This window comes from Glycine soja, chromosome 18, assembly GCF_004193775.1.
Source record: "Glycine soja cultivar W05 chromosome 18, ASM419377v2, whole genome shotgun sequence".
Lineage (NCBI taxonomy): Eukaryota > Viridiplantae > Streptophyta > Magnoliopsida > Fabales > Fabaceae > Glycine > Glycine soja.
In genome coordinates this window covers 40,467,119-40,539,207 of record NC_041019.1, presented here as the reverse complement: position 1 = coordinate 40,539,207, position 72,089 = coordinate 40,467,119, and the positions used below count along the sequence as shown (strand labels likewise).

General features: G+C 34.9%; 2 protein-coding genes and 1 non-coding gene across 3 annotated transcripts; all 3 read right to left on the bottom strand.

Annotated features, from left to right (window-relative positions):
* Positions 1 to 15,414: 15,414 nt before the first annotated feature.
* Positions 15,415 to 16,149, bottom strand: LOC114397242. The gene has a single exon (XM_028359333.1). It carries the CDS (start codon positions 16,147 to 16,149, stop codon positions 15,415 to 15,417), a length of 735 nt encoding a protein of 244 aa, XP_028215134.1.
* A 16,376-nt stretch (positions 16,150 to 32,525) lies between these two features.
* Positions 32,526 to 37,824, bottom strand: LOC114395310 (vesicle-associated membrane protein 722-like). Its single transcript, XM_028357051.1, has 5 exons — positions 37,362 to 37,824; positions 34,568 to 34,709; positions 34,350 to 34,470; positions 34,174 to 34,236; positions 32,526 to 32,777 (listed from the first exon to the last, which is right to left on the bottom strand). Exons 1-5 carry the CDS (start codon positions 37,549 to 37,551, stop codon positions 32,649 to 32,651), a joined length of 645 nt encoding a protein of 214 aa, XP_028212852.1. The 5' UTR covers positions 37,552 to 37,824; the 3' UTR covers positions 32,526 to 32,648.
* A 6,321-nt stretch (positions 37,825 to 44,145) lies between these two features.
* LOC114397777 lies at positions 44,146 to 44,252 on the bottom strand. Its single transcript, XR_003663402.1, has one exon. It is a non-coding gene; the product is annotated as a small nucleolar RNA R71 (small nucleolar RNA).
* Between the last annotated feature and the right edge of the window lie 27,837 nt (positions 44,253 to 72,089).

Below are 72,089 nucleotides of genomic sequence, written 5' to 3'. Positions count from 1 at the left end.
GCACAACTTCAGCCCATTGTTGGTCCGCGAGGTGCCCAGGTTCCTAGCCACATTCTATTCGCGGATGATGTGATGCTTATTTTTCGAGATTAAGTCTGCAACGAACTTCTGTTATGAAAAAGTATTTTGGATTTTGCCATGGGCAGTCTCCCATTTGTATCTGGGAGTTCCTCTCTTTCCGGGGCGTCCATGGCAACAACCTATAACTAACCGGATTAAAGCTAAGCTTTCAAAATGGAAGGGATCCTTGCTCTCTATCATGGGAAGGGTACAATTAGTTAAATTTGTAATTCATTGCATTCTTCTCTATTCATTTGATGTCTATTCTTGGTCTGTGTCATTGTTGAAGCAATTTGATTTATGGATAAAAACTTTATTTAGGCTGGGGACATTCATCAAAGAAAATTAGCCATGGTGGCCAGGCAGAGAAGTATGTTCACGTGTCATAGCCTGGGGATTGGGCATTAGTTCTCTTCAAAGTATTAATAATGCAGCTACGTTGAAGCTAAGTTGAAATTTTTTTATTCTCTAAGGATCAATTGTTAGAAATTAGGAGAAGATAAACTGGTGGATTATGATAAACATCAAACATGAACTTTTAGGTTAAATTGTCAAGAATATAAAAAAGTATGACTGTAGCAAAATCATATCGGTATCCATGGATGACTACAAGAGGAAGAAATAATTGGGCTCAATGATCTTCCAAGTCTTTATGTACAATCCCTCTTCATCTTCTCTAGAGATAGGTGATAAATGTCAAATTTCCTGGATTTTTATATGTATTTTGTGACATTTATTTGACATAATCAAATTAATTTTAAATTCAATTTTTACTTTGTCTTAGGTAGAATTTTATGTTTTAATTATTTTTAATGAATTTTTAATAGTTTTTTTTAGTAATCTCCCACTTAAGTGCGAGAAATTGAAGATAAAATCTAAAAAAATCAAGAATAAGATATTTTTAAGGATAAATCAGTTGAAGAAGAAGATAATTACTTGAATTAATTAGAGATATTATTTATTTGTAATTTCTTGTGATTATCTCCTTAATTAAACTTAACTACAATTTCTATAAATAGGAAGTTAGACATTTATTGTAACGTGTAGAAGTCCAGAACAATTATTAGAATTATATTTTAGACTTCCACCTACTATATGTCTTCATTGTTCCATTAGACACTCTTGGTTTATTGTATTATTTTTATGAGTGCAATTCCTTCCTCCTAGGAAAGGAAAGGATGAACCTTGTTTCGCTTTAATTTTGTCAATTCAATACTTCATTTGGACTTTTTTTTACTTGTTTCTGTACTTTATGGTTTTAGAGATATGATTCAATTTGGTTATGAGTTCAATGCACTTATAAAAAAACATGGGAAATTTCAACGAACAATTTGTAGGCAATGGAAAAAAAATGCAAAAACACAAAAGCAGAAGTGCAGAATCTAGAATGGAACAAAGTTTTGTAAACAGAATATGAAACATATTTAATAACATCAATCCAATTCACCATACGAAGTAATTCAAATTATCACAATTGCTACAAATGATGTTTAGATTGTGAAAAATTCAGTCAATGCCATTAGAGATAGTTCAATTGAATTAATCCATAAATTCATTGAGATTGCACAATAGATTGGAATATCATCCAAACAATCTGTAGAAAATGAATCCATAACCTAATTCATTTTCACTCCTAAGCACATTCATAATCATGAAAATTGAAAATAGGATTGAAGAAGAAGAAGATGAACATTCACACAAAATTGAAATACTAAACCAGAACTCAAATTCAGCCTTGCTTGGATTGGACCCTTGGATTGATTGTTTGTTTAGCCTTCCATGATCATCACCAGTGGAAGAGCAACAAAATTTATTCAAGAAAAAGGAAGAATAGAGTTGAAGAGAGGAAGAAGAATGAAGAATAGTTGAGAGAAAAAGAGAGAAAAAAGTTTGATCCTAAATCTTGCACCACTAGTTTCTAAATCTATGTACAAAATGAAGTAACTATCTAACTAACTCTACTAACATATACAATGACTAATAAGAAGGACAGGATAGGCCTTGATTAGGTCCATCCAATGTATCTATTTAAACTAATTACACAAAGCAAAGACCAAATTCGCAACCCAATTATTCAAGTGAAGAGGTTTTGACTTCGAGGCCTAAAATGACACTCAAAATGACAGAATTGGCCCTAGCTTTTTTCCTTAGCTTTCTAGGGACTACTTACATGATCCATTTGGAGTTTTGTAGTGTCCTCTAGGCTTACATAAGGCAAATAGGTCAAGTAAGCACACAAATTTGAAAATAAGCAACAATTATCAACTAAGCCCAATTATTTGCTTAAGACCAAAACTAAGTTAAGGTGAAAAAATAAGAGTCGAAGAGAGGTCAAATAAGCTAAGAATAATAGAAAGATACTAAAATAAAAATGGTCTATCAAATTCCCCCACACTTTACCTTTTGCACTCCTAGGAAAAACTAAAAGAAAGACTAAGAAAAATCAAACTAAAGTAAAACCGCAAACTAAAAGAAAGGTATGAACAAGACACACATATTTTCAATGGATTCTAACAGTCACAAAATGCAAAGTGGAAAAGTAGTCAAGTCAAAATTAAGAATGTACATAGAAATCTCTCAAAGAACAACACTCAACCTCACCAAATGTATATGGGTTTGTGTTTACACTCAAGCACTATGTGAAACTAGCACATTAAAATTTTGACAAGACTCTAATCCATTCAACTTGAACTACACATGCATCAAAAGATCAAATGGGCTTTTATTGGTTTGTAATGTATGGCTTAGGTAAGAGTGAATATGAGAATGACATTTAGGCTAAAACTAAGGAAAAAGAGAGGCAATGAGGAGAAAGCCAACAAGTAAAAAAAGGGGTAGGAACAAACTGGAGAACAACAAAATAAAAATAAAAAGAACTTACAAGAATGAAAATGAATCACACTTTTTGCATTTTTTTCTTCTTTTCTTTGTTTGCAAATTTATTTTCTTTTTAAACTTTTGCTTTTTATACTCCCATTTTTCTCTTTTCTTTTATTATTATTATTTTTTTTTGTTTTTTTTTTCCTTTTCAACAAGTCACAAGAAAATGAAATGACGAAAATGAAAAAGATGATGAAACTCAACAAACCAAGAGGGGGAGGGGGGTGAATTGGTTTTCAAAACAAAACAAAATTTTTAAAACTAGAGTTACAAAAAACTTCTTTTGTATGGATCGTATCATAGAGCTTTTCATAAATTGAACTCAATCAATACTTAATCAATCCACCCTTTTCACAAAATCCTTTATTAGAGTTCTTTCTTTCACTAAGATATACCTTGAACCTTTTTGAAAATTGATTAATACTTGAATGAGAGATAATCCAGTTATCTAATCGAAAATCAGAATTAGATTTTCACTATGCATAAATAATCCTTAGAAGCAATCACAACCAATCTACAGTTCCCATCCTGGAAAAAGAGACTTAGGCACCCAACACTAGGGTCCTTTGTTAATAAGAGCCTAAGAGAGCCTACTCTTAGCCCAAACTAGAAACACCCATTCTAGCATGCCCTAAGCGATTCATGCATAAACAAAAAAATGTGTAACACCATACATGAAAACCATGAGTAAAGATAGTCACAACCTGATCAATCCTTTCCGCAAAACCTTGCTTGATTGAAGAGATGTTCTTCTTGAACTCAAGAAAGTGACACAACTCACTTATCACAAAAGATCTTCACAATCAAAAGATTTAGAGGTGTGAGTTACTTCTTCTAAAAAAATTTCTTCTCTTTTTTCTTTAACTAATAATAGTACATGATCTTAGCTTATTCTGAGGCTTATTGTGTTATTTTTGAGATTTTGAGATTGTTTTGAAGAGAACACAAGCTGGTTATTTATAGAGAAAATAATTATATCCTCCTGTAATCAATTAAATCTACAAAATAATCGATTAATTCAATGAAGTAATTGATTAGATTATCTTTTTAATCGATTAATGTGTTCTTCCCAAAACCTAGAAACAACTCAAGAACAATGTACACATTAGATACTCAAAGTAATCGATTAAAGTGTTCTTGTTCACTTCTGAACTACTTATAGAAAGAGAAGTAATCGATTATATCACATGGTAATCGATTAAAGCAGAGACTCTTAAACAAATCAGTCATTGTCTCAAAAACAGTCGTGTAATTGATTACGAGAAAGTTGTAATCGATTACGATAAGGTTGTAATTGATTAAAATAGAGAGTCTTACCTTATGAAGAAAATTTTCTAACTTAGAAATTTTTCTTCTCACTTACTCATGATGATGCATGATGCACAAAAGATATGATATGGACCCAGATACAACATCCAATATAACAACCAATACAAATGCCACTCAAGAGAGTTAGGCATGTAAAAGAGAAAACATCTTCAAGCTTTTCTCCAAGCTTCAAGCTTTAGCCTTCATGTTTTTCATGTTGCTCCCCCTATCTATAACAAAAAATAAAGGAACTTTCATAAAAACGAAGTACAAATCCCCCACACTTATTTGAAACTCATTCCCAAAACAATTCCGTGGCCCTTTTCTCCCTAAAGTTTAGGACAATATGGTTTTCCAATTTTTTGGCTTGTAATGAGCTACAAAATGAAAGAATGGGTTAAAGGCTCAAAGAGGGTGACATTGGATATCAATGCAAGGTAGGTTTATTTGGCTAGTGGTTAAAAGAAAGAAGGCCTAAATCATCGCAATCAATGCATGTGCAACAAGGAATGACAAGAGAAGCAAGGCAAAACCTAGAGTAATCTAGCACAAGGGTGAAATCACACATAAAAGAGCATGAATGGAATAGTTTAATCCATCCACAAAAGCACAAAAACTCACAAGGCATAATTTTATCACACATGATCCACCTTAAATTTTATTTTCCAAGCCTACTTATCACTTCAACAATTGCAACAATGGTTCATATCAAGCATGAAAACTCTCAACTAAAAATAGTACATCTCTTATAATTTATACAAGTTAGAAATCCTATGAAAAACATGAAAAGTGCATTAATTCAACAAAAACATTAGAAAACAGTAATTGCAAAATCTTTATTTTTTTATTTTATGTATGTAAAAATAGTAAAAAAGTAAAACAACAAAACAGAAAACAAAAAATAGCAACAAAATAGAAACAACAAACAATACAGAAAACTGACAAAACAACATATAACTAAACATAAATAGAAAACAAATACAAACACATAAATTAAAACAAAATACAGAAACAAAAAACAAACAAACACAAAAAACAGAAAACAAAGGAAAAAACAAACATAATTTTTTCTAAACCACCCCCCCACACTTGAAGTGCACATTGTCCTCAATGTGAGCATGCAATGAAATGCAAACAAAGAGACAACAATTAAAGAAGGGAGAAGGAAACTCCTCAAGTGCCATTCAAGGCACATAATCACATAAACTTTACAAGACCAATGAGAGGTCTTCCACACACTCCTCTTTCACTTGAGGGCTCTCATGAAAAAGCTTGAGTTGGTGACCGTTCACTTTGAAGACTTCGCTGGTAACTTCATTTTTAATCTCAATTGCACAATGGGGAAAAACATTAGTTATAACAAAAGGTCCATCCCATTTAGATTGAAGTTTATCAGAAACAAACTTGAGGCGAGAGTTAAATAAGAGCACTTTTGGCCAATATGGAGCTCCTTCCTGAGAATCCTAGAGTCATGAAACCTCTTCACTTTCTCCTTGTAAATCTTGGAGTTCTCATAGGCTTCTAAGTGAATCTCCTCAAGTTCTTGGAATTGAAGTTTCTTTTCCGTACATGCTTCATCAAATGCCATGTTACAACTCTTCACGGCCCAATAAGCACAGTGCTCAATCTCCATGCCTTACCAAAAACCACTCTATAAGGAGACATCCCCAAAGGTGTTTGGTAAGCAGTCCTATGAGCCCATAGAGCATCTTCAACTAGCTTGCTCCAATCCTTCTTGTTGGGCTGCACTACCTTTTGCAACACTTGCTTGATCTCTATTAAAGACCTCCACCTGCCCTTTAGTTTGGGGATGATAAACTGTAACAACTCTATGCATAATCACATACTTCTGGAGCAAGGATGCAAAAGACATGTTACAGAAGTGTCTTCCAAGATTATTTTGATGATGCCAAAGAATCAAGAGTCAAACAAGTTTCAAGAATCAAGATCAAGATTCAAGAATAATCAAGATCAAGATTCAAGGTTCAAGATTCAAGTAAAGAAATAAGACTCAAGATTCAAGAATCAAGAGAAGACTCAATCAAGATAAGTATTAAAAGATTTTTTTTTCAAAACATTAAATAGCACAAGAATTTTTCAAAAAGAAAAATCTTTTACCAAAGAGTTTTACTCTCTGGTAATTGATTACCAGAAGGCAGTAATCGATTACCATAATCATGTAATCGATTACCAATGTTTTAAAATGTTAGATTTCAAATTTCAAGAGTCACAACTTGTGATAAAAAAATTTCAAATCATTTCAAACTTGTGTAATCGATTACACAATACTTGTAATCGATTACCAGGTTTCTAAACATTTTGATTTTCAAATTTAAGCATGAAGAGTCAAATTTGTTGATGTGTAATCGATTACACTATGATGGTAATCGATTATGAGTGACTGATTTCAAAAAATAATTTACCAAAAGTCACAATTCTTAAAGTGACTTGTTTCTGAAGACTTTTTCAAAAGTCACAACCTTTAAGTGACTAGTTTTCAAAAAAGTCACAACTTTTAAAGTGACTAGTTTTCAAAAGAGTCACAACTTTTAAAAAGTGACTAGTTTTAAAGAAATTGCCAAGAGTCACAAACTTTAACTTGAGTCATCAAATGATTATAAATATGTGACCATGGCACGAATTTAAGACGACTGATTCCTTTCATGCATAACATGATTTCTTTCATTCATTTCTCTTCATCTTTCAAAAAGTTTTTGTTTAATACTTTTTCTTTCAAGAAAAGTTCATTGACCAAAAACTTGTGCTATTCTTTTTCTTCATTCCTTCTCTATTGTCAAAAGATTCAAAGGACTAACCGCTTGAGAATTCTTTTGTTTCTTCCTTTCTCCCTCTTGACAAAAGATTTCAAAGGACTAACCGCCTGAGATATCTTTTTCCCTTTCCCTTTAAACAAAAGATGTCAAAAGACTAATCGCCTGAGATATCTTTTGTTTCCCCTTACAAAGATTCAAGGGACTAACCGCCTAAGAATTCTTTGTCTTAACACATTGGAGCGTACATCCTTTGTGGTACAAGTAAAGCATATATCTACTTGGATTGTGATACTGAGAATAAGAGAGTGTACATCTCTTGTGGATCAGTTCAAGTGGAGTATACATCCACTTGGTTGTTCAAAGAGAACAAGGGAGGGTACATCCCTTATGGATCTTTGATGGTAAAGGATTTTACAAGGCTATTAGAAATCTCAAGAATTGGTGGTTGCTTGGGGACTGGATGTAGGCACGGGTTGTGGCCGAACCAGTATAAATCTTGTGTTTGTCTTCTTCTTCCCTACACTCTTTAATTTTTGATGTGTACTTTTAATTACCGCTTTACTTTTGGTTAAGTTATTGTTCTTTACTTTCTTAACTTAGTAGTAAAAGCCTAATTGAATCTAGTAACATTAAGAAGGATAAATTTTAATTAGTCAAGGTACATTAATAATTAATTCAACCCCCCCTTCTTAATTATTCCGAGGCCACTTAATCCAACTCTAGTCACTAATAATGGCTCTAGGCAAACCAAACCTTCAAAAAAATGTTAATCTCACAAAATCCACAACAACTTTAGAATCATTAGTTCTGGTGGCCTTAGCTTCAACCCATCTATAAACATAATCAACAACAAGCAAGATATATGAAAAACCATGAGAAATAGGTAATGGAGCCACAAAATCAATATCCCAAACATAAAAAATCTCACAGAAAATAATGGGTTGGTGAGGCATCTTATGCCTATATGTAATGGTCCCTCCCACTCTCTGACACTGCTCATAAGTGGTGGAAAAATGATGACCATCTCTGAAAATGGTGGGCCAATAAAACCCACAATCTAACACCCTGCTAGCAATCTGCTAAGGACCCAAATGACTACCGGTAAGTGTGCCATGACAAAATTAAAGAATAGACTGAATATCATGATCTGGCCCACACTTGTAAATCACTTGGTCACTACCAAACCTCCACAAGTAAGGATCATCCCACACATAATATTTAGCACCACTCTTAAGTTTATTTATTTGAGACTTAGATGCATCAGGTGGAACAACAGATGCAACAATGAAATTCACAATCTTAGCAAACCAAGGTGTAACATGTGATGAATACAAATGCATTAAATGCTCATAAGGGAAACTATTCCTAATAGGAAAGGAATCAATAAGTTCCTCAATCTAGCTCAAATGATCAACAACCAAGTTTTCTGCACCACTCCTGTCTTTAATCTTAATATCAAACTCCTGAAGAAGAAGCATCCACCTTATCAATCTAGGTTTAGCATAAGGCTTCTTCAATAAGTACCTCAAAGCTGCATGGTCTGTAAAGACAATAATACGAGAGCAAAGAAAATAAGATCTGGATTTCTCTAAAGCAAAAACAATAGCTAAAAGCTCCTTCTTAGTGTTGGTGTAGTTAACTTGGGTTGCATCTAAAGTGCGTGAAGCATAGGCAATGACATGGGATAGTTTATTAACTCTCTGTGACAAAACAACCCCAAGTGCATAGTTAGAGGCATCACACATGAGTTTAAAGGGAAGTTCCCAATCTGGTGGCTGCATCATGGGAAAGGTGGTAAGCTTCTTCCTCAACTCCTTAAATGCCTCTTTGCAAGGCTGGTCAAGCACAAAGTCTACGTTCTTTTGAAGAATCTTGGACAATGGTAGGGCAATCTTGCTGAAATCCTAGATGAATCTCCTATAGAAACCTACATGTTCAACAAAAGAATGCACTTCCCACACAGAAGTGGGGGTAGAGAAGTAATAACATCAATCTTGGCCTTATCAACCTTAATACCTCTACTAGAGACCAAATGCCCTAAGACTATACCTTCATGTACCATAAAATGACATTTTTCAAAGTTAAGAACAGGTTAGTCTCAATGCGTCAGTCAAGAACTCTAGAAAGGCTATCCACACAAGCATCAAAAGAGAAACCATAAATAGTGAAATCATTCATAAACACCTCCATGCAACTCTCTAATAAATTAGAAAATATACTCACCATGCACCTCCAGTGTAATATGAATCTTAGTGTAACCCGACAAACCATCAAGAAAGTAATGATGTGATTTACCTGCCAACCTCTCCAGAACTCGGTCAATGAATGGGATAGCGAAATGGTCCTTGCGAGTTGCCAAGTTCAATCTCCTATAGTCAATGCAAATTGGGATAAACTCATTATCCTAGTTCCTCACAATAGTGATGCATGTTCAACCAGAATACTTGTTTACTCCCTCTTCCAAATTGGTATTACTTGTTTTTATATGGGAGTGGTCTTATCGGCAAGCGCACCGGGTCGCCAAGTAAAAATAATTAAAACAGAATGAACCGAATATCGAACACAAGGAACTTGTTCATTTAGCAAAGTTTTGTTAAGTAAGCAGGCATTTGCAAACAGAAATTAATAATTATGAATTAAAGCAAAAGTATGTTCTATCCTAAGTAAAGGCAATAAACGAGAACAAGTAAGTGTGAAAACAGATATCTAAAGGTGTTGGGTCCTCCTACTGAGTAAGTTGATCCAATTAAAGATGTTTTTCTAATTAAAGATGTTCCTGTGTTCTATGCTGAGGACAAAAATACCAAACACCGATTCCTCCAACGTTTGGACTAATTTAAATCAAATTTTGTTCGCAGATCCCTCTTGTTGAACTTAACCTAATTTAAACAACATTATACTCACAACATAATAAAGAAAACTAAAACCCTGCACACTATCCCTAGCAATGTAGTTATTTAGTCCCTGCTCTATCAAGTTTTAAGGAAACAGTACATTCCCCAATGCTAAAGTCCCTAACAGCACACACAAATGGGTGATCAAGCCACAAGCATGCATACAATAAGCATAGATAGAAGTAGTGAACACATAAAACAACCTTAATTAGATATGAAAAAGAGTTTACATCAACTACTCAGTAAGAATCCCTAACTGAGGGTTTTAGCCTTTCATGGCAAGGAAGCTCCTTTTACACTGAAGAAGAGGAATCAAGAGAAATTGCTTGCTTACAAAGGAGTGGGGATGTCTCCTCCACCTCTAGGAATCTCACAATCTCTCAAAAAATCACTAATCTCCCTAAAAGATGAAAACTTGGCCTCTTGCTCTGCTCTATGTTCTATGAAATTCACACTCTTCAGGCCTCTGAGTTGTGAAAAGTTTTCTTTTAGGCTCCCTGGCTCTCCCTCTTTAATTCTGTGCAAATCAGGCTTAAAAAGGGCTACCTGATCTTGACGTCGCGCTTAGCGCCATTCTCGTGCTTAGCGCGAGTAAGTGAATTTGAGCTTAGTGCCAATCTCACGCTAAGCTTGGAAAGCGACAGACGACTCGCTTAGTAAGATGATAACTCTCTAAGCACGTGCTTGCAAAGCAGATGCCTTTCCAGATTCCCCTTTACTCGCTAAGCACACTGGTGCTGGGCTTAGCCGTTGATGCACGCTAAGCGCATTGAGCTCGCTTAGCGCGATCACTCCTTTGGCACTTATTCAAAATAGCTTTTTTTTCCTGAAATTAAAGAAAATTTAACATTAATTCCATGTAAAGAGGCTTCTACTGAGCAAAGATAAAAAAAAAGCAATTTTATTTACAATCCTGCCAAAAAGAACCATAAATTGGGAGATTTATATATATTTTGGAAAACTTTTCTATACAAAAGTTAGTCATAAATGACGACTACAAAACTCCCCCAAATTTATAGTTTTGCTTGTCCTCAAGCAAAGAAAGAACAATTCACTTATCCTCAAGTGACAAAAATTCACAGTGGTTCTTCACAAATGTGTTTATTCCAAGGAATTCAATCACATGACATGAATGACATTCAATGTTTCCATCAACAACTTCTCACAAGACATGCAGTTTTTCAAAGACATGAACATGATTATTAAGAAACACAACTGAGATAAGTTAGTAGGGATGACAGATATCAAGGAAGGATCATCAACCAAAGCCTCACAGTCACTGTTTCAGTCAAGCACAAGTGTTTAGGCTATCCATTAGTCAACAACCAACATAAGTCTCAATCTTTACACTTCATCTCATACCATACAGTTAAGAACACACAAACTTGGATCTGAAGGACTTTTACTAGGCTTGTAATGAGGCTGGGATGCAAACAAATCATGGTTTTTCTAGGATGCAAAACTTAAGTTCTAGGAGAGCATTCATCCATAGATTAACCTCTTTCTTTTTATTCCAGTTCTATTACTTGCCTTTCCGCACTTAGGTTTTCTTTTTCTTGAAAAACAACATACATTTTTATTTTTATTTACTACTTATAGATTTTTTTTGAACACATTGCAGTGCTTATTAACTCCTATGTGTGCTATTATTTCTTACCGTTTGAAGCTTTCACCCAATAAACTCCGCCAAATTTGGGGCAAATAGCTTTGAACCAAAATTTTCCTTTCATGAATGATGCTCTCCTACAACCTAAGACAAGGTAGAAGGAGATAAATTGTACAGGCTCAAGGTTCAATCAAACAATCATACTTTCAGCTCAAACTGGGTGCAAGGGATAAATCATTCATACACAAGGTAAGCTTTTTGGCTAAGAGGCTACTTTCGATTACAACATGGCCTTCATCATCTTCAAACTCATGCATTCATTCCATACTCAGAAATTCATGTAAAAACCATTACTTACTGCTAGTCGTTCTCTCACAATTAAAGATCACACTCTCACTAGGTTATGGCTAACGCATTCCTTCACAATCAACCTGACAAACCAACTAACATTTTCAGTCATGATCATAATTCCATGTTCTTTCTCTTCTAATGATTGCATGCTCATTCAAAGCATATGATTTATGCATTCCAATTCACTCACATCATACAATCGATCCATTCAAATCAATCGACAAACACTAATTTCGAAAATCAAACATCAACCACTGAATAATATAAGTGCATTGTTTAATCAAGCTTTTATGCAAGCTACCAAACAAAATATAACTATGAACTGAAATTTAAAAACTGAAACATAAACATAAAATGTATTGAAGATAGAATAATATAAACTGTTCAAAGTGCAAGAAAATAAAGATCTCGATCCTATCATCCAGGTCCAGTGCTGCTGCAGATGGTGGATCCTGAGAAATAGGCAGGTCTAACACTGGAGCAGATGGCTCTGGCTCAGGATGAGGAGATGTGCCTGGTACTGCAACATCTTCTTGAACAATAACTAGCTCACTCTCAAAAATGAATGGCTTAGGTGGAGAGGGCTCTGAGATGTTAGCAGAAGCATCCTTCTGTGCAAGCTAAGGCTCCTAGGCTGCGGAGGCCTCACCCCCTCCCAAAGGAGAAGGCTGGACTCCTGGCCATGCCACCTTTTGAAGAAATTATTCAACGCTCATATCGGCCTCTGGTGGACCACATCCTGCAAACTCTGCATGATCAGGAGTTGGCCCTAATGCAGGCTCTGCAACATAGACAAGGAATGCTCTGAGCTCTGAGCGGGAAAACCTGTGAGAACTGGAGGAATTGGAGTTGTAGAAGTAGATGGAGCAAATGCAGATGGAGTTGAGGTAGAAGCATGAGCAGGGGCAGGAGTAGAAGATGGTGGGGCCTTGGATTTCTGGGTTCCCTAAAAAGTGACCGAAGGGTCATCCAGGTTCCAGCAATTATTTTTTATATAAGCCAAATTAATGGTTGGGCTCAGAGATTCGAAGGTCAGAGAATCATATGTGACTCCTTGAGCCTTACACAAGGCAATAATCAAGGCTAGAAAACCTAGCCTCGAGGATTCAGGTTGTGCGATGAGAGAAATCTGACCTGAGATGAGGGATCCCAAGTTCATATCCATCTGCATTACAAGCCCATATATTAACTTATCCCTATACAAAGTAATATCTGAAGTGTGAGATTTCGGGGCTAAGTTAGAAAAAGATAGAACACTCCAGGTCTGGGCCAGAGTAGTCAGATTCTTCCTTAAGATCTTTAGAGGCAGCCCGTTTGCATTCAGCTCAAATCCCATCCTAGGGATACATAGACGGATTGCAAGCTCTTAAGGAACAGGCCTCAGATTAGCAAACCTGGAGTAGGTGGGCAAGCTCTCCCCTTCCTCTATGACCATTGGTGTCTTCAAGAAGGTGTTGAGGGCATCAACATCAAATTTAATTAGGTGCCCTCGCACCCTCACCTGCTTAGGCAATTTGTCTTCAGGGTCATAGAGGTTAGCATAAAATTCTTTAACAATAACAACATCAATGCTTCCCTCTGAGAAGTTAGTGAGCTCCTTATGCTAATTTCTCCTCTCAATTTCTCTCCTGAATTCATCAAATTCTGTGATATATAGCTTCACATTCCTTTCCGGAAGGATCTTTCGGCCAAGGACATTGTCTGCATAACGATCCCAGGCATCTTTGGATACAAGTCTTGATGTATCATATCATGCCCGGGACACTGAAGCTGGAGCTTTTCTCTTACGAGAAGCCATTTGCAAAACAAAAGAATCAAATCACAAGATAAGATGGGAATTATTCAAATTGAAAAACAAAAAATAAAACTGAAATCAAGATAAGACTGGGCGCTTAGCGCGCCTTATGAAATTTTACTCATGAGCTAAGCGCGATAGACACGCGCTTAGCATGTGAACACAAAAAATATTTTTTTTTCCTGCAAAATAGGCTTAGCGAGCAGGCTCATTAAGCGCAATTCCACAAATTTTTAAATAGAGAAAGATTAGCGCTTAGCACGGTGAGGCGCGCTTAGCACAACTACTAAACTAGACAGCACAGGCTTAGCGAGCAGGCTCGCTAAGCCCAATTCTAAGAAATTTAAAAACAAAGACATAATAGTGCTTAGCGTGACATGCACGCTTAGTGCCCAACAAAAACACAAACATCCTAAGTGTCTGATACACAATATTTGATTAGCGCACAGCCGTGCTTAGCGAGTTCAGTAGATAACTCAACAGAGAAGATGAACGCACTTAACACGGCAGTTGGGCTTAGCGCATTCATCTGGAAATCCATAATCTTCAATAGAAGCGATGAACTCGCTTAGTGCAGCAAGGCGCTTAGTGTGTTCATCGTGATTTCCAGAAAACTAGGGGCTTCTCACCCCTTCTCATAGGCCCCTATTGGGCCATCAAACCCTAATGAAAACAAGCACATTGTGACTACAGTACAAACCTAAAGCTATTCTAACTAACAACTAACCTAACACTAAGCATAAACAAAAATTCTACCTAACAATCACTAAGTTATCTATCCTGAGGTTGAAAACTTAGAACGAAAATGAAGTAAAGTAAAGAAACTTACTTGGATTGTGTAGATGAATGAAAAGAAGAGAAAAGGTGCAGGAATGCAGGGAGATGAAGCAAGGTGACGGCAAATGCAGTGAGGCCTTAATGCACAACAAGAGTGAAATGGTAACTGCCTAAGGCAGTACCTTATAATTTTTTTAGCAGTTTCATATGGTGCACTTAGCGCACAGCTGCGCTTAGCGTGACCATATGATGTTTGAGTTTTAAAAGCCTTGCACTTAGCGCATCTGCTCGCTAAGCCCAATTCAAAATGTTAAAATTCCAGAGAAGCTTTTGGGCTTAGCACGCAAGGTCGCGCTTAGCGGGAACTGCACCTTTGATTGGTCCTGCAACTTGTGCTTAGCCGCCAAAGGCTGCGCTTAGTGAATTAATGCCCATTAAATGCAGTAGTGGCCTGTGCTTAGCGTGTCGCTCGAGCTTAGCACAATTCTAAAAATTGAAATTCCAGAGAAGGAATTGTTCTTAGCGAGCGTTCGTGCTAAGCCCAATTCGAAAGAATTAAAATCCATAGAGGTTTTTGGGCTTAGCACTAAGCACTCGCTTAGCGGGACCATCCAGCCAATGATCAGGGGTCAAGGCGCTTAGCACGAACAATAGCTCACTTAGCACGTGAAGGAAATGGCGCTTAGCGCGTGGACCACAGAAAATTTTCTCAGTTATTTTTCTATCCATCTCTTCATAAAACTTATAAACCCCTTTTTCAATACTATGCATGCTGCAAACACATAATCACAAGCAATCTAACTGAACTAGAATGCAAGAAAAACAAAATTAAAAAGGGCTGGGTTGCCTCCCAGTAAGCGCTTGTTTAACGTCATTAGCTTGACGCATAGTTCTTTGTTATCCTGGATCAATCTTGGTTCTCTCCTTCAGAACCTTCTCATCAAACTCCTTCACCTGTAAACAAACATTCTAGTCCAGCATTTTTCTTTCGTCATTAAATAGATCAAAGTTGATCTGTTGGTCTTCAATACCCATTTCTAACTTTTTCTTCCCCATGTCCACTACACAGCTTGCAATAGACATAAATGGACGTCCCAAAATTAAGGGAATATCTACATCTTCCTCAACGTCCATTACAACGAAGTTAGTAGGAAAGATAAGATGCTTGACCCGAACCAGAACATCCTCAATCACTCCATAAGGTCTGGTGATGGAGTGATATGCTAACTGTAAAGTCATCCTAGTAGGCATTATCTCCAACTCTCCAAGTCTCCGGCACATGGAAAGCAGCATCAAATTAATAGTGGCTCCCAAATCAATAAGAGCTTTGCCAACAGAAACTTCACCTATAGAACAAGGATTAGTGACACTGCCTAGATCCTTATGTTTTGGTGGAAGGATACATTGAATTCCGACACTACAATTTCCTTCCACAATGATGTTGTCACTATAGATGTACTTGTTCTTCCTAGTTAGCATGTCTTTTAGAAATTTAGCATAGAGTGGCATCTGCTGTAGAGCTTCTCCAAAGGGCATGGTAATTTCTAGCTTCTTGAAGATATCCAGAAATCTAGCTAGATGTCTTTCTTTGTCTTTCCTAGAAGGTACAAAAGGATATGGTACTTCTCTCCCTTCAGCTGAAGATGCTTCTTTCTTTTTCTCTCTAGCACACTCACTCTTGCTTTCTCTCTTTTTCTTTTTCATTTTTCTCATTTTCTTTTTCTTTTTCATTTTTTTCATTTTCTTCTTCTTTTTCTTTTTCCTTCTTTTCTTTTTCATTTATTTCTTTTTCACTCAAAATTATTGGTGTCTCTCTCATTTGTTCATCCTCCTCTTCTTCTTCTTTCTCTATAAGTTCACAAAAGGGTTGCACTGGTTCAGGTGTCGGTTCAATTACCAGATGTTGTTTGTCATCCTTCACCATTTTCTCCTTCTTCTTCTCCTCCTCCATGGTTACCTTCCTTCCTCGGGTCATCACAGCCTTGCATTCTTCTTTTGGATTCTGCTCAGTGTTAGCTCCAAAAGTACCAGAAGATTTTTCTACAAGCTATTTGGCTAGCTGCCTTACCTGAACCTTTAGATTTTTTATGGCTGACTTTGTGCTCTTATGATTAGTCAATGACACCTGCATAAACTGAGCAAGAGTTTCTTCCAGCTTTGTTGTTCTCTCATATAAGCTAGGCCCTTGTTGCTATGACTTGTTAGGTGGCCCACCCTGGTCTTTATTGAACTGATTACCAGGGTGAGTTTTCCCTTGATTATGCTGCTGTTAAGGTTGGCCATGTTGAAATCCAAAAAATCCACCTGCATTAAAATTTTGTCTAGGCTGGTTTCCCATGTAATTAACTTCATGAGATGCTTCTTCAGTAGGAATACACAAGCCTGACCCATGAGCTCCACCACAAAGTGTGCAACCTGTAACCTGCAAAACATATGAAGGTAAAGGTTGACTAGCATGCAATTGAGTTGGCAACTTACTTAGTGTTTCAGTTAAAGCTTCAAGTTGCTTGGACAACAACTTATTTTGGGCCAACAAGGCATCTTGTGATGAAAGCTCCAATAAACTCTTCTTGGTAGGAATATGAACTCTATCATGCAAAATTGTGTGGTTACTGGCAGCCATATTTTCAATTAAGTCCATGGCTTCTTCAGGTGTCTTTAACTTAATTTTTCCTCCTGCAGAAGCATCGAGTAACTACTTTGATTGCGGTCGTAATCCATCAATGAAGATGTTCAACTGTATAGGCTCTGAAAAACCATGAGTAGAAGTTTTCTGCAGCAAGCTATGGAATCTTTCTAATGCCTCACTCAAAGATTCATCGGGAAACTGATGGAATGAAGAAATTGTAGCTTTTCCCTCTACAGTTTTAGACTCTGGGAAATATTTTTTTAGAAACTTCTCAACAACCTCATCCCAGGTCTTTAAACTATTGCCATTGAATGAATGCAACCATCTCTTGGCCTCCCCAGATAAAGAAAATGAAAACAGGCTGAGCTTAATAACATCTTCAGGTACACCGGCAAGCTTGGCAGTATTACAAATCTCAATATACGTTGCCAAGTGTGAGTATGGATCTTCATTTGGTAAACCATGAAACAAATTGCTCTGTATTAGCTATATCAATGAAGGTGGGTAAGTTAAGTTTTGTGCTTGAACCTCTGGCCGCGTAACACTTGAGAAATATTGCAGCACCGAAGTACTTGAGTAATCTTCCAAGGTCACTCATCGAGGTTGCTCTTCAGTCATGACTTTGGCTTCAAATTCTACTGTTTGAGATTCCCTGGATATAGGTGAATTAGAAGATGATGACACAGAAAAGTGAGCGTCTTCAAGGATTGATGCAACTATTTTGTCGTGCAAAAGCTTTCTTTTTCTCTCTGTGTTGTTTCTTCTAAAGGTGGCTTCAATTTCTAAATCCAATGAAACCAATTCACCAGCAGAAGATCTACGCATGCAAACACTAACAGGAACAACAGTTAACCAATTCAAGAAGAAAATAAATTCTAAACTAAAAAAATATTAACAAAAACAAAAAATAATAAATCAAAGAATAATAAATTAATGCCTTCAAACTGAACTAGACTTTCCAAATGGAAAGACTTTCCCTAGCAATGGCGCCAAAATTACTTGTTCGACCATAATACTTGTTTACTCCCTCTTCCAAATTGGTATTACTTGTTTTATATGGGAGTGGTCTTATCGGCAAGCGCACCGGGTCGCCAAGTAAAAATAATTAAAACGGCATTATACTCACAACATAATAAAGAAAACTAAAACCTTGCACACTAACCCTAGCAATGCAGTTACTCAGTCCTTGCTCTATCAAGTTCTAAGGAAACAGTACATTTCCCAATGCTAAAGTCCCTAACAGCACACACAAATGGGTGATCAAGCCACAAGCATGCATACAATAAGCATAGATAGAAGCAGTGAACACGTAAAACAACCTTAATTAGATATGATAAAGAGTTTACATCAACTACTCAATAAGAATCCCCAACTGAGGGTTTTAGCCTTTCATGGCAAGGAAGCTTCTTTTACATTGAAGATGAGGAATCAAGAGAAATTGCTTGCTTACAAAGGAGTAGGGATGTCTCCTCCACCTCTAGGAATCTCACAATCTCTCAAAAACTCACTAATCTCCCTAAAAGATGAAAACTTGGCCCCTTGCTCTGCTCTACGCTCTCTGAAATTCACACTCTTCAAGCCTCTATGTGGTGAACAGTTCTCTCTTGGCTCCCTTCAATTCTGTGCAAATCAGGCTTAAAAAGGGCTTCGTGATCTCGACATTGCGCTTAGCGTGAGTAAGTGAATTTGAGCTTAGCGCCAATCTCACGCTAAGCCTAGAAAGCGACAGATGACTCACTTAGCAAGCTAATAACGCGCTAAGCGCGTCCTTGCGTAGCAGATATCTTTCCAAATTTCCATTTACTCACTAAGTGCACTGGTGCTAGGCTTAGCCGTTGATGCGCACTAAGCGCATTGAGCTCGCTTAGCGCGATGACTCCTTTGGCACTTCTTCAAAATAGCTCCTTTTTGCCTACAGTTAAAGAAAATTTAACATTAATTCCATGTAAAGAGGCTTCTACTGAGCAGAGATAAAAAAAAGTAATTTTACTTACAATTCTACCAAAAAGAACCATAAATTGGGAGATTTATATACATTTTGGAAAACTTTTCTATACAAAAGTTAGTTGTAAACAACGACTAACAGACATCATCCGTGAATTCATAAGCAGTCATTTTCCAATTCCCAATTAGGGCTTTCTTTAGGAACAAATCACTTTAGGGCTTTTCATTCTACCTATGCCTTTGATTCTTTTTCTTCCTTCTTTATGCTATACTTGGATTTTCACTTTCTTATAATAACTATATATCTCCTTCTACTGAAACATGTTTTACTTGGATGAAATATGTATTTTTCTATTTGTTTGGTGAAGGCGTGATTACGGGTGGAGTAGGAGCAAATGTTTTCTACAATTTGAAGCAGAGGCACCCAACTCTTGACATGTCTATGATTGACTATGATCTAGCACTTCTTTTTCAACCAATGTTGATGCTTGGAATCAGTGTTGGAGTTGCTTTCAATGTGATTTTTCCTTATTGGATGCTAACAACTTTGTTAATAGTACTTTTCATAGCTATGGAATGCTTAAAAATTGAATTTGTGCTCTATTTCTTTTTTCTTTGCTTTCCTATCATTTGACGTAGTTTGAATGTGAAACAGGCCTTTCAGTCAATGCATTCTTTAAGGGTTGCTTAAGCATAGCTCACCCTTTATATTAAACTTTGAATTGATACACACTTTAGTCCCTGAACACAGGCTGTTGTTGCTTTGATCATTGAAAGATTTAATCAATATAAATGCTCACCAAAAGTGTCAATTTGTTATCAAGTTTATCCTATTTAGTACTTATAAACAATTACATGATCCCTTAAAGGGCTAGTTTATAAAGACATACACTTTTACTGACCAAAGCAACAAAAGATGTCACTCTCAAGACTAAATTGTACATTATCTCAATTTTTTTTTTTTTGCATTTTGGTGCTTTGATTTCATGCATCTATTATCATTCCAGGAAGCTAGGCAGAATGCACGGTTAAATTCTAAGTGGTATGATATTATTTCTGTTCTAGCCTTCTGCATCTGTTCTTCTAGCTACTAGTTAACATAGATAGCATTATCAAGCATGTCATGCTAATAATTAGTCTAATCAGATACAGAAAGAATCGATAATGCTGCACATCCTCAAACAAAAGAGACGGCCAATAAAGCCATACAAATACCAACCAATCAAGGAAAAAAGTAGTAAAAAATGCAGACAGTTGCTGCTAGTGTTTCCATTTCCAACACCTATTCTTTCTCATGAAATCTAAAATTGTTCTGCAGGTTTCTGTTATTGAAAACATTTACTGGAAGGAACTTGGAATTCTTGTATCTATCTGGATCTTGATACTTACATTACAGATAGGAAAAGTTAATGTCTAACTCTTTTTTTTCATTGTTGGTACATTTTTTCCCGTTATCTATTTTTTAGTACATCAGTTTTTCATTTTGTTGTATGATAATATATGCCTTTGTTTTGAAACAGAATTACACTACAAATTGCTCAGCGTTATATTAGATAATGAATCTACTACAGGTACACACTAATATAGTATTCATTAGCTAGAAACCAAAGTTTTCTTCTTATACTTTTCATTCTCCAACTTAATCAAGCCAATATAGCCTAATGAAGTCTAGTGCTGAGCATTAAGAGTTTGATTTGGAATTAACTTCAAATTAGGTTTTAGAACCAAAGAACCACATATGTAACATCAATTTTTTATAGGCTTACAATATCAATTATCATGATGATTATTCTCTTTTTGTTCCCTTGTGTTTCAGGTCCTTATCACTATAGGAACAACCTTTTTATGTCTAAAGTTCATCAATGATTGCTTCCCTTCTATCAACTTCACTCATTTGTACTTCATATGAACTTGAACTTCCTAATGATGGCCATCCTATTCGCATGAGGGGGACATTGGGGAAGATGATTGTACTATGGAATCATAGAAGAACCAGCATGAATCTGCAGGTCCTGGATATTCTTTTGATGCAATTGTGTCAATGATGGCATCATAACATGATTAACAGCTCTTGAAATATAATATGGATAACCATGTTGAGCAGGCATAGAACCGTGACTTCCATTTCTTGGATGCACCACTCCCTGATAATGTTCTTCCTTGTAATGCTTTTGTTGTGAAACTTCCATCGATGCGGGAGGAGTACAAGATCTCTCAATAGAGAAAGAATCGGGGATACTGTTGCTGCTCGGTAAGTCATCTTGTGAATGGTTTCCAAACATTTCTCCATTTTTTGTGTTTTAAGGCCACTATCCCCTTGTTCAGTACATGCTTGATTCATATCTTCCATCCTAACTTCTGTAGTAGTAGTAGTGATAGTAGTATTGTTACTATTGTCAACATGAGCACTCTCTTCAGTTGTTGCTTTGACATAGGTGAAAAAGTCTGATGACTCTCCAATCTTCAGTTCACTCTTCTTTGGACCAGATGAAAAATGTCCTGCAAAATTATGGAAAATCAAAGAGAAATCAGTAAAAATGACACGTGTTACTCACTTCTACAAAACTTTGTTCAAATTTAGGACTCAGATATCTCATATCCCTTTTAAACCAAGGCCATTTTTTAAATTATGATGTGCAAACTACCATCAATAGTTCTGCTGCTTGATGGATGTTTCCTTGGAGTACCTGCATATGTAATAATAAAAAATAACACTTAGGCATGAACAAATGTATTTATTTTGATTTTCATGAGAAATCAAACTAAAGATATACAAATCAAAATGGGCTAAAAGAAGAGGCACAAAGATAGGAAAAACTAAAGTTCACAATAATCTGTGGAAGCAATGACTTTCAAGATTATTTTGATGATGCCAAAGAATCAAGAGTTAAGAAAATTCCAAAGATTCAAGACTCAAGTTTCAAGAATCAAGATTCAAGAACAATCAAGATCAAGATTCAAGACTCAAGAATCAAGAATCAAGAGAAGACTCAATCAAGATAAGTATTTAAAAAGTTTTTCAAAACATTGAGTAGCACAAGAATTTTTCACAAAATCATTACCAAAGAGTTTTACTCTCTGGTAATCGATTACCAGAAGGTGGATTACCGGTGTTTTAAAACGTTAGATTTCAAATTTCAAGAGTTACAACTTGTGTTTAATATTTTTAAATCATTTTGAACTTGTGTAATCGATTACACAATACTTGTAATCGATTACCAGAGCTTCTAAATGTTTTGATTTTCAAAATTTAAAATGAAGAGTCACATCTGTTGATGTGTAATCGATTACACCTTAATGGTAATCGATTACCAGTGACTGATTTCGAAAAATACATTTCCAAAAGTCACAATTCTTCAAGTGACTTGTTTATGAAGATTCTTGCAAAAGTCACAACTTTTTAAGTGACTAGTTTTAAAGAAATTGCCAAGAGTCACAAGCTTTGATGAGAATCATGAAACTGGCCAAATATAGGCTAAAGGCCCAAGTGGAGAAGGACGAAGGCCTAAGTGGAGAAGGACAAAGCCCCCGAGTGGAGAAGGATGAAGGCCCAAGTGGAGAAGGATGAAGGCCTAAGTGGAGAAGGATGAAGGCCCAGAGGCAGAGACACTATCAAGACAATTAATTGTTGCTGAAGGCCCAAACTAATTTGAAGGCCCAAGTTAAATATGTTTTTAGTTATAATTTTTATTTATTGTAATTTTGGCCCAACCTGTTTAGAAGGCCCATGTCTATTTTTATCTTTTTGTTCAGATACACTATAAGTATTGGTTTTTGTTTTGAATAAAAAAAAACTTTTGGCATTTGATAAAATTTGGTGAGAGTTTCTCTCTGGGTTCCTTGTTGAACCAATTATCAGACTTATCAAGGTAATCTTTGTGGCGTCTACCCAGACTTATCTTCCTTCACCGGAAGTGGCGTCTACCCTGACTTATCTTCCTTCACCGGAAGTGGCGTCATCCAAACCTTCGTAGCCTGTATCAAACGATCCGCCCCGTAAGATTCGCATCATCTGGTATCAGAGCTTCGGCTCTTGATACAGGTTCTATCTTATCCTATTATTTTTCTTTGTAATTTGTCCAGGTTCGTGTTTTGTCCTTGTTCTGTTATTTGTTTTCTTGTTTGCGTCTTTTTGCGTTCTTGTTTGTGTCTTTGTTTCGTTCTTGTTCTTGTCACGTTTGTGTTGTTGTTGTTGTTCTTGTTTCTAGTGTCTTTCAGACTTTGTGTCATAAAAAAAATTGTTTGGGTTCTGTTTCAAGTAAAAAAAAAAGTTATAGAAATTTTGAAAAAAAAAAAGAGAAGAAAAGAAGAAAGAGAAAAAAGAGAAAGTGGGTGTTTGATCTTTGAACACGAAATTGAGGCAGTTAGAGGCTTTTTTTTGGCAGAAAATCGTGTACCAAATCCCCTTATCTAGATTCTCCTCTGAATTCTGAGTGTTTTGATATATAGTGGGCCTCAAACGGACAACCGTAGCAAAAGTTATGAGCATTTGAAGTTTACTTGTCATATTTGTTATCTTATCTGTTATCCTATCTGTTATCTTATTTGTTATCATATCTGTTATCCAAATTAAATCTAATTTGTTATCCAAATCTGATCTATTATCCAAATCAAATCAAATCAAATTTTTTATCCAAATCAGATTTGTTATCCAAATCTAATCTGTTATCCAAATCAAATCCAATCTACTATCCAAATCAAGTTCAAGTTGTTATCCCAAATCAAATCTGTTACTCTGATAATTATATTGTCTTTCCTTTTATTTTATATTACCTTGTGTGTCTAATTCGCTCCTACTTAGGAACTTAAGAGGGAGTGAGTGGTAAAAGGCAAGAGTGAAAACATCACACAAAAGCCTATATTGAGAGCATCAAACATGCGTGAACTACCATCAAAGAGAGAAACACGTGAGTAGAGTGTGGTGAGGTCCTGAATTTTTTTTTTTTTTTTAATTTACTACAAAATTCTTTGTTCCTTAATCATGGCAAGAGCTGGTGACAATGGTGGTGTATATCATCAACTAGACGAATCTCAGCGCTTATTTCTGGACGCGTGGACTACACAAATGCAACGTTTGTTGAACCGTAACAAAGAAGAGCCCTACAGACGAATAGTCAAATCTTCCTCGTTTACTCTTAAACCTCTATCCCCTAGAGAAGTGTGTGATGACCAAATCAGAATGAGAGAAAAGAGAGAACAAGAGAAAGAAAATAGTGAGGCTCCACAAAGGAATATGAAAAAGAAGAGTGATACACCCGAGGAAAAGAGTGATACACAAAAGAGAGAGAGTGATAATTCTAATCAGTTAACTATTTATGTTTCTCCTAGTGTTCAACCCTTATTGCAGGAATTTAAAGATGTCTTTTCCAAGGAGATTCCTCATGGACTGCCACCTTCAAGAAGCATAGAACATCAAGTTGATCTCCTTCTAGAAGCTTCATTGCCTAACAAGCCAACTTACAACAGCAAGCCCCAAGAGACTCAGTTTAAGGATGCACAGGTCAAAGTTGAGTATGTGAAAAGATTGTATGACCAAGTGAAGGTGAAAATTGCAAAGAAGAATGAAAGTTATACTAAGCAAGCCAACAAGAAAAGGAAGGAAGTGGTACTTGAACCTGGTGATAATCTTGGACATTTGAGGACAAATGTTTTCCAAGAAGGAGGGAATGATGAGAATCATTAAACTGGCCAAATACATGCTAAAGGCCCAAGTGGAGAAGGACGAAGGCCTAAGTGGAGAAGGACAAAGCCCCCGAGTGGAGAAGGATGAAGGCCCAAGTGGAGAAGGATGAAGGCCTAAGTGGAGAAGGATGAAGGCCCAGAGGCAGAGACACTATCAAGACAATTAATTGTTGCTGAAGGCCCAAACTAATTTGAAGGCCCAAGTTAAATATGTTTTTAGTTATAATTTTTATTTATTGTAATTTTGGCCCAACCTGTTTAGAAGGCCCATGTCTATTTTTATCTTTTTGTTCAGATACACTATAAGTATTGGTTTTTGTTTTGAATAAAAAAACTTTTGGCATTTGATAAATTTTGGTGAGAGTTTCTCTCTGGGTTCCTTGTTGAACCAATTATCAGACTTATCAAGGTAATCCTTGTGGCGTCTACCCAGACTTATCTTCCTTCACCGGAAGTGGCGTCATCCAAACCTTCGTAGCCTGTATCAAACGATCCTCCCCGTAAGATTCGCATCAAGCTTTGACTTGAGTTATCAAGAGATTATAAATATGTGACCATGGCATGTATTTGAAAAATCAATTTATCTATTTTTCAATCTTCTTTCAACATTCTTCAATCAATCTTTTCAACTCTTTCTACAAAATTTTCTAATTCATTTTCTCTTCATCTTTCTAAAAATTTTTGTTCAATACTTTCTCTTTCAAGAAAAGTTCTTTGATCAAAAACTTGTGCTATTTATCTTTTTCATTCTCTTCTCCCTTTGCCAAAAGAACGAAGGGCTAACCGCCTGAATTCTTTTGTGTCTCTCTTCTCCCTTACAAAAGATTCAAAGGACTATCTGCCTGAAAATTCTTTTGATTCTTCTCTTCCCCTTAAGCAAAAGATTTCAAAGGACTAACCGCCTGAGATATCTTTTGTTTCCGCTTTACAAAGATTCAAAGGACTAACCGCCTGAGAATTCTTTGTCCCAACACATTGGAGGGTACATCTTTTGTGGTACAAGTAGAGGGTACATCTACTTGGGGATTGTTATACTGAGAACAAGAGAGGGTACATCTCTTGTGGATCAGTTCAAGTGGAGGGTACATCCACTTGGTTTTTCAAAGAGAACAAGGGAGGGTACATCCCTTGTGGATCTTTGGCTTGTAAAGGATTTTACAAGGTTGGAAGAAATCTCAAGAACCGCAGGTTGCTTGGGGACTGGATGTAGGCACGGTTTATGGTCGAACCAGTATAAATCTTGTGTTTGTCTTCTTCTTCCCTACACTCTTTAATTTCCACTGTGTACTTTTAATTATCGCTTTTACTTTTGGTTAAGTTTCTATTTTTGTTATTTACTTTCTTAACTTGGTAGTAAAAGCCTAATTGAATCTAGTAACATTAAGAAGGATAGATTTTTAATTAGTCAAGACACATTCATAAATAATTCAACCCTCCCCCCCCCCCCTCCTTCTTAATTATTTCGAGGCCACTTTATCCAACATAATCTGTGTCATTTTATGGCATTCAAACAATTGTCTTATACAATCATAGGAAGAACTAGCAGAGCATTACATTGTATAACTTCAACATACATAATGTACAAAATTACTATATAATTTTTTATCTTCAATAATAGTAGTTGAAGGAAAAGGAGAAGCAGACCTGTCTGACGATCACTTATTCCAGGCACATTAGGCTGATATTCTGATACAAGATAACTGGGAAGCTCTACCACAACAGCAACAACGGTGGCAATACTGGCCTGAAATGATAAATGATATACATATATTATAATGTATCATGTAACCACATCTCTGATCAGCAGTCATTAGAAGTAAATTAGATAGATCATATCATAAACACCAGTAGCTAGCCCAAAATGGCTCTATACATAGTTGAGTTTTCTAATCTTCAATTTATATAAAAAAAGTGTTCTCAAAACTTTTGGTATTCACCAGTGCTTTTCAAAATTTATTTAGGATACTAATCATGACTAGCATCTGAAATGTAGTTTAAGATTTCATTTAAAAATGCATTATGATTCATTTATATTTAATCAAATTTTAACTGCACCATTGACTTTTATGAATTTATATTGCAATTCAATCTCTACACTACCATCATAATTGATATCTCCTTTTCATGTGGAAGGCAATGCGAAACTAAAAAGCACACCATTTATTTATATATACACAAACACAACTGATACGAATAGGAAAGAAGGGGTGCAGGCAGCAAGGCCCAAGAGGCAAAGTATCACTCCCATGCACCTAAAGGATTATGTGACGTCGTGAGGAAGCTGATGTATGCATGCAATCTGGTAGCTAGCGCAAGAAGGTTCAAGAAGGAGCAATTAGTTGGGAATTGCGGTTAGACCGTTAGGATGTTGTAACTACCACTCAGTGGTTATAAAAATGTATTTTCCATCTTGGTGAAGGACATGATGAGGATAATAACGCTTTCTGCTTCCTAAAGAACTCTATATCCTTTTTCTCTCTCTCTTTCGGTCTATCCTTCGTCTCAGGGAGGTTAGCTAGGGGCCTCGAACACCCGTGCTATCACTGGTGCTTTCATTGACGTGCCATGACGGAAGCTACACGTTCGAAAGTCAACACTGATCGTTGGGAAGAAGCGTTCGCGCGACTTTCGTCTTTGATGTCCTCCAAAATTGATGAGCTCTTGCATCACATGTCTCAATTGGAAATAGCTCACACGTCGCCACGAGGTCCGTCACTGGCCACAGGTGCACTGGCCGTGAGCTTTAGTCATCATATGAAGCTCGAAGTACCTCGTTTTGATGGCTCTGATCCAGAGGGATGGATTTTCAAAATCATGTAGTTCTTCGAATATCATTCAACACCAGATCATGAACGATTAACCATAGCTTCTTTTTACATGGAGGGATCAACGCTAGCTTGGTTTCAATGGATGCATAGGAGTGGCCAGCTGTCGTCGTGGCCCGCCTTCTTGCACGCCATTCACGCATGATTTTCATCTTCCACATACGAAGATCCAACAGGATTACTTTGTAAATTGACACAGCAATCCACAGTCTAAACATACTTATCAGAATTTGAAGCTTTGGCAAACCGCATCATTGGCCTACCGGCACCATTTGTGCTTAGCTACTTCATTTCAGGTTTGAACCCAGCAATTTGGAGAGAAGTGCAGGTAATGCAGCCTCATTCGTTGGTTCAAGCAATTTCTTTTGCCAGGTTGCATGAAGAGAAGATGTTGGATGGGCGACGACCTGGTGAGAAGGGAGCTCCGCATCTGTCTTATGGGCCTCCTCCATGAGTCACACCGCCAGTGCTCCCCAAACCACCTGAGTCACTATTACTTCCCCCGCCAGTGAAATCATCAAACACCATTCCTTTCAAACGTCTTTCCCCAACTGAATTGGCAATGAGAAGAGAAAAGGGGCTATGCTTTAATTGTGATGAAAAATATACAAGGGAGCATAAGTGCACCTCGTCCTTGGTTTTGTTTGTCACAGAGGACGATAACTACTTACCAGATGTGGGGTCACCGCCGGAATCGCCGCCAACCTCGTAGGAAGTCTCTCCTGCCCAAATTAGTCTCCATGCACTTTCAAGCTAAGGAGCTCCTGAAACTTTACGAGTTACAGGCATCATTGGACATCATCGTGTGCACATCCTCATTGATGGAGGAAGCACACATAATTTTTTGCAATAGGAATTGGTAACAAAGTTGAATTTGAGGCCACAATCAACTTCAACCCTGCGCGTGACTGTGGGAAATGGCGAGGAGCTACAGTGTAATCAAATCTGTCACGAGGTCGTGGTACACATTCAATCCCACACTTTCTTGGTTGATTTCCATGTTCTTCCAATTTGTGGGGCTGATGTGGTACTAGGAGTACAATGGCTGAAGTCGTTAGGACCTATTCTGACAAATTACGCCACTCTAACTATGAAATTTATCTCCAATGATAAGTTGATAGAGCTCAAAGGAGAACGCGATGCCAGCATTGATCAGATTTCACCGTCACAGTTACGATGTCTGGTAAACACAGGTAACACTAGTACCTTCTTTCACATTCAGCTTGATCCACTTACACCTGAACCCTTACCCTTAACACACACCATACCAACAATTCACACCTTACTCACCAAATACTCTTCCCTCTTCCAACCACTACCCAACCTTCCTCCATCTCGAGCAACAGACCACCCCATCAATCTCATTCCTAACGCAGCACCAGTAAACGTAAAACCTTATTGGTACCCATACTTCCAAAAACAAGAGATTGAAAGACAAGTGGCCGTGATGCTTCATAGTGATCACATACAACACAGTTCCAACCCTTTTTCATCACATGTTCTATTGGTAAAGAAGCGCGACAGGACGTGGAGATTTTGTGTGGATTACAGGGCATTGAATGCTATCACGGTGCGTGACCGCTTCCCTATCCCTATGATGGACGAGTTATTAGATGAGTTGGGAGGCGCAACCTGGTTCTTCAAATTCTGATACTGTAGAATCCATTAGTTACACTCTTTCTTTTATTACTTAAATACTAATTTCTAACATGATTGTGAATAGTGATATCCATGTTTTGATACTTCTCTTGTGCTGATTTAAGTTGAAGGAATTGAAGAGGACTAAAGATTAGTATGACTGGGCAAAGGCTGCGTATAGTTATTTGGTGATGGTTGACTACCGATATCCTGCTGAATTCATGATGACTTTGACTGAACACCCATCATGGAGGTTAGTATGATTTCAAATTTGTAGTATATGATGATGGAATATCCTACCATGCCTAATTTTTGCAAATATAGGTGGCTGGATTGCTGATACACTTGTGAGCAAAGGCCTTTCCTTAACCTCTGTTCGAAAGGTAAGAAAGTTACTGAAGATAATCTTGATTAATAAAATAAATTATTGTTAATGAATTTTGTAAATCAAATAATAGTACAAGGACATTTATTTCAGTCCTTAGTAGAAACAATTTTGTTGTTTATTTTTTCAAGTAATTTTCCAAGATAAATAATATTCTGGTTAAACCATCAATCGGGTTTCTGGATCGGATCCTGCATTTTTTCTTACATAGCTAAGCCATGGGAAAATACCTCCCATGGCAATACTATGCATGGCTTGGAGTGAGGTTTGAGCTAAATTAATTAATATATATCTTCCCAAACATGATTTGGCAAGTTTTAAATGTATATAAAGTTACCTAATATATATCTGTGTTATTTCAGTCATGACCTGGTGGACCAAGCCCGCTTATTAATTATTACAACTCGGATGCAATATTTTTATTTATTAGAAATCACTAGCTACTTGCAAATGGTTGTAGTGTAGGTGCTTAAATTGAAACGATGGTGTTTCTTTGTATTCTATTTGATAACCATTATGATATATAATTCAATTAAAAAAACAATTTAATGTGATAATGTTGTACACGTATGGAAATCAAAATGGTATTTAAGTCCATTTTCTTTAAATCTATGAATTTGAGCACCAATGAATTTAATTTATAAAATTTTAAAATATTAAATTTTAATGCTTAAAATTTAAAATTATTATATAATAGTCCTTTTAATTTCTAAAATTATTAAAATAATTATTTCAGTCTCTAAAATTTGATCAATATAAGTTAAATTTAAAATAATATATAATGCATTTTTTTTTTGCTTTTGTCCATGATTTAGAATGTTTTTCTATCGACATATATGGTGTTTTCTTGGATTTCATTTTCAATATTTGGTGCTTAGATATATTTGGTGTTTTCTTGGATTTCATTTATCTTCACTTGTTTTTTCCCTAGTGCGGCTCGTTTCTTGGAATCACGAGGGATGATAGAGGATGCTCTTTGGGAGAATATTAGAGGTTGCTAAGGTAAGTTCACTAGTTCATATATAATACATAATATTGCCATACTAAATTAATTTGCAGAGTCACGCCTTCTAAATTAATTTAACAATTATTTTATTATATATAGAACAATAAAATTTATTCAGCTGCCTTTAATAATTTTCATTAAATATATTTTTAATTATTTAAAATATTTTAAAGTTTTAATTTCTATAAAATTTTATACATTTTTTCTTACATTTATTAAAAGTGATATAATTTTAATTCCTCATTTAAAACTGAAAAAACTAATTTTTTAACGAAAATGTAAGGATTAAAAATATATAATTTTTTTATAAAGGCTAAAAGAAACATATTTCTTTCAATAAATGGTCTTTAATATACAAAAACAATTACATGACATTACATTATATTTGACAATGACATGACACTTATAATGATAAACTTGTAGGTGGTGAAAATAGAATTCACATCCCCTAAGTAAATATGAGAAAGAACCGTAAGCAATAAACCACTTAACTTGTTCGGTCTTCCTATAATATATGATGTGAATTTATCTATTAAATTATATGAATTTATTAAATGTATACTAATTTATAAATTAATAATTTTTCATTATAATATATATATATATATATATATATATATAACTTATTTAGAATATGCACCATTTAAGTTAATTTAATTATAATTTAAATTATTTCTACAATTTAATATTAAATCTTTTATATATTATTATATTAAATTTTTATTAATTGTATGTAAAATTATATAAATTAAATTAAGTTCTACGTATTTTGTACATTCTAAATGAAATTATATAAAAGTATATAAATTATATAAGTATTGAAACTTGAAAGCATCCCCTATTAATTAGTGTCTAGTTGTTACATTTGAGTTGGAGAATTTCTTGCAGTCCTTACAATATAATATACATTGTTTGACCTAATAATTTGATACATCAATATGTTGCCATTAAACTCATCCATGAAAAGTTGCTATTTGTCTAAAATTGAACATATTTTCAAGATTGGCAGGGCCCAATTTACATGCCCATAGTGTTTTCCCCCCTTTTGGCCCTTTTGTCTTGATTTTGTTTTTTGTGATTCTAATCCTTTAATTACCCTTCAATATATTAATATCGGATTGCTTTTTGCATAGGATAAAAATTCCTGAAATTAGAAGATGAATGGTTCAAAAAAGGATATGAAACAACAACTTTTATAGAGGAAGAAGATGTCAATGTAGATGATGTTGCTGCTGCTTTCAATGATTCTAAGGTTATGCGTTTTTTACAATATTTCTATTATTTTTTATTTACTTTGCAAAGATTTTCTTATTATACTTTGGAAGTAAAATAATTAAAGAAATTGTAGAAACTGTTTTCTATGTGTAATTTATTTGTTTTCTTTGGTATGTAGAAAAACCAACCCACATTACTCTCACTTGCTTCTACACCATGCCCTGCAAGTGAGTCATTAGTCAATGCTTTATGTCTTAATTAAAAGTGTGATTGATTGTGCTTTTATTTATTGACTTTGACAAACTAAACTGCATGATTGTGTGACAATCTCAATTTCAAAATTAATAATTGGGCTTAGTAAAATTTCAAAATTTAGTTGGGACGTTAATGTATATGAAATTTTTATTTTTAAAAAAAGACACATTCTAAGATGATTTTTTGGTAAAACCATCTTAGAATTCTCAAAATATTTTTAATTTTTAAAAAAAAAATTAATTTAAGACAATTTTCTAAAAAGCCATTTTAGAATATTTACATTCTAAGACGGTTTTTGATAACCTAAAACCTTCTTAAAATCTTCAATATATTTGAATTTTGTTTTTATAAAAAAAAAAACATTCAAAGACGATTTTTAAAAAATCGTCTTAAAATGATATTTTTTTCTAAGACAATTTTTTATGGAACCGTAATAGAAAGTACAAACATTCTATATTGTTGATTTCGACGACCATTAATAACCAACATAAAATGTAAAAATTAACCATAGAAAATATTTTTCTTTGTAGTGTTGTGATGTCAATCAAATAAACAAATTTATAATGTTTATATTATACAACTATATTTATTAAATTACAAAAAAGGGGTCGAGTTGTAACAATTCTAGGTGACCAATAAGACAATTATTAAAATGATGGCAATCACGATGGCAAGTACTATTAACTTTATCTTCATGTTTTGATACCACATCTTTCTCCTTATCTGGTCTCCCCGCTCCCTGAAAACCCCCGCCTGCAAAGTCATACAAAATTGACATACCAATTTAATTTTTATTTGTGAAGCAAGCTACTGCATGTTTTAATTCATGCTAATGACATACAACAAATCAAAGTAAAGGTTAAGTCAATAGAGACGATAATTGCTGAAAAAAACATCTTTCACCGTAAATTTTAGATTTAAATATATTTTTAGTACTTTAAATTTAGATAATTATATATTTTAGTCCTTTAGAATAAAATATATTTTTATTAATCTCTCAAATTTTTGAAAAATCATTTTTGTCCCTCTTATTCTTTGCAATAATTATGTCAGAATTTGTAACAGTTTTCACGTTTAAAAATGTTTTTTTTTAATTTAATTATTTAAAAAATGATATCTAATAGGTTAAAACTACCGAAATATGTAAAAAAATCATCACAATTTTGAATTCATGTTTTTATTTTTCTTCTTTAAAACAGTTGGAATATGTAAAAAAATGCCACCAAACCATCCTACAAGTTAAAATCTTTAAAAATCATTTATTTTTATAAAATTGAATTAAAAACAAGTAAATTTTGATAGTTAAAAATTGTCAGATTATGAAACCATGAATTCAATTAATAAAGAAGAGTTAAAAGTAGTTTTTTTGAAAATTTGAAGAGTAATAAAAACAATTATTTTTAAAACTATAAAAATAATTGCCTAAAAATTAAAAAGACTAAAAACATATTTGTTTTAATTTTATTGATAAGTACATTTTGGTTACAACTTAAATTTAGCATGCACACATCTAATTAAGTCAGGGTCGGTACACATGAACTCATAAACAAACATATAATCAACTATGATAGTTTTGTGATTTTGTGAAACTTTCATGTCAAAGTGACCTTGCTATACAATAATTCAATCGGTAGTATTAGGCAAACAAAACCCTTCACATAACGAACGAATATTTACCTGTAAGCCAGTAGATTATATTTTTCACACATGACATTAATCAACCAAACATATAGGCTCATTCTACATGATCTAAAATAATCTCAGTTCAATTTTTCTTAAATTTATTGTGTGTTTACATAAATGTTTGGAAAATTCATTTTGAAAAAATTAAATTGATTTTATAAAATTGATTCTAATTAGAATTGACTTTGAAGTAAAGTAATTTATGTGTAGCTGTGTTTTTTATTCTAAAAAAAAATTAATAATAAAATTAGGTATAAAATTTTCAATCCAATATAAAAATTAACTAAAGTTATTTCAACTCAAAATCAATTATCAACATATAATTAATTCTTTAAAGTAAAATAAAACATGTAAATATTTATCTAAAATAATGTACTAATAGTTTAACATGATTCTGGATGACTCAACGTGAAACCAATAAGAAAAAACATTCCTTTATTTAGTTTGTGTGAACAATTAAAAGTACCTGATTGCGAAGGTCCTCAGTTTGACCCACTAAAACGTCAATCTTCACTTGACGATCAAGAACCTACATACAAGACATAGTTACTATGATTTGGCAACATATCATACGAAATACTACCAACAACTTCATAATTAATAAGGGGAAGGATAATATATGCTAGTAGTTTTATATTATACCTGATCAATGTTTGCCCTCATAACTTGTTGGACTTCTGAAACCTGAGCTTTCACTTTTGCAAGTTTGCTAACCTCTTCTGGGTGTTCCACACAATACTGCATATGTTCCTTCAACTTGGATCTAGAACCACACACAACAAATCTTCATATTAGTACAATTCAAAACATAGATAGAGGTACAATATTTGTTTTATGCTACATGGAATACACATAAGTACCCAAATTCTTTGTTTAAGCTTTTAGCAGTGGCTGTTGTAGCTTTTCCTCCACCATATCTCTTGGAAAAATCCTCCATGATGCGTTCAAGATAGGCCATTGCAAGTTGGCGACCAACAGACTCTACTGCCACAACACAGTAAGCTAAAAATAATAGATCATGTGAGTCCAACTAATTGTGGTATAATTTATAAGGAAATGGAAAGCAATTTATAAATTAGAGACATAAATTTCAGTAGACGTTAAACAACTTTCCACTAAAACAAGCACTACCATGCATGCTTACTTATTTAAATTTGATTACATTAATGTTTTTTCAATAAAGAGTAGTAGTAATATATGATAATAATGGAGCCACTGTAGTGCTTAAAAACGTGAACGGAGTTGGTATGACATTTTTTGGAGTGAAAGTTACGTTAGTAGATACCATTTTTTTATGTAAGTATTAAGTGTACGTACATCTTGTACATATTATATCTTTTGCCTTTTAAAAAAATGATAATAATCGCAAAACTAAGGAGTTTAGCTCTGAGTAATATGTGTGGGTTAATATAAATTCTTTGATAATTGAGTTTTATTTCTATGAATAATAAAAATGAAAAACCAATATAAATGTCAATTATATGATGAAGAAAAATAAAGAAGTAGAAAATAAACTAATAAAATATAAGAAATATATAAATAGTTATATTTTACTCACAATGTTGTTATTTAATACCGATATCTATATATTTAAGATAAATAAAATTAATATAAATATAGTAAGATTTTAGTCAAAATATTATTGAGTTAACAAATTGTATTATTAATATATACCATTAGATCGGGTTGTAATGACCCGAAATATAACATGCACCCATTTTGAAAAAGCACTAGATCTAATTTCTTAGGCCAAAATCTGTCAAAGATTCCTTCGAACTGAGCCGGATTGGTCGGACAGGATGGATCATGAACATCCCTATGATATTATATTTATTGATGATTTGAATTCATTTCCAATAAAATTAAAATTTGAATAAAATCGATTAAAATTAATTTTAAAGTGAAGTAATATATATTTTGAATATTTTTATTTTAAAATAAGTTAATAACAAAATTTAGTATAAATTTTTTAATTTATCGTAATAATTTCTTAAAATTGTTTCAATTAAAATTAATTTTAGATATAAAATTAATTTTTTTAACATGAATCAAAACATTTATATAAAATTAATAATATTTTAACATAATTTTAAATAATTTAACATGAATTCAAATAGGACAAATAAGTGATGAATTAATATTTGATTAGGTTTTACTACCTGCAACCTAACACGACTATCCTATCTGTGGTGGGGACTGGCAATTTAAAATCGGTGATAAAGCATGTTAAATTACTTTGATTTGATGTCATCATACTAAATAAATATATTTTTCTGAATTAATTTATATGGGCATGCATGGGACGGTTAGAATGAAGTTTAGGCCAAGAAAGTAAGACTTTGCTTTGGATATTATTTTAGTAACCCAAACCTTGATCAGAACATGGATTAACCAACATTTCAAAAAAGTTAAAAGGCTTAATGTTTTTATTACTTTAAAATTGAATAATTTTCTTTATAATCTTCTAAATTTAAAATTATTTTTTGTTCTTAAAATTCATAAAATATCCTTTTAGTCATTCTGTATAACATGAATCAAATATGAAATAAAAAATTTATAATTTGTGATAACTTTTTATTATTAAATTTTAATTTTCAATTTTATATTTTAAAATACACTTGTGCCATAATCAAGTCAATAAAAAAATTAAAAATTAATTAATCACTTTAAAAATTACTTTATTTTTTTATTAACTTGATTTTGTCAATTTAAACCATAAAAAATCATAATTTAAATATTGAAGGTAAAAAATATCAAAAATTATAAATTTCTTATTTCTGACTAACACTTTACAGAAGATAAAAAAGAACATTTTACACATTCCAAAGATTAAAAAAAAATAACTTCAAATTTAAAGGATTAAAAAAATTATTCATATTTGAGGAACTAAAAATATATTTAATTAAAAATAAAATTAAAAAATCAATACAACCCAAATGAAGACACCGATTCCTGCTCCAAATACAACTGCCGTGTCTTATTTCACATTTCACAATAGTAGATTCAGAGAATCTGTTGATACTTTTTTATTTTAAAAAAAGCCACGGAACTGTTAAGACGAGTTAAGACCGTTTCCACAATTCAACATATCAAAGTTGCACCCACAGAAAATTTTTTAAAATAAAATAAAGAGGGAAACGAACGACCTGCACGATATAGCACCTGCACTGAATATTTTCTTTAGGTAGTTATCAATTTTTCTTTTAGTAGTACACCTATACTGAATATGATGACGTATACAGACAAAATTTTATTTAATTAATATGATATATATTTTCACTTATACCAATGTATAAAATTAAGAAATAAAAGAAAATGAAAAAATTATATATTCAAGTGTTGACATGAAAAACCCATGTATAATTACTAATTTACTATGTAAAATGTTATGCTAGCTTCCTTCAAAGAAAAAAACTCACAAAGATGCAAAGGATAAAACATAATCAGGGCAGACATATGAATTCTAGCGTGTTTGATTTCACGTAATTTCTTACATAACATATCGGATATGCGATTTTGAAAAATTAATAGTTATAACTTTTACATCCTAAACGTGATTCTTTGCTTCTCATATGGTGTTTAAACACGCTAGAAGAGAAGAATATAGTGATGAGAGAGAAAGAAGATGAAGAAAGAGAGAGAGAGAGAGATTACTGAATCCATTATAGGTGAGGTAGTTGAAGGTGTGGCCATCGGCGTTGTAGGTGAATTTGTTGTCGGAGGCTGGGAGCCTCTGCAGGCACTGCAAAGCCACCTCCGCAAAGTTTCCACTGAAATCAGTGTGCTCCGCCAGGATCATCGTGCCGCGCGCCACGAAGCTGTAAATCAACGATTGCTGCCCCATGAGAAAGGAAAGAAAACAAAATTAACAACTCAGAGACAATACTACAGACAAGAAAACAAAGAGAAAGAATATATGTTTTTGGTATCTGGAATTTGAAGGAATTGAATTATATTGATATTGATTGTTGAACAATAATTTAATTTAAGGTGAGGAAAGGAGGTGGAAGCAAAAGCGTGTGTGGGATTTTTCAAAACTAGGAAAACTCGGAAGATAGGGATGAGGTCAAAGAGGAGGAGGCACTATAAGACTCTTTCCTTCCATTCTGGAACAAACAATTGTAATATATGAAGAATATAAATATGAATACGAATAATTGAATATGATATGGTAAACACGTAAATGTAGACGTAGTTACCTTCGCACCTTCTCTTCTCTATGACTTTTTGAAAAAATCAAATAAGGGAATTCCTATATTATCTACTAATTAAATAAGGTTTGTCATAAAGAGTTTTTTTTTTAATTAGTTTTTTTTTTTGTGTACAAATCGCACTGGTATTATTCTTCAGAGTTATTAATATTCTTAATTGAAGCGACTTCTTTTTACCGTACTTTAATCATTTATATATTTGCTTTATTTTCTTTCGATTATATCATTCATCTCATATATTTTCTCTTTTGTCTTCCTATTTTTTAATTTCTAGCTAATTTGCAAAATTTTATACAAGATTGATATATACAAGTATAATTTCTTAGGGATGCTTGTTTTACGGATTAAATTATACTCCTAGATATTCCTTGGAATATTTTAAAATTTATTTCAATTAAAAAACAAAAAATATTAAAAAATAAAAAATTAAATAGAATAAAGCGAAAGTGAAAACTTATTTTAGACAATAACTACTATTCCCACCCATATTAACATGGGAATAGAAATTGGAGAATAAAATATGCTTGAAAATCATTTTTTATAACTTGTACCAAATATTGGAATGATACATTCTCAACTCATATCTCAGCAATAAATTTGTATGACTTGAAATAAACGCCCCTTAGCTTTGTATAATTTACTCGAATCACATCTCTAAATAAAATTTTGTATATAAAATAATACTTCCTGCAATGTCATTTATAAGAAAAATAATAATAATTTAACACTTATTAAGAAAATTAGTTTTTTTATGAAAATTAACTAAGGAAATTAGTTAAGTTCATTAAATATTGTGAATCCCAATTTAAAAATAATTTTTTTCTTTTACACTACCTTTGATATCAAACATACACCCTTATTAAATAAAGGAAATTTTAAAGATGATATCATTAAATAAGATAAAAATAATTAAAATTACTTATATTTGATACTAAAATATAATGATTTTTTTCTTATATATGAGACTAAAGAAAGTATTAGTTTTTATGATAGATAATTAACAAACAAATATTAAAATATAAGTAATATAATTTTGGGCTTAATCAACATTTTAGTCCATTAAAATACCCGTCTTTTTTTTCTTTTGATCTTTATAATTTTTTCTCTCATATCAGTTTGTATAATATTAGATTTTTTAATTTTGGTCTTACTGATACTTACCTTTCCTTAGTTGCTAACATGACTTAGAGAATGCACATCAACAATGTGATGTAGGATTACAAATCAACACTACCACTATTATGTCAGGTGTTGGATCAAGTGGTCTCGAAATAATTAAGAAAGGGAGATTGAATTAATTATTAATGAGCCTTTACTAATTAAAAAATTATCCTTCTTAATGTTACTAGATTTAATTAGGCTTTTACTACTAAGTTAAGAAAGTAAAGAACATGAATTGAAACTTAACCAAAAGTAAAAGCGAAAATTAAAGTGCACAGTGGAAATTAAAGAGTGTATGGAAGAAGAAGACAAACACAAGAATTTTATACTGGTTCGGCAACAACCCGTGCCTACATCTAGTCCCCAAGCAACCACCGGTTCTTGAGATTTCTTTTAACCTTGTAAAATCCTTTACAAGCCAAAGATCCACAAGGGATGTACCCTCCCTTGTTCTCTTTGAAAACCTAAGTGGATGTACCCTCCACTTGAACTGATCCTCAAGAGATGTACCTTCTCTTGTTCTTAGTGACAACAACCCAAGTAGATGTACCCTCTTCTTGTACCACAAAGGATGTACCCTCCAATGTGTTAAGACAAATAATTCTCAGGCGGTTAGTCATTTGAATCTTTGTAAGGGGAAGCAAAAGATATCTCAGGCGGTTAGTCCTTTGAAATCTTTTGTTTAAGGGAAAGGGAAGAATCAAAAGAATTCTCAGACTGAGTCCTTTTGAATTCTCTTGAAAAGGGAGAAGGGAGACACAAAAGAATTCAGGTGGTTAGTCCTTCGTTCTTTTGGAAAAGGGAGAAGAGAGACACAAAAAGAATTCATGCAATTAGTCCTTGTTGAATTCTTTTTGGTAAAGAGAGAAGAGAATGAAAATATATAGCACATTTTTGTTTTTTGCAGAATTTTCACTTGCAGAAGAACAAGGTTTGGAAAATAGAAAACTTAGAAAGCTTCTTGGCAAAGGAAGAAGAAGAAAGATGAGTAGCAAAGGTTTCAAGATTTCACAAAAGTTGTTTAAGAAGATCAAAAAGTTGTTTGAATGCAAGTCAAGGTCTTGGTTTTATAGACTCTTCATGTCTGGTCAAGAAAACCATTGGAAGAGTTATAACCTTGAGAAAATCTTGAGAAAACCATTGGAAGAGTTACATCTCTTGACCTTTTATTCAAAACTTGTCACTGGTAATCGATTACCATAACCAGGTAATCGATTACACAATGCATTTAATGAAAAGATATGACTCTTCACAATTGAATTTGAATTTCAACGTTCAGATACACTGGTAATCGATTACCAATATATTGTAATCGATTACAACATTTAAAAAATATTTGGAATGTTGCAAATTCAGTTAAAAGCTTTTTGAAATCAAATTCTATCACTGGTAATCGATTACAGGAAACTGATAATCGATTACCAGAGAGTATGATGGAAGCTTGCTTGTGGAGCTTCTATGGAGGCTGGATCTTTGAGCTTCAATGAGGTCTTTTAATGGTGGTTTTCCACCATGGAGATGCAGCGGAAGACAAAGGAGAAGATGTGAGAGGAGGCGCCATCCACTAGGGAATAAGCCATGGAAGAAGGAGCTTCACCACCAAGATGAGCCTTGGATAAGAAGCTTGGAGATGAGGCTTTAATGGAGGAAAAGAAAGAGGGAGAGAAAGAGAGAGGGGGGAGCACGAAATTGAAGGAAGAAAAAGGGAGAGAAGTTGAACTTTGAGTTGTGTCTCACAAGACTCTCATTCATCAAAGTTACAACAAGTGTTACACATGCTTCTATTTATAGACTAGGTAGCTTCCTTGAGAAGCTTTTTTGAGAAAACTTCCTTGAGAAGCTACACCCCTCTCATAACTAAGCTCACCTCCTTGAGAAGCTTCCTTAAGAAGATTCCTAAAGAAGCTAGAGCTTAGCTACACATACCTCTCTAATAGCTAAGCTCACCTCCTTGAGATGAGAAGCTAGAACTTAGCTACACCCCCCTATAATATCTAAGCTCACCCCCATGACAAAAAACATGAAAATACAAAAAAAGTCCTTACTACAAAGACTACTCAAAATGCCCCGAAATACAAGGCTAAAACCCTATACTACTAGAATGACCAAAATACAAGGCCCAGACGATGGAAAAACCTATTCTAATATTTACAAAGATAAGCGGGCTCATACTTAGCCCATGGGCTCAAAATCTACCCTAAGGCTCATGAGAACCCTAGGGCCTTCCCTTGGATCTCTAGCTCAATCTACTTGGAGTCTTCTACCCAATGCCCTTGCGGGGTAGGATTGCATCATTCCCTCCACCTTGGAAAGGATTTGACCTCAAATCCCGAGGTTCTTCATACCTTGGGCTCCTTTCCTCAACACCTGTAAAAAGAACAAAAACATATGTATTAGTGGTGTTTGGTATGTTGAAGTAAGGTAAGGTCTGAAAACCCATTTCCTGGGCATCTTCCCATGAAGGAACATGGTTTCTCACCAACTCAATGAGTGGTGCTACAAGTATAGAAAAATATGGGACAAACCTTTTGTAAAAGTTTGTTAAGTCATGGAAGCCCCAAATTTTTCTTATACTTGGTGGAGTGGGCCACTCAGGAATGACCTTTATTCTCTTAGGGTTCATGGGAACCCCTTGATCACTATTTGAAAAATTAAGAAAAGTAACGCAATAAAACATACCTTTTTCTGTATTTTCATATTGATTATTCCTACCAAAAAGTATGACAAACCTAAGGTGTCCCATATGAGTACCTAAGTTTGTATTGAAACAAAAAATAAGAACAAACCTACCTAATGGGTCCCTATGTACACACACCATGAATATGTTAGGTGTATGAGTGATTTTACAAAAGAGGATTGCACCACTCAAAACATTCATCATACCACCTATTTTAGGGACTTGGTGCCTAATAATACCTATTTCGGGCACCAACAAAGCACAAGGATTTAAGCTCTTGCGAACCAAACCCTCATCCAACAACTTCTTTACTTGAGGAATAAACTCAAGCCCAAGAGGTGTGGCAATGCTAGCAAGTGCCTTTTTACAAAAGAGAAAATGTGGAGGTTGTCTAAGAGGGAAAGTTTCTTTAATGTTTGTCTTTATTGTAAAATGAGTTTCCTTCTTAGCTAAACTCTTGGAGGAGACACTTACCTCCTTACACTTCTCTTTAACCATTAATGGTTGTCCTTCTTCTTGGGGGTAGATTTCTTCACTAGATTCTTCCTCTTGCTTTTTCACTTTCACTAGAGGAAGGTGAAGTAGTAGCCTCATATTGGCTACTATAAATGTCTTGGCCCCTCATAATCATGGTTTTTGTGGTGGGGAATTGAAAAGTAATGTGTCCTCTTCCAAAACATTTAAAGCACTTTATAGAGCTAGTTTTCTCTTGCATACTAGCCTTAGGGGCTTGCTTTTCTATTGTCTTCTCCTTATCATCTTTGGGCTTAGAAGGTGTCACCCCTAAGATGCCTTGACCTTGGTATTTCTTTGGATAAGAGTGAGAGCCATAAGATTTTGACGTAGACTTCTTTTTAAGTTGTTGCTCTACCCTTATTTCCCAAACTAAGTGATGTGCCATCATTTTCTTCTATTTTCTAAACCCTTTTTGCACCATTTTAATTATTGATTGGTCTTAATTGTCAATTAATTAGGCAGTTTTATTATTTGGGCTCATTTAGCTAATTTGATGTTTTTAATCTAATTTCAGGAATTAATGAAACATTGGGCTTAATCCGGATTTTGGTTGTGGACTTGAAGAGGGCAAATAAAGCAGCGCTTACCTTAGTTAATTTATAATTAGGAAATTTCGCAATTTTATTTTATGTTGTTCAGTGTTTATTTCGTTTTGGGCCAGAGTATTGTAATAGGGCCCAGTGACTTTGAGTGACTCTTTTTAAATAGCTGCCTTGGGATTCGTGCAGGGCATTCTATTCTGCTATGCTATTTTCATTATTTAGAGCTTTGGTTTTAGGTTTTCACGTTTTTCTGTTCCCTTGTTACAGTTTTTGTTCTTAATGCAAATTTCCGTTTTCTGCTTCTAATTACGAGTTCATTCTTGCTTCTTCTTCTACTTTCATTTACGTTTCTGTTCATTTACGTTTCTGTTCATTTACGTTCTTGTTCATTTACGTTTCTGCTTCATGCTTCATTTGCGTTTTCTGTTTGAATCCATGGAAGGCTAGATTTTCTGGTGTTGTTTCCTTTTGAGGACGAAGCCCAACTCTCTTTGAGGTTTCGTTTGTAATGTGGTTTCCTGGCAGTTTTCCCTTCACCAGTTATCCCAATTTCGTGAATATTAATCAGTGCACGCTTCGTGTTCGATTAATTGCCTCTAAGCCTAACTTGCGTTCATGCTTAATGGACGAAGGGCTAACTGGTGTATGTGGTGCCTAATCACGTATTGAAAACCCTAAGTTGATTTTCGCTTAGTAAATTGAAATAGGGTTGGATTAAGTGGTTAACTGTTAGGGACGAATTCTCCATAACCCAGGATAAGAGAGTGGCTTCTGAATCAGAGGAAACAACCCGTTTTTAATATTAGTAGTTTCGTATTCCATTTTATTTGTTCTGCTCTTTAATTACCAAACAACCAAACCCCCCCCCATCGTTACTTTTACTGCAAGTATATTATGAACATTTGGCTTGTCACTGCTCGTTGGGAAACGACCTAGGATCACATTCTGAGAACATGGCACAACCTCCACCTCGTGAGAGGACTCTAAGGGAAATGGCTGCACCTGATTTCACCTATGAAAGCTTGTGCATCCAATACCTTGATGAGGATGTCCCATATGTTCTTAAAACTGGACTGATTCATTTGCTTCCAAAGTTTCATGGCCTTGCAGGTGAAGACCCGCACAAACATTTGAAAGAATTTCACATTGTCTGCTCCACCATGAAACCCCCAGATGTCCAAGAGGATCACATATTTCTAAAGGCTTTTCCTCATTCATTAGAGGGAGTGGCAAAGGACTGGCTGTATTACCTTGCTCCAAGGTCCATCACGAGCTGGGATGACCTTAAGAGAGTATTCTTAGAAAATTTTTTCCCTGCTTCCAGGACCACAGCCATCAGGAAGGATATCTCAGGTATTAGACAACTCAGTGGAGAGAGCCTGTATGAGTACTGGGAGAGATTTAAGAAACTATGTGCCAGTTGCCCCCACCATCAAATTTCAGAACAGCTTCTTCTCCAATATTTTTATGAAGGACTCAGTAATATGGAGAGAAGTATGATAGATGCTGCCAGTGGTGGAGCCCTTGGAGACATGACTCCTGCTGAAGCCATAAATTTAATTGAGAAGATGGCCTCCAACTCCCAGCAGTTTAGCGCCAGAAATGATGCCATAGTCATTAGAGGAGTGCATGAGGTAGCTACAAACCCATCTGCATCATCTGAAACTAAGAAGCTTGAAGGCAAACTGGATGCGTTGGTCAACTTGGTAACCCAGCTGGTCTTGAATCAGAAATCTGTACCTGTCGCAAGGGTTTGTGGTTTGTGCTCCTCTGCTGACCACCATACAGACCTTTGCCCTTCCACGCAGCAACCTGGAGCAATTGAGCAACCTGAAGCTTATGCTGCAAATATTTACAATAGACCTCCTCAACCTCAGCAGCAAAATCAACCACAGCAGAACAATTATGACCTTTTCAGCAACAGATACAACCCTGGATGGAGGAATCACCCTAACCTCAGATGGTCCAGCCCTCAGCAACAACAACAACAGCCTGCTCCTTCCTTCCAAAATGCTGCTGGCCCAAGCAGACCATACATTCCTCCACCAATCCAACAACAGCAACAACACCAGAAACAACCAACAGTTGAGGCCCCTCCACAACCTTCCCTCGAAGAACTTGTGAGGCAAATGACTATGCAGAACATGCAGTTTCAGCAAGAGACCAGAGCCTCCATTCAGAGCTTAACCAATCAGATGGGACAATTAGCTACCCAATTGAATCAACAACAGTCCCAGAATTCTGACAAGCTGCCTTCTCAAGCTGTCCAAAATCCCAAAAATGTCAGTGCCATTTCATTGAGGTCGGGAAAGCAGTGTCAAGGACCTCAACCCGTAGCACCTTCCTCATCTGCAAATGAACCTGCCAAACTTCACTCTATTCCAGAAAAAGGTGATGACAAAAATCTACCTAACAATTTCTGTGCAGGTGAATCTTCTTCCACAGGTAATTCTGATTTGCAGAAGCAGCACATTCCCCCTCTTCCATTCCCTCCAAGAGCAATTTCCAACAAAAAAATGGAAGAGGCAGAGAAAGAGATCTTGGAAACGTTTAGAAAAGTAGAGGTAAACATACCTCTGTTGGATGCAATAAAGCAAATTCCAAGATATGCCAAATTCTTGAAGGAGCTGTGCACTAATAAGCGGAAGCTTAAAGGAAGTGAACGAATTAGCATGGGCAGAAATGTCTCCGCATTGATTGGTAAATCTGTTCCTCAAATTCATGAAAAATGCAAAGATCCAGGTACATTCAGCATACCTTGTATTATAGGGAATAGTAAGTTTGACAATGCCATGCTAGATTTAGGAGCCTCTGTTAGTGTTATGCCTCTGTCGATTTTTAATTCTCTATCTCTAGGTCCCTTGCAGTCAACTGATGTGGTAATTCATTTAGCTAATAGAAGTGTTGCCTATCCTGTTGGTTTCATAGAAGATGTCTTAGTTAGAGTTGGTGAACTGATTTTCCCTGTTGATTTTTATATCTTGAATATGGAAGATGGATTTTCTCAAGGATCAGTTCCCATCATTCTAGGCAGACCCTTTATGAAAACTGCTAGAACTAAGATAGATGTTTATGCAGGCACACTGTCCATGGAGTTTGGTGATATAACTGTTCATTTTAATATTCTGGATGCTATGAAATACCCATCTGAAGATCTTTCTGTATTTCATGCTGAAATAATTGACCATGTTGTTGATGAATACATGACTGATCTTTATTCTGATCTGCATGCCTCTCACTCTTCATGCATTGAGTCTGAAAGTGTACTTGATCATATGTCTGAATTTGATGCTGAGAGTGAATCTGAGAGTGATATTGATTGCATGCCTGGTGGTGGTATTTTACCTCTTGAGATTGATTTTATAGAGTCAGATAGGACTAACCATGTTTCAGGAAGTACACATACCTCTGACTTTCTTTATGAGGTAAAGGCTGAGAAACCATCTCCTTCTACCACTGTCCAGCCGACCACACCAGAATTGAAGCCTCTGCCATCAAATTTAAAATACGCTTACTTGGATGATAGCAAGAGTTTTCCAGTGATTATATCTGCCTCCCTTGCTGATGAGCAAGAGGAGAAGTTGTTGTCAGTTCTCAAGAAGCATAAGAAGGCTATAGGCTGGACCCTAGCGGACATTCCTGGTATTAGCCCATCCACATGTATGCATCGAATAAATTTAGAGGATGGAGCTAAACCAGTAAGACAGCCACAGAGAAGACTCAACCCGGTGATTCTTGATGTAGTGAAGAAGGAGATAACCAAGCTTCTGCAAGCTGGAATCATTTATCCTATCTCCGACAGCCAATGGGTGAGTCCTGTCCAGGTAGTCCCGAAAAGACTGGCCTCACAGTGATCAGAAATGAGAAGGAGGAGCTGATTCCTACTCGGGTGCAGAACAGTTGGAGAGTCTGCATTGACTATAGGAGGCTGAACCAGGTTACCAAAAAGGACCATTTTCCCCTGCCATTCATTGACCAGATGCTTGAACGCCTGGCAGGTAAATCCCATTACTGTTTCCTTGATGGTTTTTCTGGTTATATGCAAATTACTATTGCTCCTGAGGATCAGGAAAAGACCACATTCACCTGCCCCTTCGGCACTTTTGCTTATAGGAGGATGCCTTTCGGCCTGTGCAATGCCCCTGGTACCTTCCAGCGGTGCATGATTAGTATTTTCAGTGATTTTTTAGAAAATTGCATAGAGGTGTTTATGGATGATTTCACTGTATATGGATCCTCTTTTGATGGTTGTTTGAATAGTTTGGAAAAAGTTTTGAATAGATGCATTGAAACTAACCTTGTTCTAAATTTTGAAAAATGTCATTTTATGGTTGAGCAAGGTATAGTTTTAGGCCACATTATTTCCAATAAGGGTATTGAAGTAGATCCTACAAAAATTTCTGTTATTTCACAATTGCCTTACCCCTCTTGTGTGCGAGAGGTGCGATCTTTTCTTGGTCATGCAGGATTCTACAGGCGCTTTATAAGGGATTTTAGCAAAGTAGCCCTTCCACTGTCCAACTTGTTGCAAAAGGAGGTGGAGTTTGACTTTAATGACAGATGTAAAGAGGCTTTTGATTGCCTCAAAAGAGCGTTGACTACCACCCCCATCATCCAGGCACCCGATTGGACAGCCCCTTTTGAGCTTATGTGTGATGCATCAAATTATGCATTGGGGGCTGTCCTTTCTCAGAAAATTGATAAATTGCCCAGGGTGATATATTATGCTTCTAGGACTTTAGATGCTGCCCAAGCAAATTATACTACTACTGAGAAAGAGCTTTTAGCCATAGTTTTTGCTCTTGAAAAATTTCGATCTTATTTGCTTGGTACTCGCATTATTGTTTATACTGACCATGCAGCTCTAAAGTACTTGTTGAAGAAGGCTGATTCTAAGCCTAGGTTGATCCGATGGATGCTCTGGCTCCAAGAGTTTGACTTGGAGATCCGTGATAGGAGCGGAGCACAGAATCTAGTTGCTGATCATTTGAGTCGGATCGAACGTGTCTCTGATGCAGATTCACCTATTCGGGATGATTTCCCAGATGATCATTTGTATATATTGTATAGTATTTCTGACTCTCTTTCTACTCCCTGGTTTGCTAACATTGTCAATTATTTAGTTGCCTCTGTTTTTCCTCCCTTAGCATCTAAGGCCCAAAAAGATAAGATTAAAAGTGATGCTAAGCATTTTATTTGGGATGACCCCTACTTGTGGAAATTGTGCAGTGATCAGGTCATTAGACGGTGCATTGCAGATCATGAGACTAACTCAGTCTTGCAGTTCTGTCATTCTTCCACACCGGGAGGTCATCTGGGTGTTCAAAGGACAGCTCGCAAAGTGCTTGATTGTGGTTTTTATTGGCCCACCATCTTTAAAGATGCGTGGAAGATCTGCAACATTTGTGAGCAGTGTCAGAGAGCAGGAAATACACTTACATGGCGACAACAAATGCCTCAGCAACCTATGCTATTCTGTGAGGTGTTTGATGTCTGGGGTATAGATTTCATGGGTCCTTTTCCTGTCTCTTTTGGTTATGTTTATATTCTCCTTGCAGTTGATTATGTTTCAAAATGGGTGGAAGCCAAGCCCACTAGAACTAATGATGCTAAAGTTGTCGCAGACTTTGTCAGGTCTAATCTGTTTTGCAGGTTTGGAGTACCTAAAGCAATTGTTAGTGATCAAGGAACCCATTTTTGCAACAGGACAATGCATGCCCTGCTTAAAAAGTACGGGGTGGTACACAGGGTGTCCACACCATACCACCCCTAGACTAATGGACAGGCAGAAATTTCTAACAGGGAAATCAAGAGAATTCTAGAGAAGATTGTGCAGCCAAGCAGGAAAGATTGGAGTACCAGGCTTGATGATGGTCTCTGGGCACATCGGACTGCCTACAAAGCACCCATAGGAATGTCTCCTTATCGGGTTGTCTTTGGAAAGGCATGTCATCTTCCAGTGGAAATTGAGCACAAAGCATACTGGGCAGTGAAGACTTGCAACTTCTCTATGGATCAAGCTGGCGAGGAAAGGAAGTTGCAACTGAGTGAGTTAGATGAAATCCGCCTAGAAGCCTATGAGAATGCCAAGTTCTACAAAGAAAAGACCAAGAAGTTCCATGATAGCATGATAGTTAAAAAAGACTTTGTGGTTGGGCAAAAAGTGTTATTGTATAATTCTAGGCTTGGACTCATGAGTGGTAAGTTGAGGTCTAAGTGGATTGGTCCTTTTGTTGTTACTAATGTTTTTCCTTATGGTACAGTTGAGATCAAAAGCGACTCCACAAACAAGAGCTTCAAGGTCAACGGACATCGACTTAAGCCATTCCTCACGAACCCTTCTTTAGTGGACGTAGTGGTGGAAGAGACTTCCTTACTCCACCCTACTCTTCCTCCACCATGACTTAGGGAGTTTTTCTTTTCCTATCTCCTTCTTTGCTTTTATTACACTTGTCCGATTCTCTTTGATGATTTAATTGTTTTTAATCTGTTAATTGTGCTACATTGAGGACAATGTGTTGTTTAAGTATTGGGGGGGGGAGAGTGTTCTTTGGTTTTGCTAGTTTTGTTGGTTTTGTTAATTTGTTAGTTGTGTTAATTTGTTCATGTTGTTAGTTTCGTCGGATTTTCAGTTTAATATTTTGGGTAAATTTCGTGTGCACGTACGACTTTGCATGTTTTTCTTTGAATTATAGGATATGTTCAAGAAATGGGTAATTGTTTTGAAAATAAAAGTTCTTGACATTTTGTGACTTGAAATCCTTGATTCTTCTCTACATGTCATGATAGTTTTGAAAGCTCAATTTGAAAGTGATGATTTTACCTTTGTGAGAATTTGAGCCATCCATCATTATAATCATTTGGTGTGTTTTGCCCCATTGATTGCTTGCACAATAGCCTTGGCTTGATTCTTGTTGATGCGTCCTAATTCACATGCATATTTGGAAATGATTAAGGCAATTTTGTTCTTATAAGCTTCTAGCCAAATGGACTTACCTTGAATTAATTCCTTTGATAGCCCTTTTGAGCCTTGTTTCCCTTTCCTTGTTTTGAAGCTCACTACAAGCCTTAAGTGAAAAACCATGATATTACCATATCCTTAAGGAATTTTGGAGCTTTGGAATTGTTTTGGGAATAAGTGTGGGGGGTTTTTGTTTCATTGGACAACTTGTTTTGTTGGCTATGCTTCATGATGTATTTTGGGCCATACTTGATGTACATTGTATATTGGTTAAATGTTGGACATGCTGAATGAAATGTTGTTTCTCAAAGGCTAAAGAGTAAAAAAAAAAAATTCGAAAAAAAAAATCGAAAAAAGAAAAAGAAAAGCAATAAAGTTGAGTGAATAAGATCTTAAATGGCACAAGAATGATGAAACTCTTGGTTCTACTCTTCATGTTTAATTTTTATCTTTACATTTTTTTATTTTCTTATTTTTTTCTTAATATGCACTTATTCCCCTTTGCTCCTCTATTCCTTTGGGATTTAGCCACTTATTCCATATTTCTCCATACCTTGTCCTTGGCCCCATTACAACCTTAAAAGACCTTTTGATCCTCATGTGCTTGTGTTTATGGGTTGATTGTCAATTTTAGAATCTTGCCAAGTTTATGTGGTGTTTGCTTTCATGGGTGCTTTGAGGGTAAATAGTAGCCTAGACACTTGAGAGATAGAGTGTATATCTTGTGAGGCTTTATCACTTTTCATTCTTGAGCTGATTAACTATTTTGCCATAATTGGGTTGCTTGGATGATTTTCATGAATGTCTTGACTTTTTGGATCTCCTTATGTTAGATGTTACCCTTTCCTTTCATTCCTTGATGTTCATTGAGAAATATGTGAATGTTTTTGTTTGTCTCCCTTTGATATCCTTGGATTTTTTTCTTTGTTTCATTTTGCCCAGGAGTGCAAAAGGCTAAGTATGGGGGGTTTTGATGTGCCATCATTTTCTTCTATTTTCTAAACCCTTTTTGCACCATTTTAATTATTGATTGGTCTTAATTGTCAATTAATTAGGCAGTTTTATTATTTGGGCTCATTTAGCTAATTTGATGTTTTTAATCTAATTTCAGGAATTAATGAAACATTGGGCTTAATCCGAATTTTGGTTGTGGACTTGAAGAGGGCAAATAAAGCAGCGCTTACCTTAGTTAATTTCTAATTAGGAAATTTCGCAATTTTATTTTATGTTGTTCAGTGTTTATTTCGTTTTGGGCCAGAGTATTGTAATAGGGCCCAGTGACTTTGAGTGACTCTTTTTAAATAGCTGCCTTGGGATTCGTGCAGGGCATTCTATTCTGCTATGCTATTTTCATTATTCAAAGCTTTGATTTTAGGTTTTCACGTTTTTCTGTTCCCTTGTTACAGTTTTCGTTCTTAATGCAAATTTCCGTTTTCTGCTTCTAATTACGAGTTCATTCTTGCTTCTTCTTCTACTTTCATTTACGTTTCTATTCATTTACGTTCTTGTTCATTTACGTTTCTGCTTCATGCTTCATTTGCGTTTTCTGTTTGAATCCATGGAAGGCTAGATTTTCTGGTGTTGTTTCCTTTTGAGGACGAAGCCCAACTCTCTTTGAGGTTTCGTTTGTAATGTGGTTTCCTGGTAGTTTTCCCTTCACTAGTTATCCCAATTTCGTGAATATTAATCAGTGCACGCTTCGTGTTCGATTAATTGCCTCTGAGCCTAACTTGCGTTCATGCTTAATGGACGAAGGGCTAACTGGTGTATGTGGTGCCTAATCACGTATTGAAAACCCTAAGTTTATTTTCGCTTAGTAAATTGAAATAGGGTTGGATTAAGTGGTTAACTGTTAGGGACGAATTCTCCATAACCCAGGATAAGAGAGTGGCTTCTGAATCAGAGGAAACAACCCATTTTTAATATTAGTAGTTTCGTATTCCATTTTATTTGTTCTGCTCTTTAATTACCAAACAACCAACCCCCCCCCCCCATCGTTACTGTTACTGCAAGTATATTATGAACATTTGGCTTGTCACTGCTCGTTGGGAAACGACCTAGGATCACTTCCTAGTTACTGCATTTTCATGTTTATTTGATTCGGGTACGGCCTCGATCACTAAGTTAGCCTCTACATTGTCCTTCCCATGAAAGTATGGGAGGTTAAAGTTAGCCTCTTGAGGCTTTCTTTCCTTTTCTCTTCTATGGGAGTGAGGTCTAAGATGTGACCTATGCCTTCCTTCGTAATAGTCACGAAGTTCTTCACTTAGGCTCCTGCAAGAGTTATGACTACTATAGGAGGCATGTTTTTCTTTTTTCATTTCTTTCATTATTTTTCTTCTTTCTTCCTCTCTTATTTTCTTTCTTTCATCTTGACTTATTTCTTCCACTCTTTTTTTTTTCCTTTTTCTTTTCTCTCTTTTTTTTTTCCATAACTTGAGGGAACTCAACTCATCTAAGATTCTAGATAAAGGGTCTTTATGACTAGTACCCTCGCCATTAACACTAGATGAATGATGACTCATGTTGGTTCCTAAGTTGTGGTTCTTTCTTGTTGGAGGTTTGAAAACAAAAGGTAAAAGAAACTATGGTTGAAACTAGCCAAAATAAACACTAAAAGAGGTGTGAAAGATAAGGGAAAAAACTAATTGGTAAAATGCAAGCTATCTACGTCGTTTGACAATGGAACGTAAAGGAAATAAGCTATGAAAGTAAACAAGAAAAGTAAACTAGGTGAATCCTACGAGTGTTTGGATGACCACATTCATGGTTCCCAACAAAACACTCACTATCCTAAGGAAAAATTTCCTAAAATTATTACACACAAATGGAAGTTTGGTAACCTATTGGAGGCTCCCAACACACTTCCAATGAAAGGCCTTTTTGTTACAAAACTTCAAAGCAATGAAGGTAAGTAAATTGCAAATTACAAAATTACAAAACGGTCCTCAATTTTGGTGGTTGTTCTCTCTTTGGTGATTCACTCAATTTGGAGTGCTTCTTAGTCCAATAGCTCTTAAGGTGGTTGGCCCCTTTCTTCTTGATCAAATTCTTCAAGGGATGGCACCAATCCCCTATATGGCAACCCACAAACAAGGAAACAAAGAGACAAGAAATAACCAAAGACAAAAAAAAATGAAATGAAAGCTAAACCAATGGAATTTTAACAAGACAATTTTTCAAGGATTACTCAACAATTAAATCAATGAAAAGGACATAGAAGCAAGCTAGGACTCAAAGAGAAACTTAGAATGGCTCTAGAGTAGAGTAAAAAAACTATAAAAAAAAGACTCAACAAACCTCTAGCTTTGGCACTTGTTTTCACAGTAATTTTCAATTGAAATTTTGGAACTAAGATTGGTATAACATAGGCACCAATTATAGAATAAATTTTGAGCCAAAACAACAAGCACACTTCCCTTTCACTTTTTTTTCCTGGATACTGATTTTTCTGCCAACTTTTGTGATTTTTAGTATTTTTTACTTTTATCCAAATCACTTGGTTCTTTTTTTATAACTTTTTTCCAGATGTCTAGAAAATTCAGTAAACATTTCAGCTCAAAATTCGAAGTAACCAATTCTCAGTAATTTTTACAAGTTTGTATGTCCAAGCTGCCAGCACCAGCGATTTTTTTTAAGCATGGTATATTGATTGCCTTCGGCTTACTTTCAACCTTCCTATGTATGTTGAACTCACTAGGATTGTTTACCACAGTTTTAGGAGTTCAATATTCACTTAGGATCAGAATTTCAGCCAGCAATTCAAACACCAAAACTCAAATTCACAATAGACACAATCAGAAGGAAACCTAAAAGTTCAAGAAAAGGTTCACAATCAAAGACTCTCTAAGAATTTTGCATGAACATGTTAAGGACTAATTAACATGAAAGATTTGACTCAAATCAAATAATAGGCTAAATTAATTTCATGCACTCATGAACAAATGAGTTAGACAAAGAAACAAGAAAAAAAAATTCAGCACAACATAAGAAATCTTATGTGACAAGTTTCATGACTAGACATGACTTCTATGACAAAACTACAATAGGTGAACAAGTCACTCTAGATTTTTGAGGTTTTCTTCTACTTTAATATTTTTGTAAGAATTTTATGGTTTAGGTTTCAGCCACAAAAAATAACAAGACAAAACTCAAAGGAACCTAAACTCAACACAATTCATGGTTCAAGAACAAGAACAAGAAATTTGAACCATAGAAAATCAAATCTAGCTTCTATAGCAAGTTTAATCGGTGGAAACTCTAAAGAATCATGTTAAAAACATTTATCACAAGACATGTGAGGAGATACATGGAGAAAAAATGAAGAAACAACAATGGAAGAGAAGGTAAAGCAAAAAATTAAGGGAGGTTTAATGAGCACCTACTTGAAGCTCTTGTGCTCTGATTACCACTTGATGGAAGCTTGCTTGTGGAGCTTCTATGGAGGCTGGATCTTTGAGCTTCAATGAGGTCCTTTAATGGTGGTTTTCCACCATGGAGATGCAGCGGAAGACAAAGGAGAAGAGGTGAGAGGAGGCGCCATCCACTAGGGAATAAGCCATGGAAGAAGGAGCTTCACCACCAAGATGAGCCTTGGATAAGAAGCTTGGAGAGGAGGCTTCAATGGAGGAAAAGAAAGAGGGAGAGAAAGAGAGAGGGGGGGCATGAAATTGAAGGAAGAAAAAGGGAGAGAAGTTGAACTTTGAGTTGTGTCTCACAAGACTCTCATTCATCAAAGTTACAACAAGTGTTACACATGCTTCTATTTATAGACTAGGTAGCTTCCTTGAGAATCTTTCTTGAGAAAACTTCCTTAAGAAGCTGCTTTGAGAAAACTTCCTTGAGAAGCTAGAGCTTAGCTACGCACACCCCTCTCATAACTAAGCTCACCTCCTTGAGAAGCTTCCTTAAGAAGATTCCTAAAGAAGCTAGAGCTTAGCTACACATACCTCTCTAATAGCTAAGCTCACCTCCTTGAGATGAGAAGCTAGAGCTTAGCTACACACCCCCTATAATAGCTAAGCTCACCCCCATGACAAAAAACATGAAAATACAAAAAAAAGTCCTTACTACAAAGACTACTCAAAATGCCCCGAAATACAAGGCTAAAACCCTATACTACTAGAATGGCCAAAATACAAGGTCCAGACGAAGGAAAAACCTATTCTAATATTTACAAAGATAAGCGGGCTCATACTTAGCCCATGGGCTCGAAATCTACCCTAAGGCTCATGAGAACCCTAGGGCCTTCCCTTGGATCTCTAGCCCAATCTACTTGGAGTCTTCTACCCAATGCCCTTGCGGGGTAGGATTGCATCAGAGTAAATACTCTGGTAACTTAGAAAAATTTGAGAAAACTTTTTTGTAAAACAAAACTGTGCTATGTTTGGTTTTTGAAAAATCCTTTTCAATACTTCCCTTGTGAAGTCTTGACTTGTTGCTTCTTGATTTCTTCTCTTGAATCTTGAATTCATCTTCTCTTGAATCTTGATTCTTCTTGATGTCTTGAATCTTGAAATTAATCTTGATCTTGAACTTGTTGACTCAATATTGAAATCATTCTTTTGGATTCTTTTGGGCTTTTTGTCATCATCAAAACTACTTGACTCATACTTGATTCATCATCATGAAGCTTGCTTCTACATCAGGGATAAAAATGAAAAATAATATCAGAGACTATTTAAAAAAATTATAAGGGAAAAATAATATTTATATTATTATTTGACATGAAAAAATATTTAGAATCCACTAGGATTAGTCTAATAATAAAGTTATGTAATATGAATGAGATTTTGTATTCAAACCTTGTTATCACTATTTATTTTTTATAAAAGCAACAACAAAATTTAAACCTAGTACCTTATTTAAATTACTTAAACCTCTCACTACAAAGCAAAGATATTGTTGCTACCATTTAAAAAAAGTTTAATACATTGATATTGGTAGGTTCTTGAACCTTATAGAAAATTTTATTTTTTTAATTAAATTCCCATATTCAATTTATGGTAGCTTAAAATCGTTAGAAAAATAATAATTTGTGATAATTAATTCGAGAGACCCAATTACAAAAATTATAGATAATCAGAAGATTAATTATTGTTTCATTTTTTTAAATACCCACTTTTTTTTACTGAATAAAGCTTATCTCATTTCATTTTAAATCAACTATTGTACACAAGGAATTACATGATAAAATGTTGAGAGAGTAGCATAAAATGGAGCCACCTTGCTAACTCATGAGACATCCCATTTGTTTGTCTCTTGACCAAAACCTATTCCAAAGGTTGAAAATTGGGCCAAAACCTGTTAGACAAATGACCTCAGATATCTTAAGAAGGGGGGTTGAATTAAGATATTGCAAACTATTTCCCCAATTAAAATTCTATTTTAATTTCAATGCAAGTTACAAGTTCCCTTAAAAATGAACTCTTAAATAATGATTCAAATAAAACAATTTGAATATAAATGCAAAGCAATAAGAAATAAAATAGTTTAAGGGAAAAGAAAGTGCAAACTCAGATTTATACTGGTTCGGCCACACCCTTGTGCCTATGTCCAGTCCCCAAGCAACCCGCTTGAGAGTTTCACTATCTTGTAAAATCCCTTTACAAGTTCTAAACACACAAGGACAATCCTTCCTTTGTGTTCAGATTTCTTTACAACAAGAGACTCTCGGTCTCTCAATCCCTTTTGAGAATTTAGAAAGAAGAGAAGAATAAATCTCTCTTGAAAGAGATAGATTGTACAATCTGAGCACTCAATTAATTCCTTATTGAATTGCAGGTGTATTGGCCAAGGAATTCTTAAGAGGCTTTAAAATTGATTACAGGCTTTGAAGTTTGAATTAAAACGTTTATTAACTGCTGGTAATCGATTACCAATATTGTGTAATCGATTACACAGTCTAAAATTTGAATTCAAATTTTAATAGCTGTTGTAAACCATTTTGGCCACTGGTAATCGATTACATCCTCTAGTAATCAATTACCAGAGAGTAAATCTCTTGAAAAAGACTTTTTAACTTAAATTTCTTGGCCAAACCTTTTGCTATTTCAATTAGGAATTCCCTTCCTAAAATACTAGAGATCTTCTTGATGTTGTATCGTGTATTCTTGAATCATTGTCTTGAATTTAAACTTGAGAAGCGCATTTTCATCAAATCACCACGATCATCATCAAAACATCAAAACATCAAAGACAAAGTCAAAGTCTTTGCTTCTACAATCTCCCCCTTTTTGATGATGACAATTTAATTCCTGAAATCAAGATACAAGTAATGTATATGCATGATATATTGCGTTCACTCATTTCATGCTCCCCCCATGTTTTGGAATTGATGATCACTTGATTTCTAAGCTTCTATACCACCCCATTTCTCTCCCCCTTTGGCAACATCAAAAAGCCAAAGTGTGTGTTAATAACAATACAATAGCATTCATATAATTCAATATAACATGAAAACACTAAGATAAAAAATAATCCAAACAGTCATAAGTTAACTAAATAATCCATACATTCATAAGGTAAATAAATAATCCAAACATTCATAAGTCAAAACATATTTAATCCTAAGCATAAAAGACTAAAGTTAAAATACCAAAAGATAACTAAAGTGCAGAAAATAATAGCCTAAAGATCATAGCCAAATACACGGCTTATAAGAAAAAGAGAATTATAAACTAAACACTAAGAAGGTGGTGGTGGTGGTGGAAGATCGAAGCTCTGATGAATATATCCCACATCTTCTTAAAGTTGTGTGAGACGGATATCCATTCCTGCAAAGCGATTATCCAAAGAATCAAAACAGTCACCAACATAAGTGCGAAGACCCCGTAACTCTGAAAGAACTTCAGTCATAAGGGCTGAATCATCTCGCTGAGGAGGAGGGAAGGAGTGCGCTCATCTTGTGGAGGAAGTGCATCTTTATTCAACCATTGACCATTACGATCCTTACGGTAACCAAAAGAAGTGACTGCACCAGCACCTATAGCAAAGGAACGCTTGACTTGAACAAAAGGTTCATCATCAAGAGGAATTTGAAAATGACGGAGAAAGAGAGTGACCAGTTGAGGGTAAGGGAGAGGTGCATTGGCCTGTAATGCCTTATGCATTCGGTACCGAACCAAGTGAGCCCAGTCGATCTGACGATCGGTAAGGAAAGCCCACATCAAGATCAAGTCCTCCTCAGAGGCTTGAGCCAAATTTGAAGACCGGGGAAGCAAAATTCTAACAATAATATAGTGCCTGATGCGATTATCAAATGTCAATGATCCGACCAGCAATCTATCGGTCATTTCAGCCTGGTCATTACAAACCATACAACAAGCATCATGACTAGAATAATCAAATTTCCAGTCATCAACTATGGTGCCCTCAAAAGGTGCACCTTGACTAGGTAATTTTGTCAATGAAAAGAACAAAGATTGATCAATGATCATAGAAATACCATGCACCTCAGAAGAAATAATACCATCCTGAATTTTTAAATTGTTGTAGAAGACTTTAACAAGTTCAGGATAGTAAGGCAATTTTAAAGACATGAAATCAATCAATCCAGAGTTTTGAAACACTTGATAACAGTCAAATGTCTCATCATTGAAGAAATCTATGTCTAGGTACTTAGGGTCAAGAATGATCCTAGAAGAAAATTGAGAAAGGTACCGTAGACATTGATCATCAGAAGAAAATAGAGTGGATGATCTTGGAGATGATAAGGAAGGATGAATAGGTGATGTGGGTGCTTCAGATGGTCCGTGGCGGCGATGGCCAGCAGCAGCGGTGGTGGAGGATGATCCCTTTCGCTTCTTCGATGATTCTGCCATTTGATGAAGTTTTAGGGAATTTCAATCGGTGGAATCGAAAAAGGAGTGAAAATGAGGAAGATTAGGCTTTGCGGGACATGTTTTGGTGAAGAATTGAGGAAGATATGAGGGTTTGAAGATTAGGGATGAAGGGGGCACAGAGAAGAGATGATGGTTGTGCATCGTGACTAGTTTTCATAGGTATTTATAGAGAAGGACGAGATGTAATCGATTACAAGATTTGGTAATCGATTACAGGAGTAGTAAGCCTTCTAGTAATCGATTATAGGCTGTTGTAATCGATTACAGGCTGTCTGTTCTTGTGTAATCAATCCTTATTTATCCAAATCACTAACATCTAAGAGGCCTAATTCTCTTCTAATAGAGAAGATTGTCTCTTTGGGGAGAGGTTTTGTGAAGATATCAGCAAGTTGATTCTTTGTATCAACAAACTCTAACACACAATCTCTCTTTAGAACATGATCTCTTAGAAAATGGTGCCTAATTTCTATATGTTTAGTTCTAGAATGTTGAACTGGATTTGTGGAAAGATTAATTGGGCCTGTATTATCACACTTAATAGGTATATGGTCAAGAAGGATTCCATAGTCAGAAAGTTGTTGCTTCATTCATAAGATTTGTGCATAATAGTTGCCAGCATAAATATATTCCGCTTCTGCAATGGATAAAGCAACACTATTTTGTTTCTTACTATGCCAAGAAACTAGAGCAGATCCAATGAACTGACAAGTTCCACTTGTGCTCTTTCTATCTGTTTTAGAATCGACAAAGTCTGAATCAGAATATCCAATTAAGGTGCTTGTGGAATTTCTAGGATACCATAAACCTATATTCATAGTGCCTACTAAATATCTTATGATTCGTTTAACAACACTAAGATGTGATTGTTTGGGATTTGATTGAAATCTAGCACACATACACACACTAAACATTATATTAGGTCTGCTAGCAGATAAATAAAGAAGTGATCCGATCATACCTCGATATTGCTTAACATCTATTGACTGACCGGTTTCATCTTTATCTAAATAGCAAGCAGTGCTCATTGGTGTAGCCATGTGCTTAGCATTTTCCATGCCGAATTTGTGGATTAACTCTTTGCAGTACATGGATTGATTGACAAATATTCCATCCTTGGTTTGTTTAATTTGCAATCCAAGAAAGAAATTAAGTTCTCCCATCATTGACATTTCAAACTCACTTTGCATGTCATGAGAGAATTCCTTGCACAATAATTCATTAGTGGATCCAAAAATAATATCATCAACATAAATTTGAACTAATAAAATATCATGTGATTTTCTGTTTATGAAAAGAGTAGATCTACTTTTCCTCTAGAGAAGTCCTTTTCTAAAAGGAACTTACTTAGACGCTCATACCAAGCCCTAGGAGCTTGTTTCAAGCCATATAAAGCCTTTTTCAATTTATAGACATGATTTGGCTTATCCGATATTTCAAAACCTGGTGGTTGTTCAACATATACTTCTTCTTGAATTAAGCCATTTAGAAAAGCACTTTTAACATCCATTTGATAAAGCTTAAAATTCATTATGGATGCATAAGATAAGAGCATTCTAATGGCTTCTAATCTAGCAACTGGAGCATATGTTTCTTCATAATCTATACCTTCTTCTTGATTGTATCCTTTTGCAACTAATCTAGCCTTATTTCTAATGATTATGTCATGTTCATCTAACTTATTCCTAAATACCCATTTTGTTCCTATGATGGGATAGTTTTTAGGTTTCTCAACAAGTTCCCACACATTGTTTCTTTCAAACTGATTTAGTTCTTCTTGCATAGAAATTATCCAATGATCATCTATTATGGCTTCTTTTACATTTTTAGGTTCAATCATAGATACAAAAGCCATATTATTGCATAATTCTTGAAGAGAATGTCTAGTTGTTACCTCTTTTGAGATATCACCAATAATGTTGTCAAGGGGATGATCTTTTGAGGCTTTCCATTCTTTTGGAAGTTCATCATTTGATTTGGCTTCTTCTGGAGGGTCTTCATTGCTTCCTTTCCCTTTTCCTTTAGAATCTTGTCCATGAATATGAATTTGTTATAAAGATTCTGCAATATCATCAAGTATATTCTTTCTTGACAAAATAGCATTAGATTCATCAAAAGAAACATGAATGGATTCTTCAATACTCAGTTCTTTTGTTATATATTCTATATGCTTTACTTTGCAATGAATATCCAAGAAAGATGCCTTCATCAGATTTTGCATCAAATTTTCCTAGATTATCTTTACCATTATTAAGAACAAAGTATTTGCAACCAAAAACATGAAGATGTGAAATGTTAGGTTTTCTACCATTATATAACTCATATGGAGTTTTCTTTAAAATGGGTCTTATTAAGGCCCTATTCATGATGTAACATGCAGTATTTACAGCTTCAGCCCAAAAATATTTTGGAAGAGAAGTATCATTTAATAAAGTTCTAGCAATTTCTTCCAATGACCTATTTTTTCTCTCAACAACTCCATTTTGTTGAGGGGTTCTAGGAGCAGAAAAATTATGCTCAATACCATGTTCATCACAAAATAATTCAAAATCTTTGTTTTCAAATTCCCCCCCATGATCACTTCTAATAGATGCAATCTTAAGATTTTTCTTGTTTTGTATAACTTTAGCAAGTTTCCTAAATGCTTGGAATGCATCACTTTTACGAGTAATGAATAATGTCCATGTATATCTAGAGAAATCATCAACTATGACAAGAGCATAGTAATTTCCTCCAAAACTCATAGTTCTAGAAGGACCAAATAAATCCATATGCAATAATTGTAAGGGTTGAGTAGTTGAAACAATATTTTAGGGTTTGAATGAGACTCTAGTTTGTTTTCCCTTTTGACATGCATCACATAGTCTATCTTTTTCAAATTTTAATTTAGGCAAACCAACAACTAAATCTTTTGAAATTAATTTATTTAAGTGATCCATGTTTATGTGAGCAATTCTTTTATGCCACAACCATGTATCATCATCTTTGCTAAGAAAACAATGATTGTTATCTAGTTTTAGGCTTAAGTCTATCATATATACATTGTTGACTCTATATCCTATATGCTTTATATTGGTGTCATGGTTATGTTCTATAAGACATTTTTGAGAATCAAATGATACTAGATAGCCTTTGTCACATAATTGACTAACACTAAGTAGGTTGTGCTTAAGACCTTCAACAAGTAGAATATTTTCAATGGAGTTTGAAGAATTTGTACCTATTTTACCAACTCCAAGGATTCTACCTTTGTTGTTGTCACCATAAGTTATATGCCCGCTTTTCTTGGGAGAGATATGTGTAAACTTTTATGCATCTCCAGTCATATGTTTTGAACATCCGCTATCTATGTACCATTTCTTCCTCAAAGATACCTACATGATCAAGTTTTTGACTTAGGTATCCAAACTTTATTGGGTCCTTGTGTGTTAGTGTAGACTGAAGATCCTTTTGGGACCCATATCATTTTAATGTTGTTGTAGTTTTTCTTAAAATAACATGTAGATGAGCCATGCCCTTTTCTTCCACAATAAAAGCAAGTGATAGAACTAGAATTATATTTTTGTGTAGAAGCATAGAGGTTTTTATGAAATTTTTGTTGTTTTTCAGGTTTATATCCTATTCCAGCTTTATTAGAGACACATCTTTGTTTTCCTAATATGACATCTAAATTATTTTTACTAATAGAAAATTTTGCAAGTGAGTTTTTCAAATCTTTAATTTCTTTTTCATATTTTCCACAACAACTACAAGAATCAAATATTTTCTTGTCAGAAATAGTAGAGATATGAACTTTTTCATTTGATTTAGAAATTGAGACTTCAGTTCTAAGATGATCTAATTCTTTATTTAATTTTGAAATTTTATTTTCTAAATCTGAAATTGTTTTCTTAGAAGATGAAACTAACTTTGCAAGTTTGATTGACTCTTTATGCAAATCAGCAAATGGATCTTGTAATTCATCAAAAGAAATGGATAAGTTATTTGAAGATGTTACCTCTTCATCGCTTTCATAACTTTTAGCCATTAAACAGAGGTTTATTTCTTCATTTTCTGAATCTTCAGATGATTCCATATCATTGTCATCCCATGTGATGTAAGCCTTCTTCATTTTCTTTTCACTAAAATTTTTCTTTTCAGATTTCTCCATCTTTTTCTTGAAGATAGGACAATCAACCCTCAGATGTCCAGGTTGATTACATTCAAAGCATTTTGGAGTAGAAGATGAAACTTCTGTCCTTCTTTTAGATTTAAAATTTGGTCGCCTTTGACTTCCTCTGATTTTCAGAAACTTGTTGAACCTTTTTACAAAAAGGCTAAGATCATCATCTTCATCTAGATCAATTTCCTTATCATTTTCTTCTTGGATTAAAGATGAGGCTTTAAGAGCATTTCCCTTCTTTTTCTTGTCATTTTCTTCATGTTGATTTAATCTCAACAATTCCATTTCGTGTTCCTGTAACTTTCCAAATAGAGTAGCAAGAGTCATGTTAGATAAATCTCTTGATTCAGTAATGGTTGTTACTTTAGGTTGCCATTCTATGCTTAAACATCTTAATACTTTGTTTATGAGATCTTCATTTTGAAAATCTTTCCCTAAAGCTGCAAGATGATTTACTATATGTGTGAACCTCTTTTGCATGTCTTGTATGCTTTCATTTGCATTCATCCTAAATAGTTCATATTCATGAGTTAATGTGTTTATTCTAGATTTTTTAACATCTGTTGTGCCTTCATGTGTTACTTGTAGAGTGTCCCACATTTCCTTAGCACTCTTACAATTTGAAACCCTAAAATATTCGTCCATTCCCAGGGCAGATGTAATTATGTTTTGGCTTTTAAATTATATTGTACTCGTCTTCTATCTTCTTCAGACCATCTATCTCTAGGTTTTTCTATTGTTGTGCTTCCACTTGTTATGCTTCCATCTATTGTGGTTCTTTCTACTGTGGTGGGTATATAAGGTCCTATTTCTATGGCTTCCCAAATGTTTAAGTCTATTGCCTCAATGAAAATTTGCATTCGGGTTTTCCAGTAGTGGTAACCCTCTCCATTAAAGATTGGAGGTCTATTGATTGAATTTCCTTCTGGAAATAAGAAGTTTGTTGAGGTCATTATTCTTGAAGCTTCTAAAATTTATACAAGAATGAAGCTCTGATACCACTTGTTAGACAAGTGGCCTCAGATATCTTAAGAAGGGGGGTTGAATTAAGATATTGCAAACTATTTCCCCAATTAAAATTTTATTTTAATTTTAATGCAAGTTACAAGTTCCCTTAAAAATGAACTCTTAAATAATGATTCAAATAAAACAATCTGAATATAAATACAAAACAATAATAAATAAAAGAGTTTAAGGGAAGAGAAAGTGAAAACTCAGATTTATACTGGTTCGGCCACACCCTTGTGCCTATGTCTAGTTCCTAAGCAACCCGCTTGAGAGTTTCACTATCTTGTAAAATCCTTATACAAGTTCTGAACACACAAGGACAATCCTTCCTTTGTGTTTAGATTTCTTTACAACAAGAGACTCTCGGTCTCTCAATCCCTTTTGAGAATTTAGAAAGAAGAGAAGAATAAATCTCTCTTGAAAGAGATAGATTGTACAATCTGAGCACTCAGTTAATTCCTTATTGAATTGCAAGTGTATTGGCCAAGGAATTCTTAAGAGGATCAAATGTTTTTGCTCTTTGAGAGAATAAGACTTTTTGTTATAAAAAAAACTCTGAGCAAATTCGTGTTCCAAGTCACATATAAATAGACCTTTGGTGGCCATGTAAGAACCATTTGAAAAGATGTGACTCCTGGAAATAATTTTCTGAAAATCTCCTCTGGTAATCGATTACAGGATTTGTGTAATCGATAACAGGCTTTAAAATTTGAATTAAAACGTTTATTAACTGCTGGTAATCGATTACCAATATTGTGTAATTGATTACACAGTCTAAAATTTGAATTCAAATTTTAATAGCTGTTGTGATGTGCCATCATTTTCTTCTATTTTCTAAACCCTTTTTGCACCATTTTAATTATTGATTGGTCTTAATTGTCAATTAATTAGGCAGTTTTATTATTTGGGCCCATTCAGCTAATTTGATGTTTTTAATCTAATTTCAGGGAATTAATGAAGCATTGGGCTTGAATCTAGCATTGGGCTTGAATCTAGAATTGGGCTTGGACTTGAAGAGGGCAGACTAATTTATTCTATGAAATTAAATCTTATCTTATCTAGATATTATTTAGATTTGATCTCATCTATATATTATTTCATCTAGATCTTATCTTATCTTATCTTATCTAGATTTGATTTGATTTTACTTATGGGCTTGAATTTAAAACATATTTGTAAGCTTTGGGGCTAAAAAAAACTATATAACAGCACCAAGGTTCTAGTTTAGGAGACCCCCTCTCTCCCTCGCGGGAGACTCTCTCTCTCTCCTCTCTCTCTTCTATTTTTGGTTTTTAGTTTTAGTCTCTCTTCTCTTTCCCTTTTATTTTCGTTTTTTTACAATTCCAGTTCAGACTTTTAGTTTTATCAATAAAATTTCATTCTCTATTTGATTAATGGAAGGCTAAGTCCGCAACGTTGTTTTCCCTTGAGGATCAAGCATAGTTCTCTTTGAGGTTATATTATTACTGTTAAATTCTGTTTAGTTTTTCCTCTTCACTAACTACTTTGAATTTGTTGCTTTTAATTCATGCATGCTTAGTGCTTGATTAATTGTCTTTGCGCTTAATTTAGGTTCATGCTTAATGATCGTTTATGAGTAATTGGTGTATGTGATGCTTAATCACATAATGAATGCCTTATGTTGAATTTCGCTTAGTAATTTAATTTAGGGTTGGATTAAGTGGTTAAACTGATAAAGGATAAACTCTCGTAACCTAGGATAAGAGACTTGCTTGTGAATCAAGGGGAAGCAACGTGTTTTAATTCTGATATTTTCTAATTCACATATATTCGTTGTTTAATTTACAAAAGCAAACAACCCCCCCATCGTTACTGTTACTGTTACTGCAAGTATATTATGAACATTTGGCTTGTCACTGCTCGTTGGGAAACGACCTAGGATCACTTCCTAGTTACTACATTTTAATGTTTATTTGATTCGGGTACGGCCTCGATCAAATTTGGCGCCGTTGCCGGGGAGTAGTGTCCAAAGGTTCATAATAGCTAGCTATTGTTGTGTGTTTAATCCTTTCGTGTTTTATGTTTAATTGTTAGTATTGTGTTAGTATGTGTGTTAGTGTTTAATCCTTATTTTTTTACTGTTGGGTTTTAGGAGTAAGTATTCAGATTTAGTAGATTTAGATCTTATTTATTTGAATTTCTTAGAAGTAGTTATCTTTATCGCAATTTAAATATTTTATCATATCTTATCTTTAAATTTTTTATCTTATCTTATCTATTATCTTTATCTTTTATCTTCGAATTTTATCTTTAAATATCTTATCTTTTCTTTTATCTTCTAATTTTATCTTTAAATATCTTATCTTTTCTTTACCTTATCTTCTATCTTCTATTTTAAATTCTTATCTCTTGCTTTTAAATTGGGTTTGCATTAATCTAAATCCGCCTAGACGCCTACGAGAATGCCAAGTTCTACAAAGAAAAGACGAAGAAGTTCCATGATAGCATGATAGTTAAAAAAGACTTTGTGGTTGGGCAAAAAAGTGTTATTGTATAATTCTAGGCTTGGACTCATGAGTGGTAAGTTGAGGTCTAAGTGGATTGGTCCTTTTGTTGTTACTAATGTTTTTCCTTATGGTACAGTTGAGATCAAAAGCGACTCCACAAACAAGAGCTTCAAGGTCAACGGACATCGACTTAAGCCATTCCTCACGAACCCTTCTTTAGTGGACGTAGTGGTGGAAGAGACTTCCTTACTCCACCCTACTCTTCCTCCACTATGACTTAGGGAGTTTTTCCTTTCCTATCTCCTTCTTTGCTTTTATTACACTTGTCCGATTCTCTTTGATGATTTAATTGTTTTTAATCTTTTAATTGTGCTACATTGAGGACAATGTGTGGTTTAAGTATGGGGGGGGGGGGGAGTGTTCTTTGGTTTTGCTAGTTTTGTTGGTTTTGTTAATTTGTTAGTTGTGTTAATTTGTTAATGTTGTTAGTTTCGTCGGATTTTCAGTTTAATATTTTGGGTCAATTTTGTGTGCACGTACGACTTTGCATGTTTTTCTTTGAATTATAGGATATGTTCAAGAAATGGGTAATTGTTTTGAAAATAAAAGTTCTTGACATTTTGTGACTTGAAATCCTTGATTCTTCTCTACATGTCATGATAGTTTTGAAAGCTCAATTTGAAAGTGATGATTTTACCTTTGTGAGAATTTGAGCCATCCATCATTATAATCATTTGGTTTGTTTTGCCCCATTGATTGCTTGCACAATAGCCTTGGCTTGATTCTTGTTGATGCGTCCTAATTCACATGCATATTTGGAAATGATTAAGGCAATTTTGTTCTTATAAGCTTCTAGCCAAATGGACTTACCTTGAATTAATTCCTTTGATAGCCCTTTTGAGCCTTGTTTCCCTTTCCTTGTTTTGAAGCTCACTACAAGCCTTAAGTGAAAAACCATGATATTACCATATCCTTAAGGAATTTTGGAGCTTTGGAATTGTTTTGGGAATAAGTGTGGGGGGTTTTTGTTTCATTGGACAACTTGTTTTGTTGACTATGCTTCATGATGTATTTTGGGCCATACTTGATGTACATTGTATATTGGTTAAATGTTGGACATGCTGAATGAAATGTTGTTTCTCAAAAAAAAAAAAAAAAAAATCGAAAAAAAAAAGAAAAAAAAAAGCAATAAAGTTGAGTGAATAAGATCTTTAATGGCACAAGAATGATGAAACTCTTGGTTCTACTCTTCATGTTTAATTTTTATCTTTACTTCTTTTTATTTTCTTATTTTTTTTCTTAATATGCTCTTATTCCCCTTTGCTCCTCTATTCCTTTGGGATTTAGCCACTTATTCCATATTTCTCCATACCTTGTCCTTGGCCCCATTACAACCTTAAAAGACCTTTTGATCGTCATGTGCTTGTGTTTATGGGTTGATTGTCAATTTTAGAATCTTGCCAAGTTTATGTGGTGTTTGCTTTCATGGGTGCTTTGAGGGTAAATAGTAGCCTAGACACTTGAGAGATAGAGTGTATATCTTGTGAGGCTTTATCACTTTTCATTCTTGAGCTGATTAACTATTTTGCCATGATTGGGTTGCTTGGATGATTTTCATGAATGTCTTGACTTTTTGGATCTCCTTATGTTAGATGTTACCCATTCCTTTTATTCCTTGATGTTCATTGAGAAATATGTGAATGTTTTTGTTTGTCTCCCTCTGATATCCTTGGATTTTGTTCTTTGTTTCATTTTGCCAAGGAGTGCAAAAGGCTAAGTATGGGGGGTTTTGATGTGCCATCATTTTCTTCTATTTTCTAAACCCTTTTTGCACCATTTTAATTATTGATTGGTCTTAATTGTCAATTAATTAGGCAGTTTTATTATTTGGGCCCATTCAGCTAATTTGATGTTTTTAATCTAATTTCAGGGAATTAATGAAGCATTGGGCTTGAATCTAGCATTGGGCTTGAATCTAGAATTGGGCTTGGACTTGAAGAGGGCAGACTAATTTATTCTATGAAATTAAATCTTATCTTATCTAGATATTATTTAGATTTGATCTCATCTAGATATTATTTCATCTAGATCTTATCTTATCTTATCTTATCTAGATTTGATTTGATTTTACTTATGGGCTTGAATTTAAAACATATTTGTAAGCTTTGGGGCTAAAAAAAACTATATAACAGCACCAAGGTTCTAGTTTAGGAGACCCCCTCTCTCCCTCGCGGGAGACTCTCTCTCTCTCCTCTCTCTCTTCTATTTTTCGTTTTTAGTTTTAGTCTCTCTTCTCTTTCCCTTTTATTTTCGTTTTTTTACAATTCCAGTTCAGACTTTTAGTTTTATCAATAAAATTTCATTCTCTATTTGATTAATGGAAGGCTAAGTCCGCAGCGTTGTTTTCCCTTGAGGATCAAGCACAGTTCTCTTTGAAGTTCTATTATTACTGTTAAATTCTGTTTAGTTTTTCCTCTTCACTAACTACTTTGAATTTGTTGCTTTTAATTCATGCATGCTTAGTGCTTGATTAATTGTCTTTGCGCTTAATTTAGGTTCATGCTTAATGATCGTTTATGAGTAATTGGTGTATGTGATGCTTAATCACATAATGAATGCCTTATGTTGAATTTCGCTTAGTAATTTAATTTAGGGTTGGATTAAGTGGTTAAACTGATAAAGGATAAACTCTCGTAACCTAGGATAAGAGACTTGCTTGTGAATCAAGGGGAAGCAACGTGTTTTAATTCTGATATTTTCTAATTCACATATATTCGTTGTTTAATTTACAAAAGCAAACAACCCCCCCATCGTTACTGTTACTGTTACTGCAAGTATATTATGAACATTTGGCTTGTCACTGCTCGTTGGGAAACGACCTAGGATCACTTCCTAGTTACTACATTTTAATGTTTATTTGATTCGGGAATCTCTCTTGAAAGAGATAGATTGTACAATCTGAGCACTCAGTTAATTCCTTATTGAATTGCAAGTGTATTGGCCAAGGAATTCTTAAGAGGATCAAATGTTTTTGCTCTTTGAGAGAATAAGACTTTTTGTTATAAAAAAAACTCTGAGCAAATTCGTGTTCCAAGTCACATATAAATAGACCTTTGGTGGCCATGTAAGAACCATTTGAAAAGATGTGACTCCTGGAAATAATTTTCTGAAAATCTCCTCTGGTAATCGATTACAGGATTTGTGTAATCGATAACAGGCTTTAAAATTTGAATTAAAACGTTTATTAACTGCTGGTAATCGATTACCAATATTGTGTAATTGATTACACAGTCTAAAATTTGAATTCAAATTTTAATAGCTGTTGTAAACCATTTTGGCCACTGGTAATCGATTACATCCTCTGGTAGTCGATTACCAAAGAGTAAATCTCTTGAAAAAAACTTTTTAACTTAAATTTCTTGGCCAAACCTTTTGCTATTTCAATTAGGAATTCCCTTCCTAAAATACTAGAGATCTTCTTGATGTTGTATCTTGTATTCTTGAATCATTGTCTTGAATTTAAACTTGAAAAGCGCATTTTCATCAAATCATAACGATCATCATAAAAACATCAAAGACAAAGTCAAAGTCTTTGCTTCTACAAAACCTTCCAACCTCAGATAAATCGACACTTCCAGTGAGAATTTTGTCCACCACCAGCTTGCAATCTAACTCAAATATGACATTTTAAAGGTTCAAAGATACTACAAATTATAGGACTAAAAGTAAACCCCATGTCTCCCCTTCTTGAATGGTAAAACAAGGCTCCCTCCAAGCAGTCCTAGCTGCCACAAAATTTCCTTGCTCATCTCAAATGCACATCCCCACTTTTGTCTGATTTTGATTATCGAAAAAGTTGGCATCCACATTGCATTTAAAGTATCCATTTTTAGGTTTCTTCCGACGAGCATGCATGTAGACTGCAAAGAGCTTCATATCTTCGCATAACATCATGGCATTGAACCTTCTTCTAGTTTTGTATGTAATCATCACCTTGTTAAACCACCACACATCAGCATAGCCTTTATTGTCCTAAACCTTGTGGTTGCGTCTCCTCTAGGTACTCCACACTAGCATGGCCATACGCTGTTGTTGCTGGCTCTGCAAGGATGAAAACATGTTGAAGAACAATTATGAGCACAACTCTGCAGAATTGATGAATTTCTCCAACTCTTGGTGAAGCTGAATACGCTCTCAGGTCTAAGCAACCTGCATTGTTAGTGCATGTGAAAAAAAGTAAGTATAGTCGTTTTGACCTCGCAATCACACAAAGGAAAAATAATGGAGAAATGGATCCCCCACGAATTCAGATTAGCTCGTGTAGGTATGAAGTCCCTACAGATCCTCCAGATCAGGTTCTTGACTCTTGGTGGAATTTTCGCCTTCCATATGCTACTCCAGTCTTCTAACATCGACAGATTTCCACTCTCAACAAGGCTTCTCATAAGACACTTATATGCAGTTCTGACCGTGTAGACACCATTTGAAGTTATTCCAAATTCTATCATCTTCTTGCGAGGTATTCAATAACGGAATTCTTAGTATAGCATTCACATCTTCCTGGGCAAAAGAGTTGGTCCATCAGGACCATATTCGAACAATTGGTATCATGGTCTATAATATCTCACTCTCAAATCCTCTAAACCTTTATAGTTGGTGTTCGAATATAAGCACTCTCCTTGTCTCTTAACCATGGTTCATCCCACACGTGAATATTAGCCCCACTTCCCATCTTCCACATAACACCTTCCTTTAGCACCATTTTAGAAGAAAGAATGCTTTGCCAAGTATAAGATGAGTTATTTCCTAGAGTTGCACCTATAAAATCCCCTTTTGGGATATATTTAGATTTGAAGACACACATTGACAAAGCATTAGTTTTCCTAACATGGCTATATGGAAAGCATAGATATTCCTGGTTCATTCTCTTTCAAGGTACATAGTTTGTCCCAAGATAACTAATTAAGACCTTTTGATTCTCTTCTACTCGAGCCCCACCAACAAGAATTCATCATCCTTTGAATTTCATCACCAAGAGTATGAGGGATAAGGAAAATAATCATATAGTACATCGGTATAGCTTGCAATACAACTTTCACAATCACCTTCCTTCCCAACATAGATAGGATCCTCCCACTCCAACAATTTATTTTCTTCCACACTCTCTCCTTAATAAAATTAAAGATAGCCTTCTTACTTCTCCCCACACAAGACGAAAACCCTAGATACTTACCTCCTCCATCACCTTCAGTCACCACCAATTCTTTTATTATTGCATTCTTCAGTGTGTGATCCACATTCTTACTAAAAGTGACTTTATAATTTTGCAAGTTGATCTTAGCTTCATTTTCTCGAGCTCTGAAGAAAAGAAAGCTATCATCTACAAATAAAAGGTGAGACACAACATGAGCACCCTTACAAACTGTAGCACCATGTAGACCCCCCTTCTTTCTACATTTTTAATAGTGTGTTAATCAAAGATAATAACTTTTTTTGGAAATAATAACTTTTATCACCAATTTAAAAGGATAGATACAAACAGTGTAGTCCATTAAGTTGAAAAATAAGTTTTTATGAAAAACAAAGTTTGATCATCCAGTAAAAGGAAAACATGATTTTTACAAAGGTTTTTTAGGTAAACACTTGGTAAGTAAATGTGTCAAGATAAGCTTAAAAGAATACTCAATTAAATAGTTTAAGAGAGAAGTAGAAAACACTTGGTTTTCACTGGTTCATTCAAGCAGAGCTACGCCCAGTTCTCCTTTACATAACTGTAAAGGGTTTCACTAATCAAAATTTTGATTACAAATAAGTATTTTATCCTGCCCCTCCTCAC

Bases quoted from the DNA above. Each gene is read 5' to 3' on its own strand.
- LOC114395310 (XM_028357051.1), bottom strand. From the start codon at position 37,551: ATGGGGCAGCAATCGTTGATTTACAGCTTCGTGGCGCGCGGCACGATG. The intron at 34,710-37,361 runs GTAATCTCTCTC...TATTATTTTTAG, and splicing joins CCTCACCTATAATGGATTCA to CTTACTGTGTTGTGGCAGTA. The intron at 34,471-34,567 runs GTACTTATGTGT...GTGTGGTTCTAG, and splicing joins AGCTTAAACAAAGAATTTGG to ATCCAAGTTGAAGGAACATA.
- LOC114397242 (XM_028359333.1), bottom strand. From the start codon at position 16,149: ATGAAAAAGAAAAAGAGAGAAAGCAAGAGTGAGTGTGCTAGAGAGAAA.